The sequence below is a fragment of the Piliocolobus tephrosceles genome, chromosome 4, assembly GCF_002776525.5.
Source record: "Piliocolobus tephrosceles isolate RC106 chromosome 4, ASM277652v3, whole genome shotgun sequence".
NCBI lineage: Eukaryota > Metazoa > Chordata > Mammalia > Primates > Cercopithecidae > Piliocolobus > Piliocolobus tephrosceles.
Genome location: NC_045437.1, coordinates 174,318,615 through 174,390,703, shown reverse-complemented (window position 1 = coordinate 174,390,703; position 72,089 = coordinate 174,318,615). Strand labels below are relative to the sequence as shown.

Sequence of the window (72,089 nt, the reverse complement as noted above, 5' to 3'; positions counted from 1 at the left end):
TCTTTTGTCTTTTTAATAATTGCCATTCTAACTGGAGTAAGATAGTATCTCATTGTGATTTGATTTGCATTTCCCTGATACTTAGTTATGTTGAGCCCTTTTTCATATACCTGTTGGCCATTTGTATGTCTTCTTTGAAGAAATGTCTGTTTAGGCCCTTTGACCATTTTTGTAATTGGGCTACTTTCTTTCTATTGAGTTTTTGAGTTCCTTATATATTTTGGATACTAACCTCTTATGAGATGTGTGATTTGCAAACATTTTCTTTAGGTTGTCTCTTCACTCTGTTGATTGTTTCCTGTGCTATGCAGAAACCTTTTAGTTTGGTGCAATCCCAGTTGTCCATTTTGCTTTTGTTGCCTGTGCTTTGGGGCTCACATCCAAAAATCATTGCCCAGACCAATGTCAAGAAGATTTTTCTCTATACTTTTCTTTAATAGTTTTACAATTTCAGGTCTCACATCTAAGTCTTTAATCCACTTTGAATTGATTTTTATATGGTGTGAAATAAATGTCATATTTTATTCTTACACATGTAGATATCTAGTTTTCCCAGCATCTTTTACTAAAGAGACTATCCTTTCACCATTGTGCATTATTGACACCTTGTCAAAGATCAATTATGATAAATACATTAATTTATTTCTGGGCTCTCTATTCTATGTGTCTGTTTTTATAGCTGGATCATGCTGTTTTGATTACTGTAATTTTGTAGTAGATTTTGAAATCAGGTAGTGTGATGCTTCTGGCTTTCTTTTTTGCTCAAGATTGCTTTGGCCATTCAGGGTCTTTCATGGCTCCATATAAATTTTAGGATTGTTTTCCCTATTTCTGTATAAAATGCCACTGAAATTTTGATAGGCATTGCATTGAATCCGTAGATTGCTTGGGGTAGTATAGATATGTTAACAATATTAATTCTTTCTAACCATGAACATGGAATATCTTTCCATTTATTTATGTCTTCTTCAATTTCTTTCATCAGAGTCTTATAGTTTTTCACGTACAGATCTTTCACCTGCTTGGTTAAGTTTATTCCTAAGTTTTTTTTGTCTGTTTGTTTTCTGAGATGGAGTCTCGCTCTGTCTCCCAAGCTGGAGTACAGTGGTGCGATCTTGGCTCACTGCAACCTTTGCTTCCTGGGTTCAAGTAATTCTCCACCTCAGCCTCCTGAGTAGCTGGGACTGCAGGTGCATGCCACTACGTCCAGCTAATTGTTGTATTTTTTGTAGAAACAGAATTTCACCATGTTGGCCAGGTTGGTCTCAAACTCCTGACTTCAAGTGATCTGCCCACCTCGGCCTCCCAAAGTGCTGGAATTACAGGCATGAGCCACCATGACTTACCCATTCTCTGCTTTTAAATAGCTCCATATAAATCTCATAGAGATTCCTGTTGGACTGGTCTGAATGATATGCTCTCTGCACAAATCAGATGACTTGGGAGATAAATAAGCTAATTGACTAAAACTTGGATCACATGCCCTCCCCTGGCTCCTCCAAAGAAAAATTGAAGTGATGTTACTAGAAGAAGACAGAAAGGATGGAGGTCAGGCAGAACACTAGATGGGTGTATGGTGGTCTCAGAAAGACTGCTGCGGGTATAGTTGGGACTCCTGAAGGGTCAGCAGTTCTAAGGACCAATCATGTCAATAGCTCAGAAGCTCACGGGTTTTAGAGAAGGTGGTGAAAACAACTTTCAGAAGCATCCACACTCCAGAGTTGAATCATCACAACTCCTAAAGTCAGGAAAATGTAGACTCATGTAAGCAGATATGTTTCAGAAAGGCTTCATAGAGAATGTAGGACTTGCACTGAGTCTTGAAAAATGGGTAGGATTTGGGCTGAAAGATGGGGAGGGAGAGCAGCAAGAATAATCCAGACCTGCATGAATAAAGCCAAGGAGTCTGGCTCAAATGCAGACAACCATGGTGGGAGAGGAAGAGCCACAGCCTCCCTGTGAGATCAGCCTATAGGAGATGAGGAGGCAAACTGGGCAAGAGTAGCAAGGAGTTCGAGTCTCCAGACTAAATTGACATTACTGAAAGTAGTGATTAACTTTCTTTTGTCCTCCTCCTCTTTTTGTCTCTAAAGTTTTAACATTGCCAATATTTGGATTCTCCTTTGGTCTAAATATAGGAGTTTTCTGTATTCCATTTTAATTGTTTCGAAGAGCAGGGTTGCAGAGCCCATGAGCCACATACAGGAAAGCATTCCCTTCAGCCCCTTCCCCCTGATCCACCCCAAGCACATGTTTTACCCCATCAAATGTCTATTATACCACAAGCCTGAGGTCTCCATCCTCTCATCAAGGTGTCCATACTGCCAGGCAACAGGTGCATGTTGACAAAGTTAAGGAACCCAGTTTCTAGAAGATGTCATAGTTTAATTAGATCACTAGTAAGTAGAGATAAATATCTATTGTCATTCAGGAGAAAGCAAGGGGCTGGCAGACTGCAGGATAGAACAGGTAAGGAATGGAGAAGAAAGAGTTAAAGAAAAGTCTGAAAATGAGAAATCCTTTCAGAGTCTGGGAAGGTGGTCAAGTGAGAAGCTTGAATATACAGCGAAAAACACAGGCTTGGAATCAGAAAAATCTCAGTTTGAATCTTTCACTTACTAGTTTGGGGCAGAACTTAATCTCTTTTATGTAGATGAGGAACTGCAGGTTCCTTATCAACAAAACAAGGATAATAAAACTTGTGGTTTATTGCAGTATTAATAAAGATGAAGGAAGTAGAGTGCCTTGTTCTTCAGATCACTGTTCTGCCACTTCCCTGCTGTGAGTCCTTGGTCACATTAACCTCTTTCAACTGCAGTTTCCTCATCTGTAAAGTAGAAATTATAAAAGCACGTAGCTCATAAGGCTGTAGTGAGGATTAAATAGGAAGATGCACGTAACAAGCTCGACACAGTGGCTACTGTAAGCACCCAATACATGTTAATGATGATGATGGTGATGCTGAATATATTAATTATATCAGTTAGGATGGTTGCAAATGTACGTGACAGAAAACCCAGGCAGAAGTGACTTCAACAGCAAGGATATGTTATTATTCACATGACAAGAAGTCCTGAGTTCAAGATGTTCCAGAATGGGAAATTCATTGGTTCAAAGATTTCATCAAGGACTTAAGTTCTTTCCTGTCTTCACTCAGAGTTTCTCAGCATGTTGGCTATTTCCAATTTGGGTTGTCCCCTCATGGGTGCAAGATGACTGCCACTACTCCAGATGTGATATCTTCTAACAAGCTCCCACAGTGGAGGAAGGAAGAAACCACTCTTTTCTTTTTAAGACAGAGGAAATTTTTTCTGGAAACCACCATGCACCAGCAGACTTTCCCTCATATCTCATTACCCAGAATTTCATATACATGCTGATGTCTAAACCTATCACTGACCTCTGAAGAGATGAACAAAATCATGTCTCTGTGAGCATGCAAGAAGGTGGATGTGGTGGTTGAGCAGGCAACTGACATCAACCACCTCAATAATGGTAATGAAAACTATGGGCCCTTAGAGGACAGAGTTCTGGGAGAGAAGAGAGAGCCGCACCTGGGACAGAGGTGAAGAGGACACTACAGTCGCTTAACGGAGCTCTGAAGAGAAGAGTCTTTGGAGTCACAAAATTTGGAGTCACAAACTGAACTCTTGGCTCTGCCATTATCTAACTGTGTAAACAAGTTATTTAACCTCTATGCCTTTGTTTCCACAGCTGTCGAAGGCCAACATCTAATGGGTGCTTGAAAATAAAATTAAGGCCAGCGGCGGTGGCTCACACCTGTAATCCCAGCACTTTGGGAGGCCGAGGCGGGAGGATTACAAGGTCAGGAGATCGAGACCATCCTGGCTAACATGGTGAAACCCCGTCTCTACTAAAAATACAAAAAATTAGCCAGACGAGGTGGTGGGCGCCTGTAGTCCCAGCTACTCAGGAGGCTGAGGCAGGAGAATGGTGGGAACCCGGGAGTTGGAGCTTGCAGTGAGCCAAGATGGCACCACTGCGCTCCAGCCTGGGTGACAGAGCAAGACTCCGTCAAAGAAAGAAGGAAGGAAGGAAGGAAGAAAGGAAGGAAGGAAGGAAGGAAGGAAGGAAGGAAGGAAGGAAGGAAAGAAAATTAAGCTACACAGAGTATGTGATTAACAAATAAGTGAAACTATCATTAGTACTTCTGGCCAAGCAACAGGCACAGAAATCAGACTGGTTGTTACACCAGCAATCACTGAAATTATTGAATACAAATATAAGTCTATATGTAGTGCTTCAACAGACTCTTTGTTCTCCAGGATGAGAAAGCTTGTTCAGAATGAAGAGACAAGCAGTGGTTGTGGAGACAAACAGGATTCAAAATCAGATCCCACTGCTACCATTTAGGGAAAGATATTGGGAAAGTTACTGAATCTTGGCAAAGTTATTGAACTGCCTTGTGCTCAGTTTTCTCATCTGCAAAAGAGAGTAACAGCTCATTAAGCTATGAAGATTAAACAAGTTAACTGTGAATAAGGGCAGCCATTGTTAGCACGTTTACTCTTTTCATATAAAGATGCAGTTACTCTGTTCTGTGTTGTTTTTACTTTGCTAATTGTCACTACAAGAGGAACAGTGAAAAATCTGGCTCCAATTCTTGTTCTTTCTCTTAGGAGCCACGTGGCCTCCGAGTATCAGGTACTCCTTCAATAAAAGGATTGGCCCACTTTTCTCTCCAGAGATGGGAGTTCCCTTGAAATGTTTTGAAGACTGAAACTCAACATATGATGTCTCATTATTTATACTTATTATCTCCTACGATTCCAATTTTTGTCTCATTCTTTCTTATCACCTACGCTTTTCTTTGGCTTCCTGCCTGGAACTTTTTCCTATACTATGTCACTACTTACCATAATCTCCAATATCTCTACTTTCTCTTCTACCCAAATCTTTATGCATCATTACTTACAATTTCTTAAATGTGCCTTAAACTTTTATTATAGGATAGTGGTGTGTATATACATACATTTAAATTTATTTTAAATTTAATCTCTCCTCAAGCCCACAGAGACTGGTATTAAATTAGCATATGTAAAATGCCAAAGAAGCATATAGTAGTGATTACTATAAATGCTAAATAAAATATGATTTCAGCAACTGTTTGCTGAGGTCCTCCTGTGTATACAACACTGTGCTACAGAGATGACTCTAACAGAGTTCCTGGCCTGAAAGAGGTGACATATTCCAGTTTGGGAGTTAAGACTTGTCAATAATTAAGCACTATACATAAAACACTTCTAAAATAATAGAGGCCTTTTAGAAAGATTGATGGGTTTCTCTGAACCAGGCGGCAACACAGTCACCCTCTCTGCCCACCAAGATGGTGCTTAACCCCAGCAGCAACTAAGACATGTCGAAAAAGATGTTTTGATGCCTAACATAATGAGAAAAATGGCCAGAGAGAGGTGTTCTGAACAAGTTCAAGATTTTACTAAGTGTTGCAAGAACTCTGGAATCCTTATGGTGGTAAAATACTGGAAAGAAAATTCTGCATTGAAAGACTCTCTTAACTGCTTATTATAATGATCCAGTCTTTTACAAAGAATACAAAATGGAATACCTGAAGGAATTTAAGAACTCAGAAAAACTGGAATTTCTACCAAGTAAAAGCTACACAAGCTTCCCATAAGCATGTAGGCAAATATTTGAGTGGCCCTCAGAACTCTAATACTCATGGAAGTCATTTCTAGTAGAAATCACCTGAAATAATAAACTCAGGATAAGAATGTGTGTTTGCTTTATCCTAATTATAGAAATATTAATTTTATCTGAAATCAATATCTTTTATTAAAAAGAGATTGATGGATTTCAAAGACTTTGAAGTGGATGTATCTGGAAAAAAAAAACACTAAAAGCATTCACTAAAAAAAGGTGAATTTTCTTTAACAACATTTAATATCTTAAATGTTTGAGATTATGTCATTTTTCCAGAACAAATGAAACCTGGATGACAACTTGCTATAACTGTACTTAGATATTTATCAATTCCATCTGTTCATTCTTTCTTGATCCTGCCTGAGGAGGAAGCAGAGTCTGGTTGTGTGTCACAGGGTGGGACTGTGGCCTCTAACGTGGGTGTTTAACTCCCAGAAAACAGAATGCTCACCAGGGTGCTTTATTAACCGTCTTTATGGGATGGAAGGTAGAATGAATTCCCTTTAACATTTCTGTTTCAGTCTGTGTTCTTGGTGATGAACAGCAGAAAGCAACTCTGACTATATTAAGCAACAACATTTATTAGAAGATTCTTAGGAGCTCACAGTCCTCAGCAGGCTAAAGGTCAGGCTTGGAACACAGGCTAAGGTATCAAGACCATAGCCAGTCTCACTCCTAACATTCATGAGGCCCAGAACAAGAGTACAAATAGAGCCCATGGTTGAGCTCACAACCTACCCACTTTTTTGTCCTAGCCCCAGCCCCATTTCACACCACAAGGGCCCTCACGCACACTGGTGAGAATACTCAGCCCTCTTGTCTAAGCTCTTTCTACATATTACTCACACTCCAAACAGATGCTCCTGCCACTCTGAGGACCTATGATTGCAAACAGTGGTGGCCTGATCTGCTCTCACAGGCTTTGGGCCCTTTGGGCAGGGAATCTCAGGATTCTGGGTACCCAGAGTATAGTCTAGAAGGATGGTCCAGAGAATATGGACTCTAGGTGAGCAGAGGTGAAGTCAGAAGAGATCACAGTGGGCCCTCTATAGCCCACTGTCCAGGCCTAAAGACCCTCCTGTCCAGGCCTAAAGAAGATCCTGCTTACAGCAAAGGTCTGTCACAGCAAGACTCATTGGGGCTGCCTGGAACCACACTGCTGGCATGAACCTCTACTGTTAGCATTGCAACCATGGGACACCACTCTCTCAAGAGGCCACATCCAGGTGGCATCATCCAATGGCCAAGCACAAGTCGCCTGTCTCCCCCAGGCTATTCCAGGGAGGAAGAGGCCTCAACTAGGCCCTCGGGCTTCCTCCCAGGACCAAGACACAGAATACAAAACAAAATAGGGTGCTACAAACCAGGATGATTCATTGGATAACGCTAAAGCATCAAACAAGACACAGAATACAAAACAAAATAGGGTGCTACAAACCAGGGTGATTCATTGGATAACACTAAAGCATCAAACATTTATAGCTATTCCTTAAGACTCTACTACTCTTTTTTTTTTTCTTAGAGTTCAGGCTGGTTTCAAACTCCTGGGCTCAAATAATCCTCCCAGCTCAGCCTCCCAAAGTGCTGGGATTACAGGCTTCAGCCACCTCACCAGGCCTTCTGTTACTCTTAATAGCTGTTTATTCTGTGTTAGGTCTGGAAACATGACCATTGCCAAATACACCTGAGAAACAAATCTCTAGTTAATGTCAATTTGTGTGTGTGTGTGTTGGAGTGGGGGTGGGATATAGCCATCCATAAGATCACAGGACAAAAAAAAAAAAAAACATTTATTTTGTTTTATTATTGTTATTGATCTACCTTCCTACTTTTTCTCATGTTCCTCACCCCCATCTCAAAGATCTCTACTTGCTTGGAAGTTGTAAGTAAGCAAGAAGACAGTCATGTACCATGTAACAACATTTCAGTCAATGACAGACCACATATATTATAGTGGTGCTATAAGGTTATAATACCATATTTGACTGTACCTTTTCTATGTCTAGATACATTTAGATACACACTTACAATTGCGTTGATTGCCTATAGTATTTAGTATAGTAACCTGCCTTATAGCATATAGCGTAGGTGTGTAGTAAGCTCTACCATCTAGGATTGTGTAAGTATACTCTATGGTGTTTGCACAACGACGAAATTGCCTAACTACATATTTCTCAGAATGTATTCCTACTGTTAAGCAATACATGACTATACTAAGAAAGGTATCATAGACTATTAGATCAAAAATTCCTCTGATGGCATGTGACTCCAAGAGTCCTTTGAATATGGCAAAGAGGAAAAACCCAGTCCTAGGATCAAATTGTGCTGGACTGGGACCAGAAACAGACCCTTCCACGATGGCCCTCTCCTGAAAATAACCATCCTGGACACATGTTCAAGAGTCAAGTCACGGAGGGAAGCAGCAGACAATAATTGAGAGCATCACAGAATCCTCACTGTATTAGTTTGCTCAGGTTATCATTGCAAAATACCAGAGAATGGGTGGTTTAAATGAAAGACATTTATTTTCTCCCAGTTCTGGAGGCTGAAAGTGTAAGACCAAGGTGCCAGCTGATTCTGTCAATGAGGGCTATCATCTCAGAAGGGGAGAGAGAGAGTTCTTTGATTTATCTTCTTTTAAGGAAACTAATTCTATGGGATCAGGACACCACCGTTAGGATCTCATTTAACATTGATTACTTCCTCTGAGATCCCATCTCCAAAAATTACCACACTGGGGGTTAAGACATCGTATAGACATCATAGTAGGAATTTGTGGAAGGGACACAAACATTAAATCCATAACACTCATTAAACAGTCAGGGATCTTAAATATTATGTTTATTCTCCTATTTATTAAAAGTGAGGTGTCCAGGCATTAATTGCACACCCCCTAAAAAATCATTGAGTGAAAGCTTTACACACAGATGCACATACAAGAGGAGGGGATAAAAGCCCATCCTTTAGAAACATAGAAAGCCGTGTGTGCTGACTTATAATACTGACTTATAATACTGTAATGAGCAAATATATTATTAAATGAAAACAAGTTACTGAACATTGTGATGGGTATGGTACTGATTGTGTAAAAGGAAGGAAGAATTATGTATACATCCATACTTGCATGTCTGAACTATCTGGGAAGGGATATATGAGCAAACGAATAGACGTGGTGGTGGGGACTGATGGCTGGGGACTGGGAATGTAGGGACACTTTTCATCAATTTTCCCTGTGCAGTTTTTCCTGAAGGAAGTGTTGTGGAAGCAAACAAAAGTCGAAGTGCACTAGTTTATGATGTTTCCCCACAGATCCGCAAAAGAATGGAGCATGTACAGGTATTATCCTATTCAAAATTTTTAAAGGGAAAAGTAGTGAAATACATTGTGCAATTAAGCCAATAGGGAAGTAAGCTACAATGCAGTTAACAGCTATACCTAAACCCTCTCAGAGGACACAAGCCTTTTACCCCACTCTCATAGAAGCAAAGTCTTAGGCAGATGAGATAGTTTTAAAGAAATCACTGGGAAATCTCTACTTAATTGAAGCCTGGAATTTGCTTCTGGAATTTGTTTCCTTTGTTTCTCTTGCTTCTTGTTTATTTCTTAAATAATAGAAGCACAAGAATCAGCAACATTATTTTCTAACCTTTGGAGAAATAAAGAAATGTAGGCAAAGGAGATCCTAAGAAGCCCAGAGTCAAAATGTCATAAACTTTTTGGTGCAAAGTTGTTGGGAGAAGCACAAGAAGCAGCACCAAATGTTTTAGTCAGCATTTTGGAAATTTCTGAAACATGCTTATAAGTGTAGAAGAACAGATCTAAACAGAAAGGAAATTTGAAGGCATGGCAAAGGTGAACAAGGACCATTATGAAAGAGGAATGAAAATTCATATTTTTCCCAAAGGAGAAAGAAACAAAAGATCCAAATAATTGTGCCACTGACCAAATACTAGTTTGTAACTGAAAACCAAAGTTGTAGGAATTACATTGACATTCTTAATGTATCTAAATAAATACATTTTTAACTAGTAAAAAGGTAAAGATGATACCTGCTGTTTGAAAAAACAGTGGAATCCTCCAACAGTGTTTGAAAAGATTTGCTTTTATCTGTTGAAAACACGAGTTGAGGAACTAAAGCACACTTGCTGCTTAGCTGTAGAATATGTTAAGGGAGTAAAGCAAGCTTTCAGAATGCCACAGTGGTAACAAACAGGAATCCCCTGACTTCCTTCATCACACTTGATCTTGAGGTACCTCCAGGATCCCTGGCTTGCTAACTGATTTCTAGCAATTGCCATGTTAAGCAAGAACTGGGGTATTTTTTGAGTTCAGTATTAGCACACAGGTACCTTTTCTCTCAAAAAAATCTACCCTGGTGCATTAGCCCTCATCATTACACAGAAAAAGAATGTGAGTACAGAGAAAAATGGGAAACAAGCATAAAGCAGAACTAGAGATTGCTTCCTGAAGAGTATGCCTCCCAGAAGGAAAAGGGAGGAGGGGGCAGCAAACTCTTTCTGACATACGTGTGTGCAGGCACCTTATAAGCATCGTCTGATTTAATCCTTTCAACAACTCAATGAGGCAGGTACTGTTATTGTCCCTATTTTTCCAATGAGGAATGGGGAAACCCTTGCCCAAAGCCGCTCAGCTTTGAGGGTGTGGAAGTTGCTATGTTGAGCAGAGGTGAGAAAGGAGTGCTGATGGAGTTGGGGCAGCTCAAAATCTCCTGCTTGCTCGTAAGCTCACTTCTATTGGGGTCAACCTACTTTCACACACGGCCTGTATTCCCTTGTGCTAAAATTAATTTGTAAGATTGTCCTACATTTTTCTTTAGAGAGTGACTCAATTTGAAGGTACTTCGTCACCAGGGCACAAACACCTTTTCTAAGTGGGTACTGTTTCTGCTAATTAAGGAAGAGCCAACGCTGGAACAAGCCAGGAGGGCAGCCTCTGACTCACCCTGTTTGGCTTCACCTGTGCAAATGGACTCAGGGGATTCAAAAGAAGAGAAACGATAAAAAGCTGGGCCAGGCACGACCCTTCAGCTTGTTGGAAAACATATGAACGTGGCTTCTGTCTGACCCAGAAATAACATTTCTACAACTGAAATCTGTTTAGACAGTCATCAAAAATATCTCTGCTTCTTCTGTCTCCCAAAGTGCCTTTGGAGCCACGGCAAATCTCAACTCAGATATTCTAAAACACCTCCTCCCATTGGCAAAGGAGGACCAAAGCTATCTAATTTTAGGGTCTAACAGTTGGCATGCAATTAAAACTATCTTTATTATGGGCCTCAGAGGAAAATAATTTATTTATGGGTAAATTAGAATCATTGCAATATAAACATGCTCCCACGGATCAGGAATTCGCTATGCTCAACCAGCGACCATAAGAACTCTGCCACTTTTACAATATGGAGCTTATTGTTTCAAAACAAGCAAAATATCAGACATCTCTAATCCATTTTTTAACATCAGCCCCAAATGCTGCAGTAGGGCTCCAGTCAATACTATCCATATTTTAGCATTGGTCATGATTTGAGGTATTTGATCTTAAGAAACTATAGGAACAATAATAATAATAATAATAATAATAGGGCCGGGTGTGGTGGCTCAAGCCTGTAATCCCAGCACGTTGGGAGGCCGAGGCGGGCGGATCACAAGGTCAGGAGATCGAGACCATCCTGGCCAACACGGTGAAACCCCGTCTCTACTAAAAAATACAAAAAACTAGCCGGGCGAGGTGGCGGGCACCTGTAGTACCAGCTACTCAGGAGGCTGAGGCAGGAGAATGGCGTAAACCCGGGAGGCAGAGCTTGCAGTGAGCTGAGATCTGGCCACGGCACTCCAGCCTGGGCCACAGAGAGAGACTCTGTCTCAAAAAAAAAAATGAATAAATAAATAAATAATAATAATAATAATAAAGAAAAGAAAATGTTCTTCTTCCTGAAAAGAAATATATTGGTATTAAGGTTCAGACTGAGGGTATTTTTGGTTTCATTTGGTTTTGGCTTTGAAAACTTTGCTGACCAGAGATTTAGATTGGGATAAATGAGTCTAATTATGCTGGTTTATTTTGTGTCATGAATTTACTAAAATAAACTAAAGGAAAGCATATCTTATATTTAAACAATGAAAAATAGAAAAATAAATAAGATTTCTCTCCTGAGAAGAGGGTTACTGTAATTCTTCTGTCTACCAATTCAGTATCACCGTTAATTTTCTCTTTAAGAGTTTTCCATCCTAATGAGAGCACGTCCCCACCTCCTACAGTACAGCTTTATAAAAAGACATAAAGCAATAGAAAACACACAAAAGCATGTGTTGCTCCCAACTCTTCAAAACTATATCACAATGTTCTATGTGAGGTAAGTCATTTTTTTTCTTCAACTTATTTTTGTGTCCTGCTGTAGAAAAAAAGTCTAAAACATACAGCTAGGATTTAGTTGTATAGCTCTGTTATTTGACCTATTTTTCCCAGATTGAGGACTTAAAATTTTTGTAACCTGTGACTGTGTTCTCTGGGTTATGTATTTATGCTCCTTTTCTTGTCCCCCACCCCTCACTGCACTATCATGAATTGGCCCTGGCATAAGTAGTTACACATGATCTGTAACTAGACTCTTGTGGTCAAACCCATTCCACAGAAAGAGAAATGGAGAGCTGAAAATTATCCCTGAGCACCTCTCTTAAATGAGGACACAGTCACCCTCCCCTTGGATCAGTCTTCAGTAAAGCATCTATTGGTTTTTCATGGAAACATTCATTACTACATAAGATAATATCATTTATTTATTCATTTACTTGTTACTGTCTCCTCTCACTGGAACATGCATTGTATGAACTTAGGAAACTTACTTTTCCAATTCATTCCCGTATCCCCAGTCCCCAGAAGAGAGCCTGGCACATAATAGGGATTCAATAGATGTTTGCTGAAGGAATGAATTCCCTAATGACTTTGGGAGTGCAAACAGTGGATCCATTAAGTGAACCCTTAAAGGTATCACTCAAGGATTTTTAGAATCATCTAGATAGAAGGAATCCCTTAGATCACTCAGAGTTGGCAAACTTATTTTGCCAGATAGTAAATATTTTCAGCTTTGTGGGCCGTATGGTCACTGCCTTGGCTACTCATGTCTGTCACTGCAGCATTACAGCAGCCATAGACATTATGTACATGAATAAGCAAGACTGTATCCCAATGAAACTTTATTACGAAAATAGTCAGTGGTGGGGTGAAGCTTGCTGACCCCTCCTAGACCAATGGTTTCCCAATAATTTTCTATGAATGAGTTTTATCAAGGACAATAAAAAGAAGACATAAGGATTTACTGTGAGATTTTTTCATCAAGTGAGATTATTTCAACTTGAAAATTCTTTCTTTCTGAGTGTATGTTCTTTCCACTTTTTAGTCTTTGAAACATTTCTTTAGCTAAGTTATAGTGATAATAAATTGTGTATTGTTAAAATCCTTTCTTGGAAAAACAAAACATTGGCAACTTTAACAAAGTTCCAAAATATTTTGTTGAAATTTTACTATCCAACAAATTCAAACTTCTGCCAACTCCCATGGCTCTAGTCCATACATCTTATTCTGCAGTCCAGTTCTTATTTGCAGTCAAGTGATTCCTTTCTGTCTAGGGTAAACAAAGGGGTTAATGAAAAGATCTAAGAAGCTTATAGAATCTGGGAGGACCAGAGAACTGAGCCCTAGGAGAAAGCCACCCCACACCACGTGACTGTTTTGGCAGAACACACACTCCTGCTGTCTGTGGCACTGCATCTACATTGATAAGGGCTGATGCCAGAAATGCTGCCTCAGCTGCCCCCAAAGAACAGATGGCTCTAGCACCATGCCTGTCAAAAGAACTGTTTCCCATTCCACTTCTATGCCCAGCCAATGCCTTACTATACTCCACCTCTGAGTCTCACACAGAACCATCACCTTAGCTGAAGCAAGGTCTCATGCAGAACCCTCACTTCAAGGGAGGTGGAAAAATGAATGCTTAGCTCTCTGTCCTCTTTGAACTGGAAGCCAGGCTAAAAGATGGCTGGAATGGGTGCTAAGCAAAACAGTTTATAGCATCTCCAGGAGAATCCTGAGGCCTAGAGCCCTTCACCTTCAGGGGAGGGGAGTTTCAGTCCAACGATGGCTAAACTACATTTTTGGGAGGAAAGTAGCATTTGGAAAGGTTATCTAGTGATTTGACACAATGGGAACATTTTTAGCTCATTAGTGAAAGCCACAACAGTAGAAAAGTGAAGAGCTTCCAGATAACTCAGATCTCAAAACAACTTTGCCTGATCACTAAAGCAAAAGATAAGAAACACACACAAAAAACTTCTCAATCATTCAAATAATTGCTTTAGTGGGTTTTTTTGTTTTGTTTTTTTCACTTACAGGCACATCCTCAAACCCTGAAGTTCAATAGGGTGGGGTTGGGGGGTTGCTTCTCCTAAGCGATGAACCTTAGCTTCTGCAGGCACCTTTCAAATTCGAATAGTAATGTCAATGAAGCCACTTGTCCCTGAATCCAGAGAGGATTCTCTTTAAATGAAATAAATATAGGCAATAACATTAGCTTCTTTGTATCTATTAACCTGTAACTGCAGTGAGATAAGAGCTAGAAACAATACAATTATACAAGAAACATTCCATTTGCAACAAAAGTTGTTTAATGTGATTTTTCAGTAACCAGAGACTAAACACACCAAAATTTTACTAGTAGTTATATGTGAATAGTGAAATTACAATGACATTCCTTTTTGTCAAATATTGAACAAAAAACTGTTTATACTAAGTATATAATCCCTTTTTAAAAGAAAGCAATTTATTTTCAAACAATATGTTAATATATAAATATAATGCATTTATTATTTTTACCCCTTCACCAAATAATTGTAGTTCTTTAGGCACAGGGTGTTATCTAAAACATATAAGCCTAAAAGTTATTTGTGATATTATCCCTTTCTCAAGCAGTTTACAATGAAATGAGCAAAATTTAGTAACAAATAATATCATCACAAATACTACAAAAGCGTAAGTATTCTTATAAATACTAGAAACTTCATTTTTGAGGGGAAAATGTGAATGCTGGTATGCACATGTAATTCTTGGAGGTACAAAGTTTATGATTCTGTGAGGGGATGAGGGGCTTGGGGAAGAGATGAAAGAACATTGCACTACAGAAGGGAAAAACAAAGACTTGCACACAGAATGGTTCATGTCTGCTGAGAATCTCTGTTCAGTGGTGTCCTCAATTTCTCACCAGAGCCCAGTGGCCAAAAATACCATTTGTGTATATTTGTGTAACTAGTCCTCCTCAGGATTAAAAATACAATTTTAAAAGTTATAGCTACTGAATTTTCTAATGAAACAAATCAGGACAAAAGGTGTTATGTCCTAGTCTGTGCAAACAGCAGGTGTCAGTCCATTAGGGCTGCCATAACAAAAACATCATAGACCAGGGGGCATAAACAAAAGAAATGTATTTCTCAGAGTTCTGGAGGCTGGGAAGTCCAAGATCAAGGTGCCAGTATATCTGGTATCTGGTGAGGGCCCACTTCCTTGTTTTTAGATGTGTCTTCTTCCTGTGTCCTCACATGGCAGAAGGGGTGAGGGAGCTCTCTTGGGTCTTTTTTATAAGGGCACTAATCCCATTCATGAGGGCTCCACCTCATGATCCACTCATCTCTCAAAGGTCCCACCTCCAAATACCACTACATTGGGGATTTGATTTCAATATATGGATTTTGGGGGGACATATTTAATTCACAATAGAAAGCTAAAAATATTCGAGATTGGCCAGCCATGTTCTGAACATTAGAGCCAGTCCCCTCCAGAATGCTATCTATTAAGTGTTTCACTTCTTAAAGTAGAAAGCAAAACTTTAAAGAGGTTGGGCCGGGCCCCGTATTAATCTTCTTTTTTGTTTTAATTAACACATAATAATTGTATGTATTTATGAGGTAAAAAGTGATGTCTCAAAATGTATATACATTATGTAATGATCAAGTCTTCATGTAGCACATCCATCACCTCAAACATTTATCATTTCTATGTGATGGGAACATTCAAAATCTTCTCTTCTAAGTATTTAATATATACCTTAGTGTTTACTATAATCACCCTACTGTGCAATAGGATACCTAACTTATTCTAATTTTAACTTTGTACGTACTGGGCAAACTCTCTCCAACCCTTCCCTTCTCAGCCTCTGGTAACCCCTATTCTATTCACTATTTCTATGAAATCAACTTTTTAAGATCCAAAATATGAGTAAAAACATGCAGCATTTATATTTCTGTGTCTGACTTATTTCATGTAACATTATGTCCTCCAGGTTCACCCATGTTGTCACAAATGACAGGATTTCATTTTTTTTCAATGGCCAAATAGTATTCTGTTGTGTGCAAGGACTACATTTGCTTTATCCATTCATCTGTTTTTGGAGATTTAGGTTGATTCCCTATCTTGGCTATTGTGAACAGTGCTGCAATACACATGAGAGTGGGGAATCTCTTTTACATACTGATTTTATTTCCTCTGGATATATACCCAGGAGTGGGGTTGCTGGATCATACAGTGGTTCTATTTTTAATTTTTTGAGGGACCTCCATACTGTTTCTCATAGTGGCTACACTAGTTTACATTCCCACCAACCATGTGTGAGGGTTTACTTTTCTTCATATCCTTGCCAACACTTGTATCTTTTGTCTTTTTGAGAATAGCCATATTCTAACTATAGTGAAGTGGTATCTCATTGTGGTTTTGATTTGCATTTCCCTGATGATTAGTGATGCTGAGCATTTTTTTCAAATGCATATTGGCCATTTGCATGCCTTCTTTTGAGAAATGTCTATTCAGGTCTTTTGCACATTTGTAATTGGATTATTTGGGACTTTGGGGGGTGGGTTTGTTGCTACTGAGTTCCTTATATATCCTGACTATTGACCCTTTGTCAGATGTATGGTTCGCAGATATTTTCTTCTATTCTGTATGTTCTCTTCACTCTGCTGATTGTTTCCTTTGCTGTGCAGAAACCTTTCAGTTTGATATACTGCCATTCATCTAATTTTTGCTGTTGTTTTTGCTTTTGCTTTTGAGGTCTTATCCAAAAAAAGTCATTGCCCAGTCTAGTGTCATGAAGCATTTCCTATGTATTTTTTTCAAGAAGTTTTATAGTGTTGGGTCTTACATTTGTCTTTAATCCATTTTGAGTTGAATTTTCTATATGGTGAAAGACAGGGATCCAGATTCATTTTTCTGCATGTGGAGATTCAATTTTCTGAGCATCATTTATTGAAGAGACTGTCCTTTTTCCATTGCGTGTTCTTGGCATCTTTGTTGAAAATCAGTAGATTGTCTTGGCTGTAGATGCATGGATTTATTTCTGGACTTTCTATTCTGTAATCCTCTTTCTTTGGACTAACTTGAATATTCTCTTGTGGCCAATTTCCAATCAGAGATTTTTAAAGAGCAGCATCTACACAGTGTTCTGAAACCTGTTTCTCCACCAACATTGAAAACACTGGTCTGGTGGTAGCCTCTCAGGTGGGTTTATACTCGGGGATTCATTTACAAAGAAATAGTCTTGTTCACCAATGTCTAGGTTGCAATTTAATCACATTTTCATAAAAATAGAGTTAGTATTAGGAGAAAGTTGTATTCTGACTACAGGGTAAAAAGCAGATGTGTCACCAGGGGACAAAACTGGGACCAATGTGTGGTCACTCCAACTAAAGCATTTTAACCAGAATGGAGCTAATATTTACAAATGTATTTGGAGTTGGACCACACCCCTTTCTCCTCATATCTATTTATGTCTACTGATCTAAATGTAGGCTGGAAAAAACATGTGTCCACAGTTGGGTCCAGACATACACAGACAAGGCTGAAAGCCTGTAGGACTTTGACAGAAGCCAGCTTATGGGATTAGAGAGGCCTCTAAGAGTGAATTAACCACTCAGAGGCAGCCTGGCAGAGTTGGCAGCAAGACTTGCATATCAGAGACAAGTGGTTTCAGATAAACAATATTTGAATCCATCCTGACCCAACTACGTGGGGGCATGCTTATGCCTTGTGGAAAAATATCTTTGTAGTCCAGAACTGATAGGGCTGTCCCCAAACTCTGCAATGCTCCAGAACTGACAAAGTCCTCTGCAGGAGTGGTGCTTCCGAGTTCACACATTCAGATGTTAATGTTAATGGACTGTTCCCTTACTACGTGCTAGAGAAGCTGAGGGATAACCAGGCTTCATGAGCCAGATGTTTTCCTCAATATAATTAATTGTTTAATAGAGACTCACATTAACAGAACTTTTTGTCTTATAGTTGCCTCCCCAGCACTGGAAGAGACTGAAAAATCTTCATTGAATGGAAAGTTGGCCCAGCCAGCCTTAAGGTCCCTTTCAGGGGGCTATGCTTCTAGTTAAAATGTGGGCTTAAATGTGCCTCTTTTTTTTTTTTTTTTTTTTTTTTTTGGCGCCTTTGTTCAGCTCACATGCATATGAGAAAGTGTTAAGATCATATCAAGAAGCCAACTTTCCTACTTCACTGTATTGCTATCATGGTTAATTTTTTTTTTGTCAACTTGGCTGGGCCATGGAGTGCCCACATATTTGGTCAGACATTATTGTGGGTGTTTCTAAGTTGGGGTGTTTGGGGAAGAGATAAACATTTAAATTGGTAGATTTTAACATGACAGTGACATTTGAATTGCTGGAGTAAAGAAAATTGCCTTACATAATATGGGTGGGCCTCATTCAGTCAGTTGAAGGCCTGAATAGAACAAAAAGACCAACTTGCCCCTGAGTAGGAGAGAATTTTCCGGTAGACCTGCCCTTGAACTTCATCTGTACCACTGACTCCCCTGGGTCTTAAGCCTGCTGACCTGCACTGCAGGTTTAGACTTCCCAGCCCCCACAATCCTGTGAGCCAATTCCTTATCATAAATTAAATTATATATACAATTATGTAATTATGTATATATCTCACATATGAGATCTATATCTATTTACCTATCCATCTATCTAATTTTATCTCTTTCTTTGGTGAACCAACATAATACAACTGCTTTCTCAGTCTCCTTTGTTAACTCTCTCAATTTTCCAATCTCTACTCATGTCTTTACCTTTCTCTCTGATCTTATATCGTACCACTCTCCCGCCCTGGCCTTTCTGCTATTCCTGGAAAATCCAAGCCTAGAAAATTCAGGCTAGTTCTCACCTCAAGACCTTCACATTTGCTCTCTCCTCTGCCTGAAGCAGTATGTCCCCAAATCTTCACAATGGATCTCTCCTTTATAGCATTCATGTCTCAGCTTAAATGTCACCTCCTCAGAGGGGCTTCCCATGAATACACTGCCTATCCTCTTTTCTCCCCTACCTACACCCCCTTACACTGGTTTGATTTCTTCACAGCACTGACCAAGATCCATCTGCAGAAGAGGCTGAGCCTCCAGACCATGCAAAGCTCACCTATTCTGCTACAAAGTAAACTGCTGCCTCGTAACTGTTTAGCCCAGATAGCAAAGACAGAGAGACAGAGATATCCTGAAGTGCCTGCAGAAGGTAGGTTTTGGGCCTGACCCAGGTGTGCTTACAGCATGGGGGGCAGGAGTGAATGGAGAACGCACCTGTCTTAGAGCAGGCTGGCCAGAGAGACACCTGACAGGTCAAAGTCAACAAGGTCCACAATCAGGTAATTATGTCTCCTTTGGAGTAAGGAATGGAGAGAAGGGCTGGTAATGGAAGAACTTTTGTGGAAAGATGAAGCCTGGGAAACAGGGATCTAACAATTTAGGGTAATAAAAAATATTGCTTGAAGTGATTGGCTGAAAAGCAAGTAAAGTGACCAGTGTATCTCTCAGAGACCTCCTCCAACCATAACTTAATGCTGCAAGAAAATGCAGCATCAGTGATGACATCCAACACCTTATTTTTTTAATATAGAACGTTGCTCACACTCTACTGGTACCTTGCCTATGATAAATAAAAGCAAGCACTGCCCCACCCCCAGCCCAACACCCTTTCTGCATGAACTTGGTTGCATAAGTTAATTATCTTCCTACTCCTCCTGCCATTCATGTCATTTACAACTTAGGTTGCTTTTCTCTTCCCTGGCTTTATTCTCCTTCTGCATCTCTGTGGATATCTTGTTTAGATTGTAGGTTCTTCATTTCAACCAAGGATGCAACGTGAAAGCAACAGGCTTATTGTGCAGAATCACACATGTTAAAGGTGTTTAAAAAATACCAGAGAAAAGAGAAGTTGAACACCCTTTTCTTCTTTCATCTTCCAAAATGAGTTCATCCATGTCTGCGTGGATCAGCCATCCAGAGATATGAGCCTGGGCAGGGCTGGCCTAGCATTCTACACGTGAATTCACTAGGCCAGGCCCTGCCCAGGCTCACGTCTCTGCTTGGCTGATTCCCCATGTGTACCTTGGCTGATCCCCCTGTGTGTGCCTTCTACTGTTTTTCTTGACAGAAAATCACAAGTAAAAAAGTGGCATTTTGGCAAATTTAAATAAATTTTGAACACTTCCATAGACAAAAAAGGCAACATAAACTGAATATGAACCATCAAAAACCGTATAGGACACACAGTTGTTTTAAACCATATAAAAAGGAAACTTGTACGAATAGCAGCATACGTTTCAATGAACACTCATATCACACTGTGTCTCCCTGAGAAAGCCACAAGAACTGATGGGGCATCTAAAGTCATTTTTAAATACACAGATTCTTAACACAATTGCCTTCTAAAGTCTTAGCTATAACTAGGTATTTAAAGAGCGCAGAAGTCTTCTTCGAGTGTTCTTTTGCAAAACAGTGGAACAGTTTTTATTGAAGCAAGGATTTATTACTAAAAAGATAAAATTTAACTGTGTTTCAGTTAGGATTCTTCAGTTGCAAGCATTAGAAACTAACCCAGCTAACTTAGCAAATAATAGGATTTATTAAGAGCATATAGTAGCAGATACTTGCTGAGGGAAAGCTGAAGAAGCAGGCCTCAATAGGCACAGGAACCAGGCTGATCTGGGAATCTAGGTAGTTGAAACCAATAGGAGGGACTTCTTCAAGATGCCATTGTTGAATTGAATGAGTGCCAGCCATTTTTTAATGTTTATATTACATCGAGATTCTAATCTGGAGACAGTGCATCTGATTGCCCCATCTTGATCAGTGTCAGCAGAACAATCCCTCTAAGGCTGTAACCACCAGGGGAGGAATCAGTCTCAAACAAAAGCATGAGGCTGTTTCAAGAAGACAAGAACAGATGATGCTAGGATGGTGGTGGGAAGGAGAATAAATGTCTACTCTAGACCACACTGATAAAAGTGTTTTCATCTCTGTCACATACTTTTAAGTATTAATTTGATGACAGCATCTAACATAATACATTATGTTAATGTAATATAATGCAATATTGACTTAGCAATCCAGGATGACTTCTTTGCATGGTGATTGTCATAAATTTATACCAGAAGGAATATCCTGTGTTCCAATGAAGATACTGCCTCCCTTTCATTTTGGAGAGCAGTGAAAGAGAGTACATGCCATATGTTTACTTTGGCATGTATTTCTCACAGTGTGTATGCCACATATGTGTGTTCTCTTTTTTTGTTTTAATATTCAGGTGTATCTAAATTTCTGCACTCCTTGGAGACCCATAAGCTAAATAGTCTTACTTTTTTTCACTTTTGAGCTATTAATAGTATTTTGAGGACATGTACTCCAACCATAAATGGTGAAACTGTCTTAATATTTCCTATGAATCTCTAAATAGCCAATATGTAAACAATTTTTTTTCGTTGTAGATTTTATTTTTATGTTCCATGTTGCATTAGGCCATTCTTGCATTGCTATAAAAAAAGTACCTGAAGCTGGGTAATTTATAAAGAAAAAGAGGTTCAATTGGCTCACAGTTCTGCAGGTTACACCTCATGGCTCCAATGTCTGCTTCTGGCGAGGGCTTCAGGAACCTTAATCATAGCAGAAGGTGAAGGGGAAGCAGGCATATAACATGGCAGAAGCAGGAACAAGAGGGAGCGAGGAGAGGCGCAACATACTTTAAACAACCAGATCTCATGAGAACTCACTTTCACAAGGACAGCACCAAAATATTTATGAGGGATTTGCCCCATGACCCAAACACCTCTCACCAGGCCCCACCTCCAATTTTGGGAATTACATTTCAACATGAAATTTGGAAGGAAGGGCTGGTAATGTAATATCGAAACTATATCACATGTGAACCAACGATCATATGCAGAGTTCCTTTATTTATGTCTTTGGGTTTTCTTTAACTTTTAAAATTCTGACAGCTAAAGGAATATTTGCTCCTTCCTTTCAGTAACAAAATTAAATTAATCTTTAAACATTGTAAATATTTGACTATAAAAATTCCATTAGGACTCATGTATAAACATATACTGCCATTGATTGCTGACTAATGTGGTTCAAAGAAGAAGGAAAATGACTGGATTATCATAAGCAGGACAGGTTTTGTTTTATAACTATTAAGAAAGTGACAAATTGCCAAGCATTTGGCTAGAGCCCCGGTTGCTCTTCTTCCCCTCACACTCCTCATTTAATCCACCAGCAATCCTTTAGGAACTACCTCCAAGTGTTAGCCTATGTTTTTCTACTTCTTCCCATTTCCACAGCTAACACCCTAGTCCCAGTCTCCTCCTTCTTCCCTACAGCAAGAGCCCTTTGAAGGTTTCTAAGCTTCTACTTGCAACAACTGATTCTCCAGGAGCCAGTTTCTTTTAATAACATGGAATATGTCAGTTCCAGGTCAGAACCATCTCTCAGCTTTCCATCACACCCAGAATAAAACCCTAGCTCCTCCACATGGCCAACAAGACCTGATATAATGCACCTGTCAACCTCTTCCACACTTGTGCTGTCCTTGCCATTCCTTGAATGAGCAAGCGAGAGCCCATCTCAGAGCCTTATGCTTGCTCTTCTCTCTGCCTCCCACACTCTTTATCTCCAGAAGGCTGCACAGCTTGCTCCTTTCTACTTCTCAGATCTCAGTTCAAACAGCAGATCCTTTGAGAGGCCTCTGTAATCAGTTACCTCTATATTGCCACCCCAGTCCCATTCCCACTCACTCTTCATCTCTCTACATTGGGATTTTCTGCAGCACACATAATCTGACATTCTTTTTGCATGTCTCTCTTTGATGGGAAGATAAGCTTCATGAGAACAAGAACTCTGTCTTAATTGCTGCTGATTCTCCAGCCCTGCAATGTCGCCTATCACATAGTATACTCTCAATTAATACTTGTTGAAGGAATTTTTCTACTTCTGAATACAATGTCTATTCCCATGAGCTATTTATGAACCCACTTAGCATAACGGAGAAGACTGATACGAGTGCTACAAAGGTGAGGGTGAAAGTCTAAAAACGTGGTGGTACAGAAACAAAATGAGAAGAGACCCTGGAGATCCGTAGCATTTCAGATAACCTACACGGTAGCAGACAATATTTACTGAAAGACTGACAGTAATTCCCTACTCTGTGTACCTGATAGATCTTTGGCAAGAATGCATATTCACCTGAGGTTGTAGGATCTTAGAGAACAAAAAATGACGAGGAAGTGCCTGTTCTGAGGCAGACAGATGAAACCAGAAATCTAGGCCTTCTTCAAAGTCTAACCCGTGTTTTGACATTAAAGAATTTGCCCAATCTCCTCTGCAGTTGTGGTCTAACTCTGACCCTACTTTGTCTCTGAAAATGGAAAGAGACACATGACAAGTGTAGTGGCAAGAACTCTGCACTTGGAGTCAGAGAGCACAGGCTTGACGTTATGAGTTCTGACACTTAGTAACCTTGTGACTTTGGTCCCATTTCAGGTGAACATATTCCCTCATCTGTAAAATGGAGATAATGCACCTCATTCACAAGTTATCATGGAGGGTCCATGAGATGTGGCTGTGAGGGAGCTCAGCCTGATGCTTATATGGAAGTGCTCAGGGCATATTCATTTCCTTCCATCCTGCAAACTCTGTAGCTCTTTGCTTTTCATCCGTCAAACACAAAATAATGATTTGGCAGGCCATATAGGCTTCTAGAGCATCAATATACAGGCTTTAAAGGTTTGTTTTCTGAGCTTCACATAACCAAATGTATTACATCTAATCAGCCAGAGATGCAGTCTTCTTTGGCTAGAAACAGCCTCAGATCTTGAAAATACATTGCCTTCACTGCATTTTATTCTCAGTGCATCACTAAAATGACAAGCTGCTTTCCTCAGAATGTATCAGGAATTCTGTTTCTTAGCAACACTCCTCCCACAGGCAATAAAAGACAGAACATAATTCCTTTGAGCATTAGGAGTCTGCTCGTAATACTGAAAATGTGGCCAATTTTCCCTTATATGCAGAATTAGAAATCAGTTCTCCATGTTTGAAAGACAATACAATTGAGACCCTTCAAAGTACAGCTTTTGGAAAGTTTAGCAAATTTCTTATTCTAGGGCCTGCTATTTCAGGGCTTATTTTTAATGATGTTACAGAATTTTGATGTATTAGGTCATGATTCAAAATTAAGAATGAAGCATTTCTAATTCTAAGCTCTTTCCTCCTACTACCTCTCAAATTCATCTTTTGAGAAAGTATATCAACATACTCATTTTGACTATCAGCTGCACTCTTCAGTTTTGTATTCCACATTTCAAAAAATAAATTTGTGTGTGTGTGTGTGTATGAGATGGGGTCTCACTCTGTCATCCAAGCTGGAGTGCAGTGGCATGATCACAGCTCCCTATAGCCCCAACCTCCCAGGCTCAGGCAATCCTCCCACATCAGCCTCCTGTGTAGGTGGGACTACAGGTGTGCAACACCATACCCAGCTAATTTTTAAATTTTTTTGTAGAGATAGGGTCTTGCTATGTTACCCAGGCTGGTCTTGAACCTCTTGGCTCAAGGGATCCTCCTGCCTTGGTCTCCCAAATTGTTTGGATTAGAGGCATGAGCCACTGCATCCAGCCTACATTTTTAATCAAGTATAAAATAAGCTTACCATAAAGTTTGTTTGAAGGTTAAAACCCAAATAAGTCTAGTATTTATGATGTATTAATGATTTACTTTTCCATCAAATAATAATACTATTACATTTATTTAGAAATTATGTGCCAGGTACTCTACTTAGCCTTTTAAATGCTTTATTTGCTCCTCATAAAAACCTTGTGGGGAAAGTATTAATTCTCATTAATCATGCAACTGAGGCTTAGAATAGTCAATTAACTAGGTCAAGGTCACACAGCTAGTAAATAGAGATCCATGTAAGTAATACATTAATCTTTACTCTCCAATATTTATTTGTTTCCTTATTGCCTTTATTTTGTGCTCTGCTCATCACTATCTTTGACCTAGTTTGTTGAATCTAATTGAATGAATAAAACCACATGTAACTTTACATTTCTAGAAAAGATAATATTCAGTAGTTTCCCAAGGAAATTTGAATATATCCAAAATTAATACTTAATCCTTTACACTGTAATTATATGTTGCAAAGATCCAGAATTAACACTTAATCCTTTTACACTGTAATTGTTGGTTGCAAATAAGGTATGTTGAATGAATTCAATGTAGTAAAAAAGTTTCAATGAGCTATGAGTTATTTCAGATAAGATTCTCATCACCAGAGCCAAATTATTTTTCATCTGTTTGATAATTAGGGTGATTTATCCCATCTTCTCTGTGTCTGCAATTTTGTCATGTCCTGTGGATAACTAGGTGAGTAGCAAGCAAAACAAATTTGGTCACAATTATTTAAAGTGTGTTATCATCTGATGAATCTAATTTTTTCTTAGACACCTGACACTTGATGGCTTGCATGTTCTATGACTAAAAACATCTTGCCATTATAATTTAATAAACCACTCCTTAACTTCAACATAAGCACTCCAGCAAATGCACTATCTGTTATGCTGTTGGCACAATCCAACAAAGTGCATTATCATTTAGCTTTATATTAAGTAGTGTCTTGGGAGAGATCTCTCTTTCCATATATATAGAAATATACGAGTATGTAGATATGCAGGTATTTCTCTATATATTTACATATATGTATGTATTAAATGAAGTGTCTTAAGGATAAAAATATAAAAGATATTTAAAAGAGTGCTTATGATGAAAGAATGTATTAAATACACATTTCTTTAGCTACCTTGAGGTAGTAGTCCATTGCTAGAGGCATATGACATTATTTTAAAGGGCCATTAAACATTAAATGATTCATATACAAGTAAATAAGAATATAAATAAAAGTTGTACTTTATACACTAAAATAACACATGGGTGAATTTTTCTAGTAAATTAAAGGAAATGCACTATACAAACTCTCAACCTCCTTTTATCCTGGACCTTGCAGGAAGGTTTATTTGAGTTAGGACTACAGTCTGTGACTACAAAATGAAGACAGGCTCAATGGCTCAAAAGGTTCTCAGTCCCAAGTCTTGGCCTCATTACAGGTTGCTCTAAGCAACTTTGTTTTCTGTTGTGGCAGAGGAATGACACTGTTCACATTCAGAATGGAATTCCATGGGCATACCCAAGGTCACATATGATTCTCAACACAATTACAATTCTATACTTTTCTGATCTATTAACAAAGTGTAATTAAACTTTAGGGAGAATGTCAATATAAGAATGATCTTAAATCAACTCTGATTTATAAAACAGCAACTCCCTTAATACTTGGTACTTATGATACTGTATAGTTTGAAATGACAGTGGCGGACTAGCTTAGTACAGACTATTATCCCATTCCAAACATGTGGAAAAGCTAGATACATGCACAAAAAAAATTGTTTAAGTAAATGGCTAAGCTTGAAAGGAAAATCCATAAATTTCAAAAATAAAGAGGGTTATTCAAAGTCAGAATAGTACGTGTATGAGAAAATACCAACTTTAATGGGGGTGAGACCATCTAATGGCCAGGAACTGAGGGTTTAGCACCTACAGAAGGCATCTCCTTGAGTCGCAGTTAAACAGAAGCTGAAACTTATGTGAAACCAAATTTCACATAATTTAGGGAACTCTGAAAAGACTATTCCTTGAGTAAAGAGGGCCAAAAAAACTATAGTTTTCAAGTCCAGGGACACAGTAAGAAACTTCCATTGTCTGCCCATTACTCTGGGTTGGATTCAAAACCAAATGCTCCCATGAAAAACCGAAACTTTAACCCTGCACTTGGTACACTGAAACCAAATTAACTCCATCATCTTCATATAAAATGCCCAAGATGGAAATTTAATATAAGAAGCTGATTCTGGAATTGCTGGGGCCCTGATTACTGTGATGGAATTCTCCCAAAGTCCTGGGATTACAGATTTTCACTAGGAGAAATGCTAACTGCTGAGCATACCTACAGAAATACAGTGACAATCTACATGAGACAAGTATCCATCAAGCAGAGAGCAGCACTACAACAGGAGGATCAGCACTCTAAGAACTTGAGATAGCAGAAGGAGACCAGAAAGTAGGGAAGTTTTAAATGATATGTAGAAACTGAAAACAAACAAACAAAAAAATGGGTAAACTTGTAAAGAAGAAATAGAACTTCTAAAAATAAAAATACAAGCATAGAAATAAAAAAGTAATAAATGTTAGCAGATAAGATAGGAAGTAATATCACTTGTGAATAGAAGATTTAAGAAAATGAGAACCAAGTACAGAAAGATAGAAGATATGTGAAAAGTTAAGATACAAAGAATGGATTGGAAAAGTCTAACAATATGCCTAATAGAAGTTTCAGAAAGAAAGAATAAAGAGAATGAGAGTCCATAGAAAGATATAATGAGTAATAATTTTCCAGAACTAAAAAGAAAGACATGAGTCCACAGATTAAAGAATCATACTGCGGTCACAAGCAGAATAAATAAATAAATCCACAACAAGTTTCATCAAAAACTGAAAAATGCCAAAGACAGAGAATAGCTAAAAGAAAATGAGAAAAAAAAAAAGATTACTCACAATGGAGCAAAGAATGACTGAACTCAATAGCATTAGAGGGCAAAAGACAATAGATTAGTATCTTCAAAATTCTGAGGGAAAAGTAGCTCCTGGGGCTACACTATGGCATCCATGGGGACCCTCACCTTTGATGAATATGGGCACCCTTTCCTCATCATCAAGGATTAGGACTCCAAGTCCTGTCTTATGGGACTGAGGCCCTTAAGTCTCATATAATGGCAACAAAGGCTGTAGCAAATACTATGAGGACAGCACCTGGACCAAATGGGCTTGATAAGACGATGGTGGATAAGGATGGTGATGTGACTGTAACTAATGATGGGGCCCCATCTTAAGCATGATGGATGTCGATCATCAGAATGCTAAGCTGATGGCGGAACTGATCAAGTCTCGGGATGATGAAATTGGACTTGGAACCACAGGAGTGGTAGTCTTGGCTGGTGTCCTGTTAGAAGAAATCAAGCAGTTGCTAGACTGAGACATTCACCCAATCAGAATAGCTGATGGTTATGAGCAGGCTGCCAGTGTTGCTATTGAACCTGGACAAGATCAGTCATAGTGTCCTTGTTGACGTAAAGGACACTGAACCCCGGATTCAGACTGCAAAAACCATGCTGGGCTTCAAAGTGGTCAAAGTTGGTACCAACAAATGGCTGAGATTGCTATGAATACCATCCTCACTGTAGCAGATATGGGGCAGAGAGATGTTGACTTTGAGCTCGTCAACGTAGAAGGCAAAGTGGGCAGGAGGCTGGAGGACACAAAACTGATTTAGGCCGTGATAATGGACAAGGATTTCCAGTCACCCACAGATGCCGAAAAAAGTGAAAGATGCTGAGATGGCAATTCTCACATGTCCATTTGAACCACCCAAGCCAAAAACAAAGCATAAGCTGGATGTGACCTCCATGGATTATAAAGCTCTTCAGAAATATGAAAAGGAGAAATTTGAAGAGATGATTCAACAAATTAAAGAGACTGGTGCTAACCAGCAGTTTGTCAGTTGGGCTTTGATGATGAAGCAAATCACTTATTTCTTCAGAACAACTTCCCTGTGGTTCGCTGGGTAGGGGGACCTGAAATTGAACTGATTGCCATCTCAACAAGAGGGCGGACTGTCCCAGGTTCTCAGAGCTCATGCCCGAGATCCTGGGTTTACCAGTCTTGTACAGCAGATCTCATCTGGGACAACTAAGGATAGAACGCTGGTCATCGAGCATTGTAAGAACTCCAGAGCTGTAACCATTTTAATTAGAGAAGGAAATAAGATGATAATTGAGGAGGTGAAACGATCCCTTCACGATGCTTTGTATGTCATCACAAACCTCATCCACGATAATCGTGTGGCATACGGAGGAGGGTTTGCTGAGATATCCTGTGCTCTGGCAGTTAGCCAAGAGGCGGATAAATGCCCCATCTTAGAATAGTACACCATGAGAGCATTTGCCGATGTTCTGCGGTCACTCCACAGCCCTTTCTGAAAACAGGGGCATGAATCCCATCCAGACTGTGACAAAAGTCCGAGCCAGACAAGTGAAGGAGATGAGCCCTGCTCTTGGCACTGACTGTTTGCACAAGGGGACAAATGATAGGAAGCAACAGCACGTCATAGAGATCTTGACTGGCAAAAAGCAACAGACATCTTTTGCAACACAAATGGATAGAATGATTTTGAAGATTGACGATATTCATAAGCCTGGAGAATCTGAAGAATAAAGACATTGAGAATTCTATGAAGAAGATCCACTACTGTGATTAAATGGATGTCTTGTGAGACATCTGCAGTTATTTATTATATACGTTTTCAGACACTGTAGATACTATAATAAAAATAGCCATTCGGTAACCATTGTTTAACTTTTTCAAAGCTGTGTAATTGTAGGGGTACTATCTCAACAAGCTTTTGTATTCATTATATTAAAGGAATCTTCTTAAACAACAACAACAAAAATTCTGAGGGAAAAGTTGTCTGGTGAGATAAACATAGCTTAACATACACAGTATCCACCTTTTCTTGCCCTCAAAAGAAGCATATTAAAGGAAGTAGTTTAGGAGGAAGAAAACGTTTCCCAAAAGGAAGGAATGGGTTGCAAGTAATGAATACTGCTATGAATAAAACTGGTAAATAAGTACGACTGAGCACAAACTAAAACAGTAACAACAAAATGAGGATGGGAGGAGGATGAAAACCAAGGTGAAACAAACATCTGTGATCTATAACGTGAAAAATTAGGGCAAGATGATAGATTTAAACCATTCCAGGTCTGTGTTCTGTTAAGCCGGTATGCATATTGTATTAGTTTCCTAGGGCTGTCACAACCAATTATCACAAACTTGGTGGTTTAAGTAAAACAATAAATGTATTCTCTCACAGTTGTGGAGGCCAGAAGTCCAAAACCAACATGTTAACAGGATACATTCCTTCTGGAGGCTCTGAGGAAGAATCCGTTGCATGTCTCCCCTGGCTTCTGGTGACTGCCGGCAATCCTTGGCGTTCCTTCACTTGTAGCTAGGACTCCAATCTTTGCCTCTGTCTTCACGTGGCGTGCCCCTTTGTGAGATTGCCTTCATGTGCCTTCTCTTTTTCTGCCTCTTACAAGCAACCTCATCATTGGATTTAGAGCCCACTCTAATCCAGGATGATCTAATCTTGAGATCCTTACCTTAATTATATCTGCAAAGACCCTTACCCCAAATAAGGTTGTATTCTAAGGTTCTGGGTGGACCTACTTTTTGAGGAACACAAGTCAGCCCAGTGTTCATGTTAAAAATGTAAAAGTAGCTACTAAAAAGGTTTTTCTAAAAAGTAGAATGTATACATTCTAAACCAACAGAGAGAAATAGAAATCTCCTTGAGATTTCTCAAAGAGAAAGCAAGGTAGGAAGGTAGGAAAGAAGAAATAAAAGTATGGTGAATCATAAACCAAAGTCCAAATAAATTAGAAATGATTTTACATGCAAACAAGTTAAAATGCAATTGTTAAAAGACAAATTCAGATTGAAACAAGACCCACACATACCATTGCTTCTCTAAATATTCACAGACGTGTGTTTCATTCTCTTTATTACCTTCTTCAGTGCCTTAGCTTAGCAAGATAGAAGTACATTTTCATTTGATTTGTGTCCTCAAATCATTTTCACCTGTGACATTAAGCTCAGCCTACAGAGGTTACAGAATAGAAAAAAAGGAAAAACGTCTCTTTCAAGCCAAATTTCTCCTTTTCAGGTGGTAGTCAATCGTTAATTTTTCTGGATCAGCTTTAACATTTTTTATTTTTGAAGTACTTTTAGATGGCTTAAAATATTAGTAAAAGGTTAAAGCTGTTAAGATTTATTTTTCATCCCCCACTCGTCTTTATTCTTCTGCCAATTTCGTGTTTTAATTACCAAAAAAATTCTTTGAAATTCCTGACTACAAAGAACAACTCTTGTTACCAAACCTGTAGACTATGACTGATTTTCAATCATGCTGTGCACAAATTCTGAATATACAACATGGGTCAGTTTTAATGAGTTCAGAATTTCTTTTAAAAAGTCATTTGCAAACATACACACACGCTCATCCAAATGGTAGCTCTTACACTTTTATCTAAGAAAAATTATGAGTTTCAAAATAAGATGCAAAGTACAAATTTTGAGCACAATAATGATGTCAAAAAGATGAAGAAAATTTAGTCAATGGACTAAATGGACTTTTCCCCTAACCCCCATCTTGATTAAAAGATGCAATAGCCAGCTAGCCCTAAACAGTGTGAACTATGTTTGTTGTTTTTTTTAAAGTGGATAATGAATATAGAAGCAATTTTAATTCAAGATGCACTCCAATTCTTATTAAACTTAAGTCAGACTAATTCTCTGCCCTTCAGAATAAGTTGAAAATTAACTTTGTTTGCCTCCCCCAAAATATTGCTCTCTTCAATGGCAGGATTCTATAATTCATCTTTATATACAACTCACTGCATAGTGCTTAATGGTCAATAATTTGTTGAATGTGTAAATTTACACAATAAATTCCCCAAAAACTTATTTCCCTTAGGTCATAAAGACTCGTTCTCCCATACTTTCACATTAGCAGGCCCGAAGAGTTTATGTTCTGACAATCTGACCCCACATTATTCTCTGATTTTATTTTATGTATAAACAAAGTGGTTTAGGCCTAAAGAAAAGTCAATACATTCAATCCACAGCCCTATGAGGTATTATGAAGGCGACCAGCAATTCTAACTCTTATTTTGATTTTTAGAACAAATTAAGGTATTTCATTATTTAAACATGGAGAATAATTTTTTTAATAAATTATTCTTTTAATAAATTATTTTATTAAATAAGTTACTTTTAAATAAAATTTAAAAGGTAATTAAAAGAAAGACATCACTTTATTTGTAAGGCCTTATTCAAAATGGCAGGAGACAAATTTCACAAGTTGAAAACTTTGGGTTCTATTTGAGTAATCACTGCTACATTTTAAAAATGAGCTAGAGCTCGGCACGATGACTCTGGAGGCTGAGGCAGGAGGATCGCTTGAGGCCAAGAGTTTGAGAACAGCCTGGGCAACATAGCAAGACTCCATCTCAAAAAAAAAAAAAAAAGTTAACCAGGCACGGTGGCACATGCCTATAGTTCCAGCTACTTGGGACTTGAGCCCGAGAGTTCAAGGCTGCAGTGAGCCGTGATGCCATTGCATTCCAGACTGGGTGACATAGCGAGACTACAACTCAAAAAAAAAAAAAAAAAATTACAAAGTTAGCTAGAAAGTCAAGGAAAAGCAGTGAAAAGATACTAGATTTAGACTTGTTGAACAATTGGGTGAGACAGAAAAAAGAGAACAATTTTAAGTGATAACAGACTTCTATTTTAACTGCCTCTTATACATTTCCTTACATTTCCTTGTTTTGATGAAGGTGAGCTATAGCTGGTAATCAGAATCTTACGTCTCTCTCTTTGCTACCTATTGAAAAACAGCCATTTAAGAAAACTTTTGTTGGGAGAAAAAAGGTGCTGCCTTAAGTAACTTGGGAATATGTTTTGACTGGATACTGTAAGGTTAAAGATGAAAAGAAGTGTACTCCAGTAGGTAAACTTATTATACATATGCTAGGTTAGCAATTCTGCAACCACTTGATTGTGTACTAGGGCTGAAAAAAAATAGGGGAATAAATTATAGATACTAAAAGTTAAGTTTTTTCACTAGCAGAGAAAGAAGTTACAAATAAAGGGGACAAGCTAGAATGAATCCTATGGTGCTGGATTAGGAGTTATAGATATCCATATAGACTCATTTTTAAATATATACAGAAAGATACAGAAATCATTATAGATATGTGTGTATACCTATGTTAGTAAACATTCATGTATTTCCTAGCTCTGTTCACGGAGGTCTAGAAGCCATGACATCCCAGTAACAATAAGCACATTCAGCACTCAAATCTTGGATTGTAAATACCATTCTCCAATAAAAGGAACAGGGCTCTTTGGGGAAATGACTGATTCTAGGGCTGGGCAGAGAAAACAGAAGATGAGCCTGGTAGTACCAGAAAGTAAAAACTTTTGAAAAAAAATGGGACCATGTCAAAAAGATACGGCTCCCAAAGGCCAAAGCTGGAACAATCTGAGCAAGAAAACAAATAATTACAGTACTGGATAGTATGGCCAAAAATATAAAATGCATATCTACAAGTCTACACTGAAAAATGAGTGACTAAATTGATCTCCCTTATATTAGAATTCCAAATTATGTATGTAGATACCCCTCCCAAGAAAATGGAGCTTAACTCCTCTCCCTGTGAGCACTGTTGAGACTTAGTGACTTGCTTCCACAGAATAGAATATGAAATGAGAAAACAGTAACTTTATAATGGAGAAACCTAGCACATACCATTTTAACCACGTGATCGAAGTTAAACGTAGCAGTGATGTCATGTTTATATCATGTAAATATCGATATGAGGAAGTTACCTCACTTCTGTGGTATTCTTCTGTGGAAAACTATAATCCCAGTAGAGTCATGAGAAAATATCAGACAAACCCAAATTAAGGGATGTTCTACCAAATATCTAACCCGTACTCTTTAAAAATGTCAAGATCTGTAAAAACAAGGAAAGACTGATAAAACTGTTGGAGTAAGAAGGCATAATGATTAAATACAATGTAGTGTCTTAGATTGGGTCCAAAACCAGAAAAAGGGCATTAGTAGAAAAACTGGTGAAATCCAAATAAAGTCTGTAATTTAGTTGATAGTGTTGTACCAATGTTGACATCTTAGTTCTGACAAATGTTCCATTCTTAAAGTATTAACATTAGGGGAAACTGAATGGTGCATGTAGGAACTCTCTGTATTAACTTTGCAACTTTTCTGTGTCTAAAATTACTCCAAGGTTTTTTAAAGTTTTGGAGTATTTAAAGAAATGCAAACATTCTACAACTCTTACTAATTTGTATATTTTATCTGTAAAATAAAAAAATAATTTTCATAATTCCAATATATCAACATGTTCAAAGTCAGTGATACAGGAAGAGAACTAAATACAGCCATGTGTTCCAGTCAACAATAGACTGCTCACACAGTAGTGGTCCTCTAAGATTATAACGGAGCTGAAAAATTCCTATCACCTAGTATTTATTACACTATACTTTTTATGATTATTTTAGAGTATACTACTACTTATTTTTTTAAAAAAGTTAACTGCAAAAACTTCCTCAGGCAGGTCCTTCAGGAAGTATTCCAGAAGAAAGCATTGTTAACCTAGGAAATGACAGCTCCTTATGTTATTGTCCCTAAGACCTTCCAGTGGGACAAGACGTGGAAATGGAAGACAGTTGATATTGATGATCCTGACCTTGTGTGGGCCGAGGCTAGTGTGTGTGTGTTTGTATCTGTCTTTGACAAAGTTCAACAAGGAAAAAAAATTAAAAATAGAAAAAGTATATTTTCGTACAGTTGTACAATGTGTTTTAACTGATATTACAAAAAAGTTAAAAAGGTAAAGTTCATAAAGGAAAAAAGTTATAATCAGCTAATTTATTATCAAAGAATTTATTATAAATCTAATATAGCTGTGTAGTCCAATGTGTATAAAGTCTACAATAATGCGTAACATTCTAGGCCTTCACATTAACTCATCGCTTCCTCACCAGCTGACCCAGAGCAACTTCTAGTCCTGCAAGCTCTACTCATGATAAGTCCCCCATGGTTTTTTTGTTGTTGTTGTTAATCTTTTAAACAATATTTTTACTGTACTTTTTCTATGTTTAGATACACAAATACTTACCATTGTGTTCCAATTGCCCAAAATATTCAGTAACTTACTATACAGGTTGGTAGAGTAAGAGCAATGGGCTATACGATACAGCCTAGGAGTGTAGTGTAGTTGTCTAGACCATCTAGGTTTAAGCACATTCTATGATGCTCTCACAATGACAAAATCACTTAAAGGACACATCTCAGTACATTATCCTAGGCATTAAGTGATGCAAAATACTACAAAACACTAGTTTATTCTTAAGATGATCATCGGAAAGGTTTAAATGCATTTTACAAATTCTGTATAACTAAAGCTTCCACCATTTCTGTAAAAAGTTATATTTAGATGATTAGAAGCTATTCTACCATCAGCTACTGAAGAGATAAGCAAAAAGATATTGTTGCCTAATGGCATACAATGCAGGCTTACTTTTTTTGTGTGTGAAAGATTACTCTGAAAAGGCATGAGGAATATGCCTAATTTTCACTCAACTTTCCAGTATATAATACCGATCACACTTATTTAAATTCATTCGTGACCTAATTCCATTTTCATAATTTACCAAATTTTAGCTACTACTACTTTAAGAATTTTTGTCTTGAAAAAACTTAAGACTCAACATGGGAAAAAGAAAAAAGGAAAACTTACCTAAGATATTAGTTTTTGGAACAACTATGTACTACTACAAGTATCTTTTATAGTTGTATAATCTACAGTTACAAGGATGAAAATATATTAGAAATAGATACCAATCCAAGGATTTTCAATTTTTTCAAGGTAGGGAACTGTGTTATTTCACTTTTGAAATCAGACATAGACATATTAGAAAAAGCAATTAAATTGACATAATTATATAAAGCTGTAATTTTATGAGATAAAATCTTATTTAAAAGAGCTTTACAAAAAAACATGCAATAAAGTAACATGGAACCCAGGAATCAGTAACTTCACTTAACTCCCACAGCCTCAAACTTCTCAACAAAGAAGGTTCTATCCACTAGTACAGAGATAAAAAGACAAAGTATCTTAAAGAAATAAGAGTATCTTGAGGACATACTAAGAAATTTTCTTATTTAGAGCCTTAAAAATATAATATTCTTTTACTTATAAATTTGGTAAGAGTCCTCTTAAATATTGGTGGTGGTAGTGCAGACAACCATAGAACCACAAGACCAAGGGTAAAGAAGACTTATGTTTAAAAGGGTCCTGTCAAAGGAAGACAAAGTCTATACTTGTCATGAATAAGGGATATTAAAAATTCAAAAGGGAAAAACCTATAAAACAGGAGATTTCAATGTATGCTTAGAGTTTAGAAATTACAGCCAATTCATTTTCTGACTCAACTAGAGCTCTTCGTATTAGGTAAGTTAAACATAAAACAAGACAAGGACTACTTAAGATTTTACAACCGAAAAGTGATGGAAAACGAATGTATAAAACTTGCCTTCATAAGAATATATTTATGATATACTTCTGATCATAGCAAACCGATTAAAAAACAAGAATTAAAGGCATCCCTTCTCTTACGCAGTTGACAACAGAAGTCTCCCCGTATCTTTAGCTTCTGTGACCTCTACTAGAAAAAAAATTTAGAATAAACTATACATAAATCATACTTACATAGAAATACTAACAATAAATGCTATCTTTTAAGTTTTAACTGGCCACAAATTATCAATTAGGTTTTTCTGAAACAGGAGTCTACTATCATTTGCATTAAAATAATACCAATCAAGTATTAAGAGTTAATAAGAATACACTTAAATTTGGTGCAAATTTAATTTTATTAAACCTTACAATGAATGTTGTGGCATATGATTTTCCATTGTGTGACAATTTATTAGCTGGCATCCGAATACAGTACTTCTTTTGAAAAAACACACAATGGGAACTGACAAAAGGGAGAGAAACTAGTTGTTTAGTGATACATAAGGGCAAAAAAAAAAAAAAAAAAAAAAACAAGAAAAGAAAAAGAGAAAAAGAAAATGATGATGACCAATTAGTTTGTTTCCTTAGTATCTAACCCTATAATGGTTAAAGTTCTAGGCAATAATGCTGCTGTTACAGTGTAAAAGAGTATATTATTATCTCATCCAGCCTGCACAATTCTAAGAAAATTAATTAAAAATTATCATACTTGTAAATTCAGCCTAAGGTTTCTGTTGGGCAGTATGATTTTTAAAGAGCTACTTTTCCCATATAACCTAAACAATTTTCCCAAATCATAGTAGACCGGGGTCTCTATACACATTAAGGTAGTCACATTACAGAGCTATCACTGAACTTCAAATTCATAATGGGCACCAAATTATCTTTGATTTGAGTTTATGCCTGTCAGATTTATGAATAAGAAAAATGACTTTTTTAAGTCTATAATCCATTTGTCTTTATAAAGTAGACTGGCATCTGAGTAAAATGACCATTTCTTTTACAGGAATGATCAAAACAGTGGAACATCTAAAATTCAGAAGGCCCCAAAAGGGTATTTTCATAGAAATGTTAATAACTTTACACATTAACTCCAGTCAATAACACCATGCTACAGTGTACAGTTTAGTTAGACTCACATGAGTGTAACTGGTTCATTATTAAATGTACTCATCTGTGGTTCAAAAAATAACACAAATTTAAGTATTTTGTTATAATCCATCTCATAATTTTGAGAATACTTTCTGACAAAGGCTTTATCAGTGTCACATTTATGAAACAATTTTCCCTAAAAGAAAATAAAATCAGGGACAATTTTGAGCTATTAAATGAACCGGGTTTTCAAAACCTCCCAATGGCATTTGCGGAGATGGCAGAGAAGGGAGAAATGTATTCTAAGTGAAATAAGTCATTTCAGTTATCAAGACTGAGTTCTAAGTTATCTATTTTTAGTGGTGCAAAAATGCTATTTAAAGAAATCCTTACTTTACACAGAAGTTGCAAAATTCAAATTCAGCTGCAAAACAGTGAGATGGGCCTCACTCTAAGAACATATAAGCCTCCCACCCAGCCCCCAAAGAGGAGGAGGAAATACTAAATCAATTAAAAATCCAATTGTCATCTTTTATCCTCAAATTATTGAGATCAACTAATGTAATTTACTATAATGGCAAAGTTTTCCTTTATAAAAATAATAGCTTATTGATATATAATTCTTATACCACAAAGTTAGAGGCAGATGATTTCAAAATACTGACATTTGATATTTCTAGAATATTGGTCTAAATCACAAAGTATTAATACATGTGACAGTTCAAATATTTCATCAAATTTTCCCACAATAAGAGATAGTAAAACCTCTTCATCAAAAGGTTGGAGAGCACTCATTTATATCCAATTTACCTTTTCTTAATGGTGAAATTAAATTTACAACCAAGCAAATGAGTAAGAATATCTTTTAAAAATTAAATCAATTATTTAACCAAAAAGTCTAACGTTCTCTTATTTACTACACTTCATTACAAGGTTTTTACTAACTAAATATGATGACAAACCTAATGTGACTGTTTGCATTGATGACGCCTTAAATAGTGTAACATCAACCCTCAGAATAAAATGTCAACACAAAAAATCCAAGTGAGTGATCCAGCTCATTAAACTCACAGGTAAACTGAGTTTTTCTCAAATCAATAAGGAGCTTTTTATTCAGAACAACTTCATTAAGACATATGCAGGGCAAATATGCCATCATAAATTTTATTCTGAATTACAATAAAGTGCTGAATGATAATTACCTGAATCTTTTTTCGTACTTTTCACTTATCTTAAGTTAAAAGAGCCCTTTCTGTGGCATTAGCCAATCTGTAAGAGAAAGAGAGAGAGAAAGAGAGAGAAAGAGAACGAAAGGAGAGAGAGAGAAAGAGAAAGAAAGGGGAGAGAGAGAGAAAGAGAAAGAAAGGAGAGAGAGAGAAAGAGAAAGAAAGGAGAGAGAGAGAGAGACAGAGAGAGAGAGAGAGAAAGGCAGGAAGAAAGGAAGAGAAAAGAAAAAGCTAACTTCCAGTAAGGGAACAGGAAGCACTGCAACCTTTCATGTTTAACTAGGGTGACAAATAATTGAGACCAAAGTAATCAAAGTAATTCATGCAAGTTATCTTTAAAGGTATACGTAAGCTTGAAGAAAGAAAGAACACTGTTACTGACCTTTGATATTATGGCAGTAAATTGCGTACTAAAATACCTTAATTATCCTAGATGCCTAGATCTGGCTTGGCAAGCATCATGCCACTGACATGCTTTAGCTCTTTTTGTAACTAAAAGTGATTTGCAGTTCAATTACTGAATATTTCAATGTGACTCATTAAGCTGTGTGATAAACTTTGAGGTTAAATTTAAGCAAATTCTCTACACCTAATCACACCATCAGCACAAGCAGGACAATGCTGGAGCAGCATGAAAGGTGAGTCACTTTAAAAAGATTCTTCCTTTTACTGCATGATATATTAAGATGACAGACCTAAATTTCAACTGGGTTAATGAGTTAGAATAGATCTGTTTCCCAAATTTAGCACACAATAATTTCAGTGGATTAGAGAAAGAAACCTCAGATGCGAAGAAAATGAAGGAAAAACAAACAAAAAAGCTTGAGCTAAAATAGCTAACCTGCAGGTCTAAAAATTGTCATGCTACTGAGTACTTTCAAAAAATTAACTTTGTAACAAACATAAGAAAACAGTGTTTTGAGTTGAAGGTGACCAACTGCTGCATAGAAAATATGCTAACATACAACAGTCAAGTTGAAGCCTGTGCATAGAGAAGATAAAGCACTTATGGTAACTGCAAATGGTAAGGAGTCCTTAAAGTTTGTACAACCTAGCATGGGTCCATAAGGAAAAAACTGTAGTAGAAATGGTTAGAACAAAAAATAAAGTAGAAACGGGGGAAACTTGAGAAGAGAAGAAAGCAGCAAGGAAAAAAGACTTTCAATTGTATAAAATTCACAAACCAGTAAAGTATAAAGACACCATGGAAAATTGGTTAACTCTGCCGCAAACACCCAACAGCAAACAAAACCAGAATGAATAAGCCTTTGGCAGACAATTTTAGAAATCTGAATGTTACATTTCTCAATAATTCACAAACAATATATTATATGGTATATTTATATTAAATACTGGGAAACCAATGTTGTAAATTTGATGCTTATAATGCTTTAGCCAATGAGAGCACGATGATATCAATCAAGCTAAATGAATGCTGGTGTTATCACAACAGTGCTCATTTATGAAACAACTGTTACCAATTCGTGCTTTAACAGTGCTAAAATACAGTCAAGTTATCATCTATGAAGGGAAACAAAGGTCTCTAGCTTTTCTGGGATATGCCCTTTATAATATATTCTATGATTCACTATGACACGAGCAGCAAGACACTGCAATGTGGTATGATTTATAGGCTGGATCAAATTTTTAGCTATTTCCTTCTCATCCAGCAAGTCACTAGCAGTTTGTTTGTGCAAGTTTGTGGCATCAAAATGTGCACCTGATTTAATAAGGAGATTCATGATGTCTGGATGATTGTTAAGAGCAGCGATATGTAGGGGACTGTTGTCATCCGAGTCTCTGACGTTCACATCAGCACCACATTCTATCAGTATCGCAGTAACTTGTAGAGATGGAAATTTACAAACAGGGTACCGCCCTACACATGTAGTATTCTTGTCCACAGCCAGATGAAGAGGGCTGAAGTTATTCTTTCCCCTTGGATGCAGCTTAAGAAACCTGTATATAGTCTGCTTTTTGAAATGGTCCTGTTCTAGAGTACAAGGAACTTTCTCTAACAAGCAAATTAAGTGCAAAATAATAGAAAGGGCCTTATTTAACTGTAATGGGTCAGCTGGACACTGAGTTTGTTTGATAGCTCGCTCTATTTCAAGGACGCTTTTGCAAAGTATGCCCATAAGATCATCAAATGTAACAGTAGTACCCAGCAGGCCTTTAGCCCTATCCTGTAGCATAAAGGAGAATAGTTCTGCAAAAGATAATAAGCTGCTGGCAGTCATTGGGCTTAAAGGATCCAAATTGCTCTGCTGCATATCCAAAGCATACTTCCATAGGTTGATGCATCGTTTGAAATTTCCAGAGTCTGCATAGACAGCACCTCTATATCTAATATAGTAAGAGGTATCAGGATGAGAAGGACCAAGAATACGTTCTCTGATTAATAGTGCCTGCATTCTCATCTCATCAGGATCAGCAATAAGACCTTCTAGCTCTTCCGCACTGTTCACCTCCTTGGCATAATCATAAGCCATTATTAGTGTCTGTGGCACTGGTTTACTAATAATATTAGTTCTATCACTGTACCTCATGTTCATTGCCTTTTTCCAGTATTTCAAAGCCCCAAGCAGATCTCTTTTTTTGTCTACAAATGTAGCTCCCAGCAGCTCTAGCGCATTAATACGTTCTGTCTTGCTGGTCTGTGCATGGTGTGTCAGGAAATCCACAATGTTTGTGTGACCAGTCACACTCGCCGAGAGAAGGGGAGTCATTCCGTAACCATCCTTTTCCATCTTGGCACAATACATAAGAAGCATCTTCATGATGTCCAAACTTCCAGATTCTGCACAATCATGCAATGCAGTATTACCTTAGAGAGAAAAAAAGAAATAACACACATTGAGGGACCAAAATAAAATGTAATATGTACATGCACTTTAGAACCTAAAACGCAGGCAGCTTTAAGCTTCTAAGTAGGACATACTTGGTTTACAGACAAGAAAAACAATTTCCCCAATACCTAAAACTAGGGTCTGATACTAAACTTGTTGAATAAATGATATGACCAAATTAGTTATAAAAAGACATCCAGGGTCACCAGAAGAAATTCAGACTAATCCATGGTCTCTCGGTATTTTTCATTAATGTTTTAAAGTGCATATTTTATGACCTAAAAATGGATAGAATACAAATAACCAGCTATTCACCATTTTACTGACAAGTCACTTAACTTCCAAGTCAGTTTCCACATTTATAAACAAGGAACTGGTCTTTTTTTTCTTTAGAGACCATGTCTTGCTATGTTGCCCAGGCTGGTTTTAAACTCCTGGACTCAAGCAATGCTCCTGCCTCAGTCTCCCAAAGTGCTGCAATTGCAGGTATGAGCCACCATGCCCGGCCAGACTGGTCTTTAATATATCTAAGATTCTTCATTTTGACTCTAATAGTAGTCAGAAATTATTTTTTCAATATTTATTTCTGATTGCCAAGTTAATTTCAACTATCTTAGACAAAATTCTTGGTAACAAAGGACTTTCCCCAAAAAGCTCTCATAAGAAAAACAAATCTACGCAATCTAAAAAATATGTGGGTGGTTCAATATGAACATTAAAAGGAAATATCTGAAGTGTCCTTTTATAATGGATTATTTCCTATTACAATTTAACTTTTTAAACATTCTTTATAGCTGTACTAAATGTTCTAACACTGTCCTTTTCTTCCCACACACAGATTAAAACTGACAACAGGCACTGGCACATTAGTAAAAGCCTGTATGAAACATATTAAGAGATCAGAAACACCAGGTATTTCAGTTTAATGATAAACATTTTACTAATCGTCAAAATAGGAATTATCATGCCGATCTCTGCTATTTACATACAATGTTTACGTAAAATTTAAACAGTCAGTCATTTTAGGCATGTCTGTAGAAAAGAGGTAGCATGCTAGGCTGAGACTGCTGTCCTTAGAAAGACTTTCTTGCAAGCTTGGACCTTTGGCTGGTAGCTGGGAACTTGGCTGGTAAACAGTTCTCTATACTCTTCTAAAACTTTCCCTAAATGATAAGGGTGTCTCACTGTACCTAAACTGTTTGTACGAACAATGCCGTTTATGCTGAATGTCTGGTTTCCTTCTGGGAGTCTAAAATTTTGGGTATGAGCTAGGCAAAGGGTACCTACATGACCAGCCCCCAATAAAAACCTTTAGCACTGGGTCTGTCATGGGTTTCCCTTGGTAGAAACAGACACGTATGTATTTACATTACTGGGGAAGAATATGCTCTATGTGACCCCTCATGAGAGGAACAAAGCATAAAAACACCTAAAGATTTCTCTACACCTCACCTGTACCTCTACCCCTTATAATTCAGTTGCATGTCCTTATGACATTACAGTAATAAATCTTACCTATGAGTACAGTTGTATGGTGAGTTACCTCCAAATACGGGGGTAGCTTTGGGGATGCCCAACACAGCATGTGTACCAGAAAGTATTTTAAACCTGAATACTTGAAATAAATCTGCTTTGTAACTAAAGTTAGAAAAAAACAAGTTACTATATGAAAAATTGAGTCCTTCCACAAGTTTATCCTGTTTAGTCTTCTATGATATCTACAAGGACTATATAATTATTCTGACCCAAGATTTCAATGGTCTACAATGAAAGTGTTTGATAAAATGTTTTAACAATGACTAAGCTAACCAAGCACTGAAACAGCCCAGACCTTCTGAGTATCGATGTTCATTTCTTTAAAATAATTTCAATTAAACATGACTACTATACCAAGTATATTTTAAACACTCTTTTGTATTGAGGACCCCTACTATTCCCCATGTTTTTCTAAGAAATATGCAATATAAGAGAAATCTGAATATAAAGAAACGGCTTAGATGGCACTTTTCTCTATTCAGAGTAGCACAAAATCAAGAATAAAATGTAGCAAAAGCTGGCCAAGCGCGGTGGCTCATGCCTGTAATCCCAGCACTTTGGGAGGCCGAGGTGGGCAGATTACGAGGTCAAGAGATCAAGACCATCCTGGCCAACATGGTGAAACCCTGTCTCTACTAAAAACACGAAAATTAGCTGGGCGTGGTGGCACGTGCCTGTAGTCCCAGCTACTTGGGAGGCTGAGGCAGGAGAATTGCTTGAACCTGGGAGGCGGAGGTTGCAGTAAGCGGAGATGGCACCACTGCACTCCAGCCTGGTGACAAAGCGAGACTTCGCCTCAGGAAAAAAAAAAAAAAAAAAAAAAAAGAGGTAGCAAAAGCCAATTTAATGAACTATATTTCTGTATTTATTGAAAAAATACAAAATATATTTATTCTGAATACACCCACATACCAGGAGAAAAAAAGTAGCTTTAAAAAAATAATAAGGAAGGCTTTCACATCCAGTAATGGCAGAGACACCTGTAACGTGATCATCCTCCCACTAACAACTAAAAAACCTGAAAAATGTATTTTTAAAAATCTGCTTGACAGGGTAAGACATAACAAGGGTACAATATACAGGAGAAGAAAAAACTAGAGAGGTAAAGTCCAGAATTTGAGACAGCTTTCCCACAATGGCCTCCACCAACTCTGGAAAAGCTGGCTGAATAACTAACTGAGCAGAATTTCTGACAGCCTTGCAGGGATAGAGGGGAAAAGTGGAGACTACAGTCTGCTAAGAAAGGAACTTAGAAAATTCCCACACTTTGGGTTAAAGCTCCAACTTTAACCCTAGGGAGTTAAAGTTAACTACAAATAGACTAGCTATCACAAAAACTTAAATCTAATTTAAGATCATCTCATTATTGAATTAAAATAATCCAGGATTGCTAGTACACATAATTAAAAGCGAGAAGCAAATATAAATACTATTTAGAGGAAGATATTATCATAGTAGAGTTAAAATTATTTATATTTTCCATATGTAATGCTTGGTATCCAATCAAAAATAATGAAAAGAAAATAAGGAACCATAGCATAAAAAACAATGGAAATAAAGAGTTGACAGAAAAGCCCACCAGGAGACCCAGATAATGCAGTTTATCAATACAGATTTTTAAATAATAGCTATGCTTAGCATATTCAAGGAGATTTTTTTAAATTGAGAATTCAACAGAAAACTGGAAACTAAAACTTCAAATAGACATTCTAGAACTGAAAAACTCAGTGGCTGGCTTTAAAAGTGGATTTACACACAGCTGAATAGAAAATTAGTAACTGGAAGATAAGTCAGATGAAAATATACAGAAAGAAGCAGGGAGTGGTAAAAGAACAGAAAAGATGGAGACTGTAAGAGAAAGAGGGAACAATGTCAGAAGATTGTTAACATACTCAGAAAATGGGTCCCAAAGCAACATTTAAGAAAAGATAAAGCCCAAGAATTTTCAGAAGCCGATGAAAGCTTAAACTGCAAATTCAGTAGGTTTTGCAAACTCCAAGAAGGATAAATGAAAAGAAAAACACATTGACATACAACACAGCAAAACTGCTGAAAACTAAGGACAAAGAGAAAAATCTTAAAACAACAGAATGAATGGAAATTACCTATAAAAGAGCAACAATCTGATAGCAAAGTTTTCATCAGGAACAACAGAAGCTAGGAGACATGAAATGGTATTCAAAAGCACGAAAGAAAAGGAACTGCCAACTTAGAATTCTATACTCGTATCAAGAATAAATGTCAAATAAAGAACCCTTTCAGGAGAGAAAGAAATGAAACAGAAAAAATTAAGATATTTATTACCAGCAGATCTAAATACTATATGGTGTTCTTTAGGCAGAAGGAAGATGAGCCACATAGAAGCCTGGAGATACAGGCAAAAACATCAACAAAAAGGGTAAATTTGTGAGTACATCTAAATAAATATTGATTTTAAAAATAATAATATATTGTGGGGCTTGAAATACACACATAGAAATAAAACATTTGACAGCAATACCATGACGGTAGAGAGAGTAATTGGTGTTAACGTGTTCTAAGATCTTTTTGTTGTAAAGATATAAAATTAGAAATTTATGTTAGCCTTTGATAAGTCAAAGTAATGCTACCTAGAATAACTACTAAAATAATAGAGGGCACGCACATAACTACATTTTCTCTAACACAGAGAAAAAAATTGAAATAATAATGCAAAAGGTGGCAAAAAAGACCAAGGAATACAAAACAGGCAGGGCAAATAAAAATCAGAAAAGTACCCAGGAGATGAAAATCCAAAAATATCAGTAATTACATTAAATGTAAGTAAACTAAATGTTTAATTTAAACATTTAAAAGAAAGTTTCAGACTGAGGATACAAAGAAAAGACAAAAACTTAAGAGACAAAAACTGTCAGACTGAAGACACAAAGAAAACTCAAGACACACTGCCTACAAGACACACCTTAAATATATGGGTAGAAAATGATCTTTAGAAGTGAAAGGTTGGGAAAAAAATACCCTTTGCAAAAACTAAATATTAAGAAGCTGTCTGATATTAAAATATGAAAGTAGACTTTAATGCAAAATACATAATTAGCAACAAAAGGAAATATTTTGTTAAAAAATTCAAAATATAGAGATATAATTCAAAACTTTCCACCTAATAACATAGAATTAAGTTACATAAAGTAAAAATCGACAGAACTACTAGGAAAGCAAACAAATCTGCAAACATTAGTACATTTAATCACATCTTTCTCAGCTTAGAAGATCAAAACCAGCAAGGATAAACATTACAAACTTGATTTAACTGGCATAAATAAAAGAACATGGCAATCAACAGCCATAGAAAACAATTTTGCCCCCAGGGATACAGGGAGCATATCCAAATACTGACCATATTCTCAGCCATAAGACAAGTCTCGACAACTGTCAAGGGACTGAAGTCATTGAGTATGTTCTAAGTCCACTTACGAATGAAGTTAGATATCCAAAACAAAAAGATAACTAGAAAAACCTATTTGAATTATTAATACTCTTCTAAATAATTCGTTGGTCAAAGAAGCAAGCCCAATGAAAATCAGAAAATATTTTTAACTGGATGGTAATAAAAACACTAAATAACAAATTAGATAAAAAGAAAGGCTTAAAAAATAGCTATGTTTCTATCTAAAGAAGTTACAAGAAAAAACAATGAATTCGAGAAAGTAAAAGCAAACAGTAAAAAAAAAATTAATGAAAAAAGGGACAAGTATGCGAATATAGCATTTTTTTATATTCCTACATTTTATTTAACTGTTGCCCCCTTTTAATCTTATATTAATAACTTTGCAAGGTAGAGATGATAAACTCACTCTACATGCAAATAGCAAAGAGACTTTAGTGGGAAAATATAAACTCCTGTCTCCCAACTGCCAATTCAGTGTACTACTCATTTCTAAGGTCATATTTTAAATGCCAGTCATATTAAACCTCAGTGAATAAATTATATCTAATATAAAACCAAACCGCATAATAGAACTTCAACCAGTCACATCACTTTCCAACTCAGAAAGTTTTCACACTTCCTATAAGGAAAAGCAGACAATCTTTGAGATGGCCTTCAAAATTCTCTACCATTGATTCTCAAAGCACTATCTATGTGGAGAGAGCAACGAGGAAGAAATCTATAGTTTCAGAAAACATTATGTGAAGTAAAGTTTAGTATTGGATATTCAGGGATATGGATTTTAAAAGACTAACAAATATTTCCCTACCTTCTCTCTTTAACTTCATTTCTCATTATCTCCGGAATGAATGATTCACTGTGCATCTAACTAAGGGACTGGCAAACTTTTCCAGTAAAAGGCCAGATACCATTTTAGGTTTCCAGGCCATAAGGTCTCTGTTATAACCACTAAACTCTGCCAAGTACCATGAAATATGCTATAGTAGTATGTTAAATTAATGGACATGTCTGTTTTCCAACAAAACTTTTACTTACGTACTCCAAAATTTGATTTTCATGTAATTTTCATGTGTCATAAAATATTTTTCATTTGATTTCTTTCTCAACCATTACAAAAAAGTAAAAACCTTTCTTAGCTCTCAGGCAGTACTGAAATGAGGTGGGCTGGATTTGAACCTTGGGTCAAAGTTTGCCAAACCTGCTCTAACCCCAGAAGACATTGTCGGCATCTCCCACACATAAGGCAGAAATTCTGCTTATGCTTCACATTATTCGATCCTAAGTACTTCTCCCAGCACCAGGAACAAACAGCCCTATTCACTTCTACCTCTATGCCTCTGTTCTTGATTTTTCTATAATGCACTTCCTTCTTTACCATTTTAACTTCTTGTACTTCAAATTTCACTAGAAATTTCAACTGCTTAAAGAGGTTTTCTTGGTTATATCATATCGATTTTATCACTGTGAGAATACCTGGTAAATAAATATACGAGTCATCCTAATAATTATTCACATAGCTACTATTATAATACCTTACAATAATATAATGCTACTGCTTCACAAATAAGTCCTTACCTGAACAGTCTATTCTTAAAGTACACGGATCCTATATTATATTTCTTTTATATCCCAGAAGCAATTAGCACACTGTTAAAGATAAGGTAGATTCTAAATTTTTAATATTTGATATCATAAAAAGTAATTCAATCTTAGCTTTTGCAGACAAAATAAGTTCAAAAAGTTATATCCTAGAAGGAGATCTTTTTAATTACTCTAACAGGTTAAGTGTATAACCACTACACTGTTCTGCCCTGGAAGGCCCTAAAGGTAAGTTTTTTAATTATAGCCTAGAGCATTACTTACAGCGTAGAAAAACAGAGGCAAAAGAAAAAAAAAAAAGCATGATCTTAAATCAATTATAACTTTTGTGTCATTTCTCCAAATCTTTTTATATAGTATGTTTTGACAAAGTTATAATCAGTATATATATAACTGTTTCCTGCTTTTCACCCACATCTTGGGCATTCCATCATGTGTTATTACATCATCTGCCTAGTTTCTGTAACTGCAAAGATTCTACATAATCCTTAAAGGTTTTATGGTGAAAGTTCAAGCAAAGGAGCATGTCATACTTTACATCAACATTTCCCTGTTGATGGGCATCTGTGCTGCTTCGGAATTTTTACTATTAAAATTAATGCTTAAAAAACTATAAGGACAGATAACAAAGTAGTGATTGGCAAGGGCTAGGGGCTGGGAGAGGGGTTTAATGCAAAGAAGCATAAAGGACGTTTTTGTTCTTACCTTTAATAAATGAGTAGTATATGTTTGTCAAAAATTACAGTACTGTACACAAAAAAGTATGAATTGTATTGCATGTAAATAAGCCAATAAACAAATGACAAAAAAAATTAATGCCTAGCTAAAACAGAATCAAAAATGTGTGATGGCTTAATACACATTTTTAATTCACTACCAATGGGATTATTTAAAGTTCTACTTTATAGTATTCTTTCTACAACTGAAATTAACTTTTTAATTTATATTACCTCTATTCCTTGGTAAACAGAATATTTTCTCATATCTGTTTATAAACTTTATTTTCCTTCATGACATATCTATGTTTCAGTTTCTGAGATTAATCTGGCTTTCTATGTATAAGCACTATACAAAATAACCAGTTGTTTGTAAAATTGACTGTAAATATTTTGCTATGTCAGTTTTTTCAAGTTTTAGATATGCTATAATTATTAAATGTAATTTTTTGTGAAAAAGTATAACAAGCCAAATTTAAAAAGTGAGTTACCAGGGTCTTGTAACTAGTATGTGCTGTTAACATGCTAAAGATCATTAAAATCATATTTTCTTTTTTGCTAGATAACATAATTGATTTAAAGTTTTGGTGCATAACAATATATGCCAAGTACTATAGATTCAGCTCAAGAATTTTCCCTGGATTACACAGGCCCTTTAAAAACATTCCCATAATACAGTGATCGTACTTCCCAAAGATTTTCCATCTCCACATCTTGTCTTCTTTTTGAATTCTCAGAATGAGAAAGACAATGAAAAATAAAACAACACAAAGTTCAAAAGTAAATATTACCAGGCATCTGAGATGAAATTAAGGATATGTACCAATGAAATTTAATGAATTTACCTTTGGCTAAAGAAAAAAAAAAGAAGAGAAAAAGAAAAACATATTATATTAAACAATTCTCAATGCCTAAGAAAAAGTTCATTTGGAGAAAAAAAAAATTCTGGCACTGAATTCATAAAAAAAAAAATTTCCTGATTTCTCAAAAGACATGTTTGTTAAATAGGTATTTCTTAGAAATCAGGTTAATGGCACAACATTAAGTATTAATTCTGTTAAAGCATTTCTCTAGAAAGCTAAAATAGTATGATACAAATATATTAATTTTCAAATTCATAATTTAACACAAAAACAATGCTAAGAAAATCTGGAAGAATGAAAAGTGCTATTTCTACTGGGATGCTTCTGGAATGAGTATTAAGGTCAGGAAACTATGGTAAGTGCTCATGCGTTAAAGGATAGTAGTATTCCTCAAGAAGCATCTGAAGTGCCAATCTTCACTGCTGTTAATTTTAAAGACACCTGTAATATTTTAATAGCAGGTGAGTAAGACATTAAAAATTCATGTTCAACTGTGAAGCTTAGGTGCCTAGGAATAGAATCAATATTTTTTTTCAAATTAGGTAACCCAAAAACATAGCTGTATTTTGAGAAAGAACTAAGAATTAGAGGTCTAAGAATTATCTGGGTCCAAACCAAATGTTTTGAGTTTGATAAGGGCCAGTGATTGTTACCAACCAACCACCTAAATCATAAAAGAGCTTCAACATAACATATAAATGTCTCAATTTGGATAAAATTACCAAGATTCACCAGGATGAAGTCAGTTGCTAAACCACTCTCATGGAGTAGACAGAATTTACTGCTCTTTTTAAAAAAACAAAAATGTCCTCTTAAGGCCTGCAATATATTTAACAAACACAAAATGTCTTTAATTTAAAGTGCTTTTTCTAGCAATAACAAGTTGGTAGATTCTGCTGTTTGTAAATTCCTCATGTATTTCAAGCTTTGTGTGTGTTTAGAATAAGTCAAATAAAGCTGTGCTTCTCAAACTTTCATGTATAAAATCACCAGAGAATCATAATAAAATGCAGATTTTGATTCAGATCATCTGGGCTGGATCCAAGTGATACCTATGCTGCTGGTCCTAGAGTAGCAAGAAAATAGAGAAAGAATCTTATTTTCTTGTTTGCTAAATGGATACCTGCCACACAGCTAATATATCTAATAGCAATATCAAGTCATATGACCATAAATTTAAATGGAGGGCTAGGTCACAGCCCTGTTTTACACCATACAGAAATAAAATTGTATCATTCCTCTTTATTCTAAATTTAACCATATGACAAAGCAGGAATGGGTGTGTTTTACAATTAGAATACAAAGTTTCATCCATGGAAAAGTTCCCGCATAGTAAAAGGCATAGCACCAGTAAATCCTGCAGTCTATCCCTAACAGTTTTCTTGTTTAAGCAAGACATCATATAAGTGACACAAAAATTTCTTTTAAAATCAGTTTGTAAAATAAAAATCCAAATTGGTATAAACACCACCATCAAAAACGTTAAAAAAAAAAAAAAAAAAACACAGAATGGGAGAAAATATTTGCAAATGATATATCTGATAAAAGACATACATAAGAATATATAAACAACTCTTACAGTTCAGTAATACAAAGATAACCCAATTATAAAACATGCAAAGGTTAATGAAGAAACTCCTCCAAAGAAAATAGAGACAGAGAGAGCCAATAATCACATGAATTAAGTACATGAAAAAATGCTCAACGTCATTAGCCATTGGAGAAATATAAATCAAAATCACAATGAGATATCACTTCACACTTCCTAAAATGGCTATATTAAAAAAGAAGAGTAAGAACAAGTGTTGCAGAGGGTTTGGAGAAACTGGAACTCTTCTTACATTGCTGACAGGAATGTAAACTGGTACAACTGCTTTGGAAAACAATTTAACGATTCCTGTTAAAAAAAAGAGTTACCATACAACCCAACAATGCCACTCCTAGGTATATGCCTGAGAGAAATGAAAACATATATCCACGGAAGAACTTCTCCATGAATAGCTAAAAAGTATAAACAACCCAAATGCCCATCAACTGCTGAATAAAAGTGATATATTTATTTCAATGGAATGTTATTCTGCAATAAAAAGAAAAGCACTGATACATGCTACAAAATGGACGAACCTTGAAAACATTACACTAAGCAAACAAGACAACTCACAAAAGACTACATGTCATGTGATTCCATTTAAATTAAATGTCCAGAACAGGCAAACTTACAGAGACAGAAAGGAGATGACCAGTTGCCTAAGACTTGTGCAGTTTCAGGGGAATGAGGTGGGATAGGAGGGAGTGACTGTTAACAGATAGGAGATTTTTTCAGGGGTGATGAAAAGCTGATAGTCGTGATGGTTGTATAACCCCTTGAACATACTAAAAAGTCACTGAATTGTATACACTTTAAGTGATTTTGTGAATTTTATCTCAATAAAGCTGTTTTAAAAATCCAATTAAAATAAATATTGTATTTTTGGTGAAAGTGTAAGTTCTGACTGATAGAAGCCACAATTAGAGGGTCTTATAATAGATTTATTTGGAAAGACACAAAAACAATCCTCATCTCTCTTTCTTCTGCCTACTATGCTTGGCACCAACCCATTCCTTCCTCAACTTTGTAGTTGGGGTTGGGCTGAGTACAGAGGTGGTCTACTTGTAAGATGAAGACAGGGTGTGTGGTTCAATTGCACAATAACGCTGATTCCAAGTATTTTATTCCCCAAATAACTAATAGGTGTAGGTTGATGGAGGAGATAAGAAGGGATAGAAGGAAAAAAACAACTTAGGGTATCAAAGGAGCACTAGAAGGATTCTTTGCTTAGAAGTTTCTCTTCCCCATGTGTAGTCTATCATGAGAGATACTCAAGAACAGAAGTTCAAAAAAAAAGGAAATTTAAAAAAAGAAGATAAATTGTGCCAAGACTACTATGTACTACTATGTGCCCTTCTTTCACTAATTCTTTGTATAAGGCACTGAGCAAAGAACAAACAGAAATTTAACAATAAAGGTCCTTGAGCTTACGACGAAGTTAAACGCTAAAAAATATCTGCATCCAAAGAGGTAAGATGCATTCTTATAACCTGAGGGAGATGAGGAATTGCATTTGAAATGAGTCTTGATGTTAAGTAGAATTTTCAAGGCTAAGAGCATTGGAGCTAAGGGATGAGGACTAAAAACAACTAATTATGTGTACAAAACTCATCTAATGACAGAAAACTTCAACATTATAATTCTCTGTCCTCTAGTTCACAGACTCCCTATTCAATCACAGCTCTTCTCAAATGGAGGAAAAAAAGAAGGAAGACATGTTTTGATCAGATTTGCATCCATGTGACTTTTTCATCTGCGTCTCTCCGTATCTCTTCCATTTCTATCTTCCATCACATATATTCCTGATGCCTCGACAGTATAAATCTATGTAATGCCCAGGGTTTCCTGTATTTTATTTCAAACAAACATATTTTATCAATCAATCAATGAAAATCTGATAAAAAATGAACCAGTGAAGGAACCACATTGTATCCGAAGGCCAGTAAGTGAAACATAACTTCTATCTTAAGTTCATGTCACTGCCACTAACAATATCAACAGCAGTAGTGCTCAGGATCTACTCACTCTCACCAAACTGTCCAGTTCTGTGAGGATTCACAGTTCAAAATCCAATCTCCAGGGACAAAGGACCACATGGATATTTCCTTATTGAACTCAATTTGCACACCATCTACAGCTTAGTTTATCCAACTAGGATACCAATTCTTCTCAAGGACACAGAAAAGTGTGCCAGGGGATACAAGAGGGAAAAGAATGAATATGGAACAACTTGCAGGAGTAATTTCATAATTTGGGATTAAAATGTTCATGAATTCAACTAGTAAGTTATTTAAACATTATTACTTAATCAAAATAAATATAGATATATTATGCAGTACAATTTTAAGTCCCTCCCTTCCCCCTTTTATTTTTCTCTGTCAGTAGGTGTGCTGAGGTAACCAACAGCTGAGAAGAGTTTTCAAAGTCAAGAAGGAAAAGAGAACTTCAGCTTCCAACACTCACATAGTACTAAAGCATGCTAAAATAACCTGAAATGACAGCAATCATTATCTTAGTCTATCTGAATACCAACAGCTTTTAATTTACAAGGGAGATTTTCTCATTTGAGATTCTTGTGCATTTACAGTGGGGAATTAAATAAGATTTTTCTTTAGCATTTCCTTGACTAAAATACATCTGTACTCTAAATGCCTATTCTATGAGAGAGAAATAACATAGAGCCTTGGATTTGCTTTAAATTACTATAGAAAACAAAAGGAAAGTAGAAACTTTTTTTTTTAACTTTAGCAAATGGATAATCGTTGAAGTCAGATGATGAATACATAGTGGTTCAATGTCTTCTCTCTAAGTTAGAAAATTTCCATAATGAAAAGGCAAATAATCTGTCTGAACTAGCTCTCTCAAACCCTTTTAATGCTAGCTATCCTTGCCACATGCCTACATGGATTTCTCCCTTTTGTGAACCCCTATATTCTACCTGTGCTACTCACTTTTGTCCAACTACTGTCTTCCTTTGTTACTTCAAGTCTTCATGCATGTATTTATTTCCCTACAGAAAGGCCTATAAAACATAGTGCTTGCCATCAAGGAGCTTATAATCTTTCCTCTCTTAAATCCAACATTTCCACTCAACAAGCTCATTTAGGGCCAGATACTCTTCCTATTGCATGGGATAAAAACACCAGGTCTTTAGCCTCAAAGACTAGGTAGTAGAATGCAGTTAGACGTCACAATGTTGTAGTAGAATGCAGTTAGGTAAGTTTCTCTAAAAACAAGCAAGCAAACAAACAAACCACTCCAGTTAGTCCTCTGCTGAAAAACATTCACTGGCATGAAAAATAAAATCCAACACCTGTACCTCGATTAAATGTCCTTTAAAATCCAGTCCTCAGTGCCTTTTAGTTCAAATATGCCTACTTTCCAATTCCTAGACCCTCCAAGCATATTCTTCAATGTGCCTTTCCTTATGTCATTTTCTAAACCTGCAAAACTGCCAAAACCCTTCTACAGATCTACATCCCAACAAACTTTCTGCAGATCTAAACTGCAAACTGTCTGTAGATCTAAACCCCAAAATTCAAGGCCCTGTTTAACGACGACTTTCTCCACGAAGCATTCCCAGTCAGTACACTCGCTCTAAAATCCTACAGCATGGATTGCTTATACTATTCCTTCAGAAGTTAAAAATGTGACACCTCGTGAATTGTCATCACCTCCAAAATGTCCCACAGAATGCCTTGCCTACAGAAAGTGCATGTTAATTACCTTATTACCAATTTACTTAATTATTTTGGGTATCTAAACTGACTGATGAATGAGGACAGAGTGTCTTCCGGAGCCAGTCTCCAAATCTGAGCCTACAGTTTTCTATTGGTCTGTAGTACTGAATCAAGAACTTTTAGCTGCTCAATTTCTGTTAGAATTAGGGTTTAAAGTGGCACTGAAGAGGACTTCACTTTGGATCTGCAAAGGTCTAAGTCCAAACAAAAACAAAAACAACCCCAAAACACAAACAAACAAAAGAACCAAAAGAAGCCAAAGATGACTATAACCATGAAGCGCTGAGATCACTGTGATAGCTCTGAGGACTCACCTAATCACTTCAGATTTAGTCTAGATTCTTAAATAGGAACAACTCCTGTCTCAAAACTCAATTGCTATGACTGTTAAACTGAAGAGGTATTCCTAAATATATCAAAGATTTTCTCCCCTTTTGGAATGCCATGGGAAAAGAAACCCATTGTCCCCTCAGGTTATAAGTTGCTGGGGATAAAGTATTTCCAAATATCTAATAGAACAAAGCGCTACTGTTGCACTTACCATACTGTGGTTTAAGTATCTGCTTATGAACCTGTCTCTCCAATCAAACCATGAGCTCTTCAAGAGCAGGAAATCAAGGACTGGATATTTTGTCTTATTCCTCTTTGTATATCCTAAGTCTAACAGCCTGGCACACTGAGGGACTCAACTACTGCTCTCTCAATTAGTGAATTCCACCTTAGGTTAAAACAAGTTCAAAATGCCAACAGCCTGTTAAAAAGTAATGAAGAGAGGTTAAATAATATGTTCAAATACCAACACCTGTTTAAAAGTAATGGCATGTAGAAGTCACATGCATTTTATCTTTAAGCAGACAAAGCACAATGTATTGACATTTTCTTTCCTCAGAACCATTTCCAGTGAATGACACACAAAGTGTCCTAAGGAATTATTCTATTTTAACTCTAGTTTTATTAATCTTTTCTACTTTTTGAATGGGGATAAAAAAGTGGGGAAAAATCCTCTCTTGCCGCTATATCACATCCTTCTCCAGTGTCCCTGCCTTAGTTCCAATTGGTTCCTGTTTTTGTTAACCCATAGGAAAAAATCCAGAACCAATGAGAGAATGAGTAGTGAAGCTTCAGGATCAGAGTGGGGAGGATGCACATGTACTTTAATCTGCCCCCAACATTCATGAAGAATCACTATGTAAATTAAAAGATACCGTAAAAAGGTAAAAATTCTGCACATAAAGTGACAATATCTATATGCATGTGTATGTGTAAAAAGTTGAGGTTACTAGAAAACAATTTTTGGGATGAAACTGTTTTCTCATGTTATATGTAGTTTTTTAAAAGACACACATATTAGATATTAACACTGGGGGGAAAAAATGACTTAGAATTAGTTTGGTCAAAAGAGAGAACATACATACCCTCATATATAAGGCTAAAAGATGACAGTGGTGATAAAAGGAACATTCTTTTGAAAGAGCTCAAAGGTATTCAAGTTAAATACTGTTCGCAGCTTCTCAGGAGAAAATGCTGAAAAAATATGAGCTATTTATATTAGAGTTATCTCATATACTATATCTCCAAAAGTATATAAAGCTTTGAAAAATATAAGGGAAGTAATACCAGTTCTCATCTCTCCAACAGCATAGGAGTTTAAAACATATCCCAATTTGACTTAAATATGAGTTTATCAGTAATCTCTACATCAAGCTGATGAATAAAAAGCCCAAAACAAAGAAACAAAAAATCCAACAAACCTAAACAAGCAGCCATGATTTAAAACGTGGTTAGTTCAGCAGTAATTTGTTGCCTTAAAACAAGCATTCTTCAAAAGAATAATTGTTTGGAGAAAGAAAAAAAAAAAAAAAAAACCTATGCTGTCATTTAATCTACCAAGCCACCTCTAAAGATAATCAGGAACAAATGAAAACACTTATTAGAAAGAATGTTTACAGAAACATGTTTTATCATACTGGAAAACTGGAAGCAACATAAAACTCCATTAGTAGAAGAGTGTGCAGCTATTGAAATTAAAGAGCTATAATTGGTAATGTTAAACATTTATTAAGCTAAAAACAGGTTATAAAACAGCATATAAAACTGCATACATATATATGAGTACACAAAACTCAGAAGTATCTTTGGAAGTATTATCCCTGAGTACTGGGATTTCGTGGGATTTTTACACTTCCTCTGGAAAAAAATTCAGAAAAATCACAATGATCTTGTATCATTTTTATAAAAGATCACGCTATCTACAGTAAATATGCTCAGTAACTATGCAGTGCCCCGTAATTGTGTGGTTTAACCTTTCTGAAAGGCAGACACTATCACAATTGCAAATGTACATTCACTTTGATTTAGCAATTCTAAACACAGGTATTTATACTACAGTTTATTCTCACACAAGTGTGAAAAGAACCTAAGACACATTTTTGTTCAAGAATGTTCACAGCAGCATTGTTTATATTAGCAAAGTACTGGATGTGACCTAAGTATCAACCAATAGACTAGATAAATTATGTACATTCATACAATGAAATACTGTATAGTCATGAAACAGAATGAGGTAGGTATGTGTGTTGGAGTTGAATGACATCCAAGGTTAGAAAAATAAATAAATAAAGATAGAAAAGTATGTAATCAACCACTAGACAGAAGGCTACACAAACAAGTATGCTTGTACATAGACAAGTATGCTTGTATTTGCAGAGACCAGCTCTAAAAGGACACATAAAAAACTGTAAATAGTGGTTGTCAGCGCCTTAGACATCTAGAAATCAGGAATAAGACTTTTTACTCAAATGTAAACCAACAATGTAAACCAATTTACAATGATTTTTTTAACATGTCTATATGCTACTTTTAAATTTTAATAGCTTTTAAAAGCTAGGTAGTGAATTATTTTGCTGTCATATAAATAGACTGCTGTAAGGAAAGTTAAGGTTTTCATGCATCAAAATTATGCTATCAAGGCAGTTGCTTTTAAGGGTTAAGAAAAATTCTGAACTACTTTTCGCTGCTTTTAGTTTATTACAATCAACGAAAATTATACAGTCATAAACCGGAGCCCTTCTTCTGGACAAAGGTGTTTACACTGTTGCTAGCCAACAAATCCACATCTGTTTAATCTAGTCCTTGTTTTCCACTCTCAGTATTGAAGCAGTTTTAAAAATGTGTTTTCTCTGTTGCTATATTTAATGCATGTTCTTATAAAAGGATTATCTATTGACTACAAACAAATATAGAATAAGGGAACAGATTTTCTCCTTTCCACTGATATTAATCCTTCCAGGTCAGTTTGGCCTAGCCTTCTCCGTCAGAAGTGAAACGACTACCTAGAACAAACAAGACCATGACTCAATAAATACAGTAGTTTCTACTCCAAAGTTGTTCTAAAAAACAAAAACACAAGACAACAAAAAGCTAAGAAAAACGTATTACACTTAACCATATTCCCAAGTAGATTAAGTATAAGCCTAAAGGCTCAGATCGGCTACTACTAACATGATCCGTAACTTCGGGGAACCCATTTCCCAAGAATTTTAAGTTACTCCAAATAAGAGAGAAAATACTGCTTAACAGAGTAACAGCAGTCTTTTATCACATTTTTTTCAATGTATTACCAAACATCAGAGAAATACTCAACAAAGTCATACTGGAAGACTTACCTCATCAAAACAGGTCAATGTGGGTTTACTCAACACCAGTGCTTACAATTATGTATCAAACTTCCTGAAAATAAGTGGTAGACACTGAGAAAAACAAAGAAGCTGAACTCACCTTTAACACTTTTTCTATTAACATCTGCCCCCTTTTCAAGTAAATACTGAGCAATCTCTTTATGTCCTTTGTAACATGAAATCATCAAGCACGTATGCCCATGTCGGTTTGACACTTCCAAATCAGCTTTGTGTTCTACGAGGTACTTCACTATTTCCAAATGGCCATCGAAACACGCAGCTCGAAGAGGAGTTGAATTGGTTAAAGTCGTGTTGTTGACAGATGCTCCATGATTTAACAAGGACTGGACCACCTTCAGATGTCCTGCTGCAGAAGCAGCCCATAAAGGGGGAGCCCCCTCAATGGTTTCGCCATCAAAATTGACGGAGCCCCCAACTTCTATGGAAGCACTGCACTGCTCTAGGAGGAATTCGACCATGTCAAGGTGCCCGTACCTGGCGGCCATCAAGAGGGGCGTGGCCCCATTGGTTTTTTCAGAGATCAAGGAGGAAACCTCCTCTTTGGATTTGCTTGCCAACAATTTGGTGAGAAGCCGGAGTTTGCCATCCCGAGCTGCGTTAAATACTGCTGTCTTTAGATCCATTTATGTCCAGTTGAGAGGCTGTGCTTTATTTATCTTTCGAAGTAGAGCTCCAGTTTATCTACACAGGCAGGAGGCACAGGAACCAAAGTTCAATGTTAACTGCTGCACCCCAGAACGGATACACAACCAGGAAGAGTATGTTCCGTCCTACTGCTTTCCAACATCTGACAACCAGGGAACCAAACTAGAGGAAGAAAAAAAAAGTAGTAGCAACATTTAATTTTCTATAGAAGAAGGCAAAACACTTCTTAATTACCACTTCTGTAGGAAGAAAGAAATAAAACCTATACTTCAGGCACTACTCCGTACCACACCCCACCTCCCACCCCCAAAGAAAAGGTGGTAAAGAAAAACACAGAAGGGCACACCGAGACCCAAATGTTCAGGTCGCAGGCAGCCTCCTCTAGGTGCGGAAAATTTAAACACTACAGGCAGCCCGTTTTTTCGCCTCCAGCTCTAACCAGCCAAGCTTTGTTCTAGTTTTGCTTTGCACACGCCCAGGGCGCGTACAACCGAAAGAGGCAGGAGACTCGGGTTCAGAAATGTTTCTCTTTCTTGCAACTGCAGGCGAGCTGGCCAAGGGTGCCAGGCTGGAAGGCCTCACTGAGGCCGGGTTTCGAGAAGGAACAAAAAGGTCGGATACACCAAACCTCGGCTAAGGCCAAAACTCTGCCCCGAAAGATTCTCTTTCCTTTAAAACTACTCGCGGCTCTCAGGAAATCCGCCTGCCTTTTAGTCACTAACTTCGCCCCCCCCCGTTTTGCTCACCCCCACCCCCCGCCCAGGGATGATCCGCAGGTTCCTCAAACCACAGTCGCCCCAACACAACCTTCTCCTCTCCGTATTCCAGACAATGGCAGCCCCCTCCCCAATCTCCCACGTTGACCACAACCCGCTCCCGATGGGCCAAGCCTGTGGCCTCCAGCCCGCTGCCCGCCTTCGGCTCCCCCGGCGCCCTCCTTCCCGCCCAGGCCTTCCGCGGGCACCTCAGGCCCCGGCCCAAGCCCTGGCAGGCCGCCGCCGCCGCCGCCACTACCTGCCCGGGGACTAGTCCTCCCCGCCGCCGCTGGTCACTCGGGCTCTGGCCGTCCCCTTCAAAGGGAAACCGTTGTCCCCGCCGCCGCCCGGGCCGCCCTGCTCCGCCTGCGGCCGCACAGCTCCTCCATGCCCCGCGCCCCACAGGAATGAATCCGGCCGCGCTGTTCGCCCCGCCCCCCCACCCGAGCTGCCTCCCGCCCTCTCAGTCGGCTCGGGCTGCAGCGGCTGCAGCTACTGCTGCGACGGATGGTGTAATGGGCTGCGAGCCGGGGGCCGGACAAGCCTGAGCAGAGCTTCACATCACCGACTGTGCAGCCACGCCATTGGGCCGGGGGAGGGCGGCGGCCGCTGCCAGCAACCGTCTAGGGGCGGGGCGGGTCGTCGCGGTCGGGGCGGGGCGACGGGGAAGGGGCGGGGCCGTGAGCTGCTGGAAGGACGTGCCTGCGTGCAACGCGCCGGGGGGCGGGGCGCTGCGAGGGGGCGGATCTGCGCCCATCAAAGCGGCCTGAGGCAGCTCGAGTTCTGAGGTCTCGCTGGCTCGTCTCCACTCGGATATTCGGGGTACTCCCTTAGGGAATCTTTCGGTCCCATCTCAGAGACCCCAGAAGGGAAGTGTATTAGTCCCTTTTCACGCTGCTGGTAAAGACATACCCGAAATTGGGTAATTTATAAAGAAAAAAAGCTTTCGTGGACTCAGAGTTCCACGCGGGTGGGGAGGCCTTACAATCAAGCCAGAAGGGGAAAGGCACGTCTTACATGGCAGCAGGCAAGAGAGAAAATCAGAGCCAAGCAAAAAGGGAAACCTCTTATAAAACAATCTGCTCTCATGAGACTCACTACCACCAGAGCGACATGGGGGAAACAGCCTTCTTGATTCAATTATCTCCCACCAGCTCCTTCCCACAACACGTGGGAATCATGGGAGCTAAAATTCAAATTTGGGTGGGGACCAGTATTACCCTCACACAGGTGAAGGCTCTCGGACTAGTCTTCTGTCCTTACTTTGGTGGGCCCTGGAAATTACCAAGCTCGTAATTACACCTCAGAACACGCATAGAGGAAACCGAAGTTTCAGAAATGAGATTAGTTTTGGAGGCTGCCAAACGTGACTCTCTTTTTAAAGTAGCCTCTAAAAAACATAAAGGCTACGAGGAATGGTAAACCTTAAGAGCAATGTAAAGTCAATGAGATCAAGTTCTTGAGCTCTGAATAATAAAACCAGGAAATAAAGCTAAAAAGGTTATATATATGAATGAAAAGAATTACTTCTCCATACAGTAGTTGATAAACCTCTGGAATTTGTGATGCTAAGTCCTAGGTTGCATTAAACTAGGATTAAAAAGTTTAAAGGCCGGGCGCGGTGGCTCAAGCCTGTAATCCCAGCACTTTGGGAGGCCGAGATGGGCGGATCACGAGGTCAGGAGATCGAGACCATCCTGGTTAACACGGTGAAACCCCGTCTCTACTAAAAAATATAAAAAACTAGCCGGGCGAGGTGGCGGGCGCCTGTAGTCCCAGCTACTCTGGAGGCTGAGGCAGGAGAATGGTGTAAACCCGGGAGGCGGAGCTTGCGGTGAGCTGAGATCCAGCCACTGCACTCCAGCCTGGGTGACAGAGCGAGACTCCGTCTCAAAAAAAAAAAAAAGTTTAAATGTGTTTGGGGAAGAACGCCCATAATGAATCCTGATGAGAAAACAGAATTTTTGAAAATGGACCTTCAAGAGTGAAGTGAACCTTCAATCACTTTGTTTGAGGGAACTTAATTAAGCTTGCATAATTCTTTATTACTACTAGGAGAAATAGAATATTACAGTAGGCAGTCTGACCCTCAGCATATATAATCAATAACATTATGTTAGAAGTCATGCAACACTAAAAACATTTATTAAAAAAATCACAACTTTATTTTTGTATATTGTAGTGTTCAGAAGTTTATGTAGTTTTGCATAATTGAAATAATTTTCATACAACTATATATTTTGCTTTTCCTTTCTATACTCTAAACATTTCTTATGTTTTTACAGTCCTAATAATTTTTAAGTCTAGCATAGTGTTTCCCTTAGGTAGTCAATATCAGACTACACTCAACATCAGATTCCCAAAACTGAAGTTAAGGTAATTGCCACTGAGAACAAAATATAAAAGAACAGAGTATACAGGATAAGATCAACCATCCATAAAAATTAACCAACCAAGAGGACTGGCTGTTTTATCCCCAGCATATGTCACAGTTCTATACTCTCCCCAGGGTACAGATACCAGTGTACAGTGTCCCAACCAAGGACTAATTTGAGCTGACCTGTCTCATCTAATTCAATAAGATGTAAACATTCACATCAGCCGTCTTCAAACTGAGCTCTGTATCCCCCATGGGATTGTTAAGGGATAGATGGACACTTAGTTTAAAGGCTACCGGTTTCTGCTGTGGCTCATGTGTATATATATGTATATATTTGTGTGTGTGTGTGTGTGTATAGCTTTTTTTTTTTTGAGGTGGAGTTTTCCCTGTTGTCACCCAGGCTGGAGTGCAATGGCATGATCACAGCTCACTGCAACCTCTGCCTCCCGGGTTCAAGTAATTCTCCCTGCCTCAGCCTCTTGAGTAGCTGGGATTATAGGTGCCTGCCATCATGCCCAGTTAATTTTTGTATTTTTTAGTAGAGACGGGGTTTCACCATGTTGGCCAGGCTGGTCTTAAACACCTGACCTCAGGTGATCCGCCCACCTTGGTCTCCCAAAATGCTGGGTTAACAGGCATGAGCCACTGTGCCCGGCCTTTGTATGTATTTTATTTGCAGAGAAATATAATAGAGGGATTCATAAAACACATTCAGCTAGGCATAGTGGCTCACACCTGTAATCCCAGCATTTTGGGAGGCCCAGGCAGGAGGATTGTTTGAGCCCAGAAGTTCAAGACCAGGCTGGGCAACAGAGTGAGACCCTGTCTCTACAAAAAACTTAAAAATTAGCCAAGCATGGAAGTACATGCTTGCAGTCCCAGCTACTCCAGAGGCTGAGGTGGGAGGATCACTTGAGCCTGGGAGGTTGAGGCTTCAGTGAGCTGTGATCATACCATTGCACTCCTGCCTGGGTAACAGAGAGAGATACTGTCTCAAAAACAAAAACAAAAAACATTTCAAACATAAAAGTACATTAATTAGGATATATTCCTGAGGGATGGTATGTGGAATGGAATTATAAATGCGACCAGAAAATAAATTATGTAAAAGTAAAATATCCTATAGGTAAAGAATAATTTGTTCATATATTTTTTAAATGGTTGATGGTAAGCATAACTGCCATGATATTTAGATTTCACTGGATTCATTTAAAAGCATGACTGTTTTATTTGAAAATGTAAATTTTTACATTATGTGGAAAATTGCATCCTTTGCAAATACTTAAACTTATGATGAAAAATTTTAAGTGACAATTGAAAAATACGTAGGAGGGTAGATATCATCTCATGTTCATGAGTAAAAATGTTTGAAGACTTAATTGAAATGTTTGGAGACTTATTCACAACCCTCTATTGGAGATCATTTCCATTTCTAAAGAACATTTGTTCTTCCAATCTTTAAAAAATTTTTTCTTAAATAGAAAAATCAACTACATTTCCTTTTATATAGACTTTATATTGTGTTTCTAAATGCCCACATCTTTTCTACCTTCCATCAATGAGAAGGACAACTTTTTTGTTTGGTTTGGTTGGCTTGCTTTGGATTGGTTTGGTTATTAAGACTTTGATCTCTGGTTAAATCAGCAATTATTGTCTTCCTGAAAGCCACAGAATGCTATTGGGGCATAACAAGAAGATTCATTATTAAGGGGTCTGTAGGTGGGAGCCAAAGACTGGAAAAGGGGAAAGGAACCAGAGATAGCCTCTGAATCACCCATTTAGGTAAGTATCCAGAGATGACAGACAAAAAGGGGAACCGCTTCCAGGAACCAAGGTGAATACTCAGGCTACCTTGATGGGGAGCAAGATGTTACTTGCATCCAGAGCATTTGCATAGGCCCAAGACTTTATAATGTAAGCCCAGAGGAAACATTACTCCTTATCTGAAAGGGTGATGGGGAGGAGGAATTGGATCAGCAAAAAGGGGACACCCTAATTAAAGAACAATGAATATTTTCAGGCCTTTAAGTTGTTTTCTTCTTCTCACATACTGCCTTGGGATAAATTTCCAGGAGGTGAATTACAGAATGTCTTTTTGGCTTTTCACACACGTTGTTCTACTACTTCCTAGAAGACTTAGACCAGTCTGTCACCACCAGCATGGCACCATTGACTTCACCAAACATTGAACCCAAACTTGTTATTATATTTTCTGAAAATTCTTGCTAGCTTTGTATGTGTAAAACGGTACTGCCAAGTTTCCCAAATTTACCTGGCTACCCTCGTGATCTTTTAGTCTGTGCAATATCCTTGAATTAGTAGACTATTTCTTCTATAGTATTGCTTCTGGGGATTGTCAAACACTTAATTCCTGTCAGTCTATATTTAAACCAGAAACCTCAGTGAAACAGTCTACTTGCATGGTTTTGTTAACTTGTTCTAATTTGGGAAACGGCCAGGATGAATTTTTTTTAAATCTCTAGTTTTTGGTAACTTACTGGGCAATAGTTCTATTTAGAAAAGTATGGAAAAAATCTATTTTAATGAATTTAAAAGTTACACAAAAATAGCATAGCAAGGTGTATGTTCCTTGTGCTATTTAGAAGTGTCTTTCTCATATAAGTCCACTTTATTAACACTGATAATTTGCTTAGCCAAGGTGAGATATTTTAATTGTCATAAATTCATTCACCACCTCAAAAATTATTGAATCCTGGAATCCCAGCACTTTGGGAGGTCTAGGCTGGCAGATCGCTTGAGCTTAGGAGTTCAAGACCAGTCTGGGCAACATAGCAAAACTCCATTTCTACAAGAAATACAAAAATTAGCCAGGCATGGTGGTGTGCACCTGTAGTCCCAGCTACTCAGGAGGGTGAGGTGAGAGGGATGGCTTGAGTCTGGGAAGTGGAGGTTGCAGTGAGCCGAGATTGTGCCACTGCACTCCAACCTGAGTGACAGAGCCAGACCCCATCTAAAATAAATAAATAAATAAACAAATAAAACAAAGTTATGGAATCCTATTATGTACTATGTTAGATGCTGGATGAATATGATATAATCTCTACTTTTGAGGAATTGATGGTCTGTAGGAGAGATGTAGCTATAAACAGATGAAAACAAAATATATGTATAAACAACAGTGAGAGCCCAAAGAACAGAGCTGCTAACTCTGCTTGAGCAAATCTGGGAAGGAGGTGAAGGTTAAATGGAATTTTAAAGGATTAGTAGGAGGAGGCCTAGCCAAAAGTCAGCAGGAGGGGGTTGAGGGAGGCCCTATCCAGAATGCTGGAGCTGAGAGAACACGTGAGATGTTCCCTTCTTTCTTCCCACTTCCCCCGTGCCAGGCAGAGAGTGGTGCCCTAAGCTACCCTCTGAACGCACAAAAATCCCTACTCCCCTTGCTCAAAGTATATCCTAATATTAACACACCATTTCCTATTTCTGCAGCTCAACCGGCTTTCTTATTTTCTTCATGCAGCTTCTCTCTTGCAGGTTTTAGGAGGAGTGAGACCCCACTTAAGGTTATTTACTTAAAGCAAGAATACTTCCTTGGGGTACTAGCATTTTAAAAAGGAAACTTGTGAACTCAAATTAATTTTAAAATTGTGGAAATATGCAGGCAAGAATTCTTTTAGCAGGAAGATTTCCAGGTTCCCTTTGTGTAGTTTGGTCTCATCTTTACTTCTCTGAATGAAGCAAGATAAGGAGGCAGCAACTCAGTCACCAAATTCTGTTCATTTTCTCTTGGCCCAGTCTCCCTCTATAGTGTGGGGTTATCATTTCACTTATCACATTATCACAAGCTAGAAATCTTATGTCATTATAAAAGTATCCATTTATTTCCTTTGTGATCTTATTTCCTGAAGTTGTCAGGTGCCCTAACTCTAGCTCTCTAGCCACACCCTAAGTGAGGAGCTCTGGTCCTGAGTTCTCCATCACCACCACCAGACTGATGTCAGATGGGGCCAGGTTCTTCTGTTTTCAACACATGCGACCCCACGCAAAGTCACTGGATTCATGCTTTATTAGAGAGGCAGGAGTCAGAGCTCTTCTAACCCAGTGGTCTATCTAGGTCTCCACACAGAACAAGGACTCCCTATAGTCTCCCATAGCTAGGTCAAGAGCACGCCCACCTCCTCTCCCAGGCCTGGGGAGAGTGCCTCAGACTCCACTGCAGTGCCCCTGTTGGCCAGGACTAGACACTCTAATGATATTCTGTTGCTTTCCTCTTTCAGAACTCACAAAACAAACTTTGATGTTACAGCCTCACTCTCTAGGTGTCTTCACATCCCGGCACCAGTTCCCAACTATATCAAAGCTGCCTTCTCACACACACCCCAACACCATCCCCACACAGGAGCTCCCAACCACCTCTTCAGATGCTTAGCTTGAAGGCCCTCTTCCCCCTATTTGAATAGGAACAAATCACCATGGATGATTCTCTCCCTGCCAAGGTGATTACCCTAAACTCCAGAAATGCTTCAACACTCCCCAAGTGCTCTCTGGTCTAGGAACCTCATGCCATTCATCCTCCCAGTGGAATTTACTATGTTCTAGTGTGGAATATTCTGTGAGGATCAGCTCCACCTCATTTCCCATCCCCCTGACTTTCTGGGCATCTAGTGACTGTGTCCACTGACTCTGTGCCTCCCACTCCATCTTTAGGTCCTTCCTACACAGGCACAGGGTGTTCCACTGCTGCCATTCTCTGAAGAGGCCAGTGCCTCAGCAGGGTCACTTTCCCCAGCCCCAATCGCACCTATTTTTGGCTTCTTTCTCCTGCTGCCAAATGGCAGTTCTAGTATGTCTTGTCCATACCCCAGCCCTGAACTCAGTCCTGATGGTAGGGACCTTCACCTTGACTCTTTCTTGTTGGAGCCAGCCATGAAACCATCTTCAAACTCCCAATACTTATGATTGGAAACCCCCTGGCCAGTTGTTGCCTGAATTATAACTGGGGCTACTGTATCTCTTAATAATAACTCCCGTTTGGCTCTTCCACTGGCATTATTCTCTGCACCTAGATTAGTTCTTCAAAGCCTGTCCCACTGTAGTGGGTAGGTCTCATGCCAAGTCTTGGCCTCTCTTCCTGCCACATGTGGCTATACGTACAATCAAATCTTGAGTTACAAGTGCTAGTCAGAGGGTATAAGCCCCTTAGTGTATGTTCTGTGAGTTCAGTGCTATTGTGGAGCATGCCTGAGGACCCATCTGAAGACTTTCATTAATGGTAGGTCTGTGCTACCTAAGGTTCTCCCCATGAGAAGCATGGATCAGATCCACAGATCAGATGCCAGCAGGCTGGCAGATGTGTCCTTGACACTGAGTGCTGCTTTACATTTATCCTCTTTAAGCTCAGTACAGTCAATCAGTTTTCCATGATTTATTTTATTTTGGCTAAGTTAGTTCACTGTTATTTATTTTAACTAATAAGTAAGTGTTTTCCCATGTGCTTCAGACAAGCTTCAAATCCTTAATCAGAGGCACCCAGTCCAAGGATACATAAAACAGCCCTTACCTTCCAAGTCCTTATTGAAAGTAACCCTCTGATTAGCCATTTGTGGAGGGCAGGCATATTTCTTTCATCTAAGTCAGTCACTTATTCTTTCAACACATATTTATTCCTGACTGTGTAGCAATGCCCAGTGCTGAGTGAGCCTGAAAATATAGCATGCTTGAGCAAGATTGTGTCATCTATGCCCTCCTAGAAAATCCAAAGAACATCCTCTGGGCTAGAGCGTGGTGGAGAGAAGGCTTTCTAGAGGCAGTAATGATTGAGCAAATGCCTGAAGAATAGGTAGCTGTTTTCTCAGGTGAAACTTGCAGGCAGAGAGAAATGCTCAGAAGCATTCATTCTGGATAAGAAGAGAAGGCTTGGCTGCTGAAGAACTGAAAGAAATCTTACATGGCTTTAAAATAACCCACAACAGGGGATCAGTGGAAAGTGAAGAGTTTTGAAGGAGGCAGATCAGGGAGAATCTTAGGAAGTCATGTGAAATAATTTGAACTTGATGCTATGGCCATAAAACTTTCCTCAGGTAGAACCCAAACCTGGGCACATGGGGCAAGGCCAGGCCCAGCTTCTGCTAACCGGAGGGGGCCAAGTCAAAGTCAGCATCTGGTTGCCCTGAGAACAAGCTGGACATGACATGGAAAACTGTCCAGCTAAGTCCCTCGCTCCTCAGGCAAAGGGACCCCAGAATCTCACGGGGGCCCTTACCTGGATCTCTTACCTGGATCTCATGGTCTGCCTTCTGGATCACTGAGTAAAAGAAGTAATTTGCTCATGCACCTCCACCTTAAAAACAAAAACAAAACAAAACAAAACAAAAAAACAAACAAAAAACCAGAACACTCCTTAATTCTAATTCAGTGCATCTATTCAGTAGGTTCTGGGGCTAGAATCCCTTATTTTCCCTCCCAGAAGAGTCCTGCCTATTAGGGCTCTGCTTTATCCAACCTCAGAATAAACAATAATGCCTACAGTAGTTTGTTTTGATAAAATCCCCAGCTTGGGCCCCTCAGTTACCATCACATACAGGCCCTACTCACAGTTCCTGGGGAAACACAAAGTTGCTATGCCCTGAATGAGACCCAAGGTGTGCAGACTGCTTGAGCTCAGGAGTTCAAGACCAGCTTGGACAACATGACAAGACCCCATCTCTACAAAAAATACAAAATTAGCTGGGCGTGGTGGTGTACACCTGTAGTCCCAGCAACTTGAGAGGCTGAGGTGGGAGTCTAGGCCTAGGAGGTGTAGGTTGCAGTGGCCTGTGATCACACCACTGCACTCCAGCCAGTGTGAAACAGCCAGACCCTGTCTCAAAAGAAAAAAAAAAGAAGAAGAAGAAAAGAAAATGTCAGTTGTGTTGGAAAAGAAAATGTTTTGAGCAGTACCCTTGTTCTGTGGCTAGGGAGAGGAGAAAGAGCAATGTAATTTCCAGAAACCTTTTCTGGAGGACTAGATTAATGGAAGTGATTAACCTAAACTATTGTTGGCTCTTAAGTTAGTTTTGGTTTTGTTATCATTGTTATTGTTGTTCTTGGAGTAGCTATAAGGTTTGAAGGATTTAGGGGAGAAGTCAAAGGCCTTGCTTCGGTGAAAAATTATGTGAGAATTATGTGAGAATATTAGGCTGAGAGCTACAGTCTCCCCAGTTGATCCTTTGCTCTGTCTACAACCTGTTCATCTCTATTTATGTCTTGGGAGGCAAAATGGTGAAAACTGTGCTTTTTACATCTTCCACAGGCTGATAGCAATCTCACACTCAACCTTGTACCTATCATCAGCAGGACACTGACAGTGATGATAATGATGCTAAACAACCACCTATATTGACATTATTTTTAAGAACTCATTTTTTCCAGGTCCTATACCTTATTTTCCATTCCTAGCTACTCTAAGAAATATGTATTTTTAAACTCTGTTGTAGAGGAAACTGTTAGGATATACATGCAAGGTTTCTGTTGTCCCGTTTCAAAGAAAAATGTCTACATGTGGACTCAAGGTGGGGGTGGGCCTTGCCAATTTCCCAGCTTCTGTATCTCCCTTGTTATAACTGGATGCCCTGCCTACTTCCTCCACTCCCCATAGCTGCCATTGTGCCCTTTACTTCCTCTTTCAGGATCCGTGTGATGCAGTTATCTATTTCCTTTATACAACTGGAAGGCCCAGGAGGGCAGGGGCCATGTTTGGATGCTCAACTCTGAGTCACCATAATTCAGCAGAGCGTGTGGCACACAGGTTGTCCTCAGTGAAATAGTGCAGAGTGAAAATGAATGGGTGGATGTGGAGACTCAGTCCACCTCTGTGTCAGGTACAAGCTGGACTTTGAATAGGAAGATTCAGCCTTTCCCCTAGTTTCAAGGCCAAACTAGATACAGGGAGACAGGTTCAAATGTCTTTAGTACACTCATCAGGCCAGCACCTCTAGAACAGCAGGACCTCCAACCTCGAGGAAGGAATGTATGAGCTGAGATCTGAATGTGGAATACCTTGTGCAAAGACCTAAAGAAGAAAGGGACATGGAAATTCAGAGCTAGCAATGACAGTGCTCGTGCTGACCGTGGATTTCCAAATTGTTTCTCAGTTTCCTTTGTTGCTAATTAGTATTATAGTTTGCTGCTAATAATAGCAGTGAGCATTTATTTAGTGTTTCTGTGTGAAAGAGGCTGTGCAAAAAAGCTTTAGTATTGCCACATTATTTTTTATAACAGATATTGTAAGTACTTCTATACAGATAGAGAAACCGAGGGTTAGAGAAGTTGAGTAACTGAAACAAATTCACATGGCTAGTAAGTGGCAGGGTGGAATCTGTCTGACTTTAGACAGTCTGGGCCAGAACGTAGGTGCTACATTGCCTCCCCAATATATTTTCTCAGTAATGGGTCTTCTGTCTCCAATTTGCCATCCTCCGTACCCCCTCAGTCCCTAGGTCCTGGGGCTGAGTTGCTATGTATCGTTGTCTCCTCCAAGGACTCCCGCCTATCTGGGACCTGGCCTGCAGCTTACAGCTTGCAGGATGCCATCCCCATCACTGGGAAACACCAGCAAGAATGGGCCCCTCCACCTTGGTCTTGTTTTCTATCCTGAGCAGTTTCCTCTAACTTGCTTCCAACCTACTTTCTTCTCCCGTTCCTGACTCCTGGACTCCTAATCCCTAGATTCACTGCCCATTTGTAGACTTATTTGCCCTTCAGATCTGACATGTGACCAGATTCTACTGGATCATTTGTGGATGGCTCATGTTGATTATGGTTTGCACTTACCCCTTTTGTTTTGCTGTTTCAAGCTTCTTTGAGTAAACAGTTTATCTGGGAAATCCCATCCTCTGAACCCTGCCACTATGACAGGCTCCACGAGGAGGTCCTTGCCAAAATCAATATAATCGAAGGAGAGATGGAACCATGGCATGGTCTGAGCCCCTCGATCCCGCCATGTCAGAGGTCAAATATTCCCTGGCCAGTGCCACTGTGTTGCTTGCCTCCGGAATCACTGAACGGTGCTCCCTGGAGTGAGGCAACATGCTCATCCTGTCCTAGCCTCTTGGGGATGAGCAAACACGTCCCTTTTCCAACACTTTTTGTTTTTTGTTTAGGCCAATTTGAGCTGGATTTCATTCATTGCTATCAAAAGATTTCTGACAAACAGTTAACAAACATAATATATACAAAGTGAGATCAGCACTACGAAGAAGAAACACAGATGCTTTTGAGGGTGTGCAATAGAAGCCCTGACCTATTCTAAGGGGTCAACCTGGGCTGCTTTGAGAAAGTCACTTGATGTGAAAGCTAGAGGAGGAGCAGTTAATTAGGAAGTGAGTAGAGCAGGGAGGAGGAGTCCAGGTAGAAGTAAACACTGTTTAATAAGGACGTGTCTTGAAGTGAGAAAAAAACTCAGTGCACTCAGTGAAAGCAAAAAGAAAGCCAACATGTGTGCAGTATTGCAAATAAGAGGGAGATGTGGTGCCCCCAAGCTAGAGGCAGGTAGGAACCAGACCATGCAGTCCACAGAACTCTGTAATGAAATGATGGAGTATCCAGACTAGTGATGAAGGCAAAGTGTTTTTCACTTGGCAGAGAAATAACTTGGTGAATGTAGGAGTGGTGGTGCCAAGCTGTGGGGTT

The 72,089-nt window shown here is 38.1% G+C and overlaps 1 protein-coding gene and 2 pseudogenes across 1 annotated transcript; 2 read left to right on the top strand and 1 right to left on the bottom strand.

Moving 5' to 3' along the window:
- Nucleotides 1–5,376: 5,376 nt before the first annotated feature.
- Nucleotides 5,377–5,664, top strand: LOC111527809 (annotated as a pseudogene).
- A 22,117-nt stretch (nt 5,665–27,781) lies between these two features.
- On the top strand, nt 27,782–29,395 carry LOC111527775 (annotated as a pseudogene).
- Nucleotides 29,396–36,685: 7,290 nt separating this feature from the next.
- On the bottom strand, nt 36,686–60,491 carry FEM1C (fem-1 homolog C). Its single transcript, XM_023197589.3, has 3 exons — nt 60,342–60,491; nt 58,762–59,489; nt 36,686–41,493 (listed from the first exon to the last, which is right to left on the bottom strand). Exons 2-3 carry the CDS (start codon nt 59,303–59,305, stop codon nt 40,184–40,186), a joined length of 1,854 nt encoding a protein of 617 aa, XP_023053357.1. The 5' UTR covers nt 59,306–59,489; nt 60,342–60,491; the 3' UTR covers nt 36,686–40,183.
- Between the last annotated feature and the right edge of the window lie 11,598 nt (nt 60,492–72,089).

Excerpts from the sequence above, each read along its gene's own strand:
- FEM1C (XM_023197589.3), bottom strand. The coding sequence starts at position 59,305 with ATGGATCTAAAGACAGCAGTATTTAACGCAGCTCGGGATGGCAAACTC. Across the intron at positions 41,494-58,761 it reads TAATAGAAAAAGTGTTAAAG|GTAATACTGCATTGCATGAT; the intron begins GTGAGTTCAGCT and ends TTTCTCTCTAAG.